Source organism: Danio rerio, chromosome 5, assembly GCF_049306965.1.
Source record: "Danio rerio strain Tuebingen ecotype United States chromosome 5, GRCz12tu, whole genome shotgun sequence".
NCBI lineage: Eukaryota > Metazoa > Chordata > Actinopteri > Cypriniformes > Danionidae > Danio > Danio rerio.
Window position 1 is genome coordinate 13900519 of NC_133180.1, and position 71365 is coordinate 13971883.

The 71365-nt window shown below is 33.9% G+C and overlaps 3 protein-coding genes across 4 annotated transcripts in view; 2 read left to right on the forward strand and 1 right to left on the reverse strand.

Moving 5' to 3' along the window:
* Nucleotides 1-2828, forward strand: part of LOC141385769 (uncharacterized) — a 4924-nt gene extending 2096 nt beyond the window's left edge. Inside the window, exon 2 of the mRNA XM_073951985.1 lies at nucleotides 2675-2828. Within this exon, the coding sequence (XP_073808086.1) occupies nucleotides 2675-2691 (17 nt within the window). The 3' untranslated portion in view covers nucleotides 2692-2828. The remainder of the gene's footprint in view (nucleotides 1-2674) is intronic.
* A 1309-nt stretch (nucleotides 2829-4137) lies between these two features.
* Nucleotides 4138-41426, reverse strand: top3b (DNA topoisomerase III beta). Of its 2 annotated transcripts, XR_012406746.1 has the most exons (19): nucleotides 41399-41426; nucleotides 41191-41301; nucleotides 28783-28914; nucleotides 27813-27919; nucleotides 27542-27616; nucleotides 25928-26124; nucleotides 23841-23997; nucleotides 23119-23232; nucleotides 20636-20726; nucleotides 17933-18087; nucleotides 17144-17249; nucleotides 15438-15584; nucleotides 15104-15277; nucleotides 12902-13030; nucleotides 11942-12091; nucleotides 10546-10646; nucleotides 7522-7723; nucleotides 5608-6227; nucleotides 4138-4387 (listed from the first exon to the last, which is right to left on the reverse strand). XR_012406746.1 is itself a non-coding variant. In XM_003198603.7 (18 exons), the coding sequence occupies exons 2-18, from the start codon at nucleotides 41258-41260 to the stop codon at nucleotides 5749-5751; spliced, it is 2586 nt and encodes an 861-aa protein (XP_003198651.2). In that variant the 5' UTR covers nucleotides 41261-41301; nucleotides 41399-41426; the 3' UTR covers nucleotides 4138-5748. The 2 variants fall into 2 exon arrangements, 1 of the variants encoding a protein (XP_003198651.2); XM_003198603.7 differs by having other exon boundaries at nucleotides 4138-6227.
* Nucleotides 32261-38981, forward strand: LOC137495511 (interleukin-17F-like). The gene is made up of 3 exons (XM_068221355.2): nucleotides 32261-32415; nucleotides 34347-34522; nucleotides 38592-38981. Exons 1-3 carry the CDS (start codon nucleotides 32401-32403, stop codon nucleotides 38809-38811), a joined length of 411 nt encoding a protein of 136 aa, XP_068077456.1. The 5' UTR covers nucleotides 32261-32400; the 3' UTR covers nucleotides 38812-38981.
* Nucleotides 41427-71365: the final 29939 nt, after the last annotated feature.

Consider the following 71365-nt stretch of genomic DNA (forward strand, 5'->3'; position numbering starts at 1 on the left):
GGCCCGGGTTGGATGGAGAAGTAAAGAGGTATTGTCAGGCATGCGACATCTGCCAAAGAACGTCTCCCCAACGACCACCCCCCAGCCCTCTGATACCATTACCCATCATTGAGGTGCCCTTCAACCGCATTGGCATGGACTTAATAGGGCCTTTGCCGAAGTCGGCCCGGGGACATGAACACATCCTTGTCATCCTCGACTACGCCACCAGATATCCAGAAGCGATCCCTCTGAGAAAAGCCACGTCATCGGCAATCGCTAAGGAGCTGTTTTTATTATGCAGCCGAGTAGGAATACCAGCAGAGCTGGGCACCCCATTCATGTCCCGGTTGATGGCAGACCTCTGCCGCCTCCTAAAGGTAAAGCAAATAAAAACCTCTGTTTATCATCCGCAGACTGATGGCTTGGTGGAGCGCTTTAACAAGACGCTGAAGCAGATGCTCCGCAGGGTGGTGGCAGAGGATGGGCGCGACTGGGACCTCATGATCCCGTACGTGCTTTTCGGGATCAGAGAAGTTCCCCAAGGATCTACAGGTTTTACACCATTTGAACTGCTGTTCGGCCGCCAACCACGAGGGCTATTGGATGTGGCTCGTCAAGCTTGGGAACAAGAGCCAGCCCCACAACGGTCAGTAATTGAGCACGTGCGGGACATGAGAGAACGAATAGAGAAAGTCATGCCCATCGTCAAGCAACATCTGACTGAAGCCCAGCGCGCCCAACAGCGATTATATAACCGGCCCGCCCAACCCAGAGAGTTCCACCCAGGGGACAAGGTAATGATCCTGATACCTACCACCACCTTAAAGTTTTTGGTATCCTGGAAGGGGCCATATACAGTGGTAGAAAGGGTAGGGCCGGTAAACTATCGAGTCCGTCAGCCGGGACGAAGAAGAGAAGAACAACTTTACCACATCAACTTGATGAAGAAATGGGTTGCAGCTCCAGGTCATCTAGTTGCCTTCTCAGAAGAAACTTCTCCCGTTGTCCATATAGGTGAGCAACTCTCACCAAATCAGAAGGCGGAGCTGCAAGCCTTGGTCGGTCAGTTCAGGGATGTGTTCTCAGAGAAACCGGGCCGAACCACCATCATCCAGCACGACATCATCACCCCACCTGGCACCATCGTCCGGCAGAGGCCTTATCGAGTACCAGAAGCTCGCCGGCTGGCTATCAACGAGGAGATCCAAAAGATGAGGAAATTGGGAATCATCGAACCATCTCGTAGCCCGTGGTCCAGCCCCATAGTGATGGTCCCCAAACCCGATGGCACCCTCCGCTTCTGCAATGACTTCAGGAAGCTGAACGAAATTTCCAAATTCGACGGGTACCCCATGCCTCGGGTGGACGAGCTGCTGGATCGGCTGGGTGGAGCCCGATTCATATCCACGATCGACCTCACCAAAGGCTACTGGCAACTACCACTAAGTGAAAGCGTCAAGGAGAAAACCGCCTTCTCCACTCCCGGTGGGCACTGGCAATACCGGGTTCTTCCCTTCGGGCTCCACGGGGCTCCAGCAACATTCCAGCGTATGATGGACATCCTGCTGAGACCCCACCAGCCGTATGCAGCAGCATACCTCGACGACCTAATCGTCCACTCCGAGTCATGGGAAGAACATCTATCCCGGTTGCGGAGGGTGCTCCTTGATCTTCGTAGGGCTGGGCTCACAGCTAATCCCAAGAAATGCCACCTGGGTCTAGCAGAAGCCAAATACCTCGGTTTCCACATCGGTAGAGGTCTCATACAGCCACAACAGAACAAGATCAGAGCACTACAAGAAACTCCACAACCCACCACAAAGACCCAGGTACGTGCATTTCTGGGGTTAGCGGGCTACTATAGATGTTTCATTCCCAATTTCTCATCCATAGCCAGCCCTTTGACAGACCTGACCAGAAAGGGGCAGCCAGAGAGGATACAGTGGAGCAGAGAAGCAGATGGCGCGTTTCAAGCCCTGAAGACTGCACTAACATCCTCACCGGTACTGCACGCACCTGACTTTGGCTGCCCCTTCATTCTTCAGACAGACGCTTCCGACTCGGGCCTGGGCGCGGTCCTCTCCCAGGTCCACGGCGATGAAGAACACCCCATCATGTACGTGAGTCGGAAGCTTACCCCTGCAGAGACCCGGTACGCCACGGTAGAGAAAGAGGCCCTGGCGATCAAGTGGGCAATCCTGGAGCTCAGGTATTACTTACTTGGCAGAAGATTCACCCTGGTGACCGACCACGCTCCACTACAATGGATGTCAACAGCGAAAAATAACAACGCTCGAGTCACCAGATGGTTCCTGTCGCTCCAGGATTACAACTTCACTGTTCAACATCGAGCCGGGGCCTCCCACGGAAACGCCGACGGGCTCTCAAGGCTATGGTCAGGATGGGCAGGTCTGTCAAAACATTCTACCCCCCCTCTAAATACTCTACCTTTCCTCCGCAGAACACCCAGGACCAGGACGACGCTAAGGGGGGGGGAATGTAGCGAGCGATTATTTGCCACGTCGCCCTGGTCGCTAATTTCACCCAGCTGGACCATCATCAAGTCAGGATCGATCACAGCTGGAGCGCATCAAGCCGAGAGACATATAAGCCCAACCTACGCCAGGAGAAGATGAGCTTCATTCATTCTATGACTCCCTGTGCTAATGTTTGTCTCTCTGTCTCTCCTTAGCGGACTCCAGCTCGTGACGATCCTTCACCCGACTACTCACTGTCCTTCACCTACTTCCCGGAGCACCAGAGCACCTCACCCTAAAGAAGAGCACCTTGTACATCACATTCACTTTGTAAATAAAGCACCCTCCGGGGACTTGTCTGTAAATTCATCCTGTTGTGCCGCTGTTTTCCCTCTGCCTCGCTACAATATATATATATATATATATATATATATATATATATATATATATATATATATATATATATATATATGATTTCCTACCCTGTTAAATCATTGTTGATAACTTATGTGAGAATCATTAACATGATCAGTGTCTGCATGGATGAATATCATTAATTATTACCAAAAACATAAAGTAAAATTAAAAGTAAATTGAGCAAATATGTTATTTGAGAAGCGTTTACCAAACTGGTAGCCCTCCACATTAATCGGTACCCAAGAAGTAGCTCTCAGTTTCATAAAGGTTGGTGACTCCTGCAATAGAGAAAATGCTATTCATGCACACAACGTTCACTTACAAGTGAATTGGCACATTTGTTATTTAAGTTAATTTGATGCAGAAACATTATTTTTTACATTTTTATTTATTTAACATTTTATTTATTCATTATTTGCATCATGTGGGAAGTAAAATGTCATAAAATAATATGCTGCAAATGAACATTTTTTCTGACCATTTTCTGTAAACCTTAGAGATGGTTGTGCGTGAAAATCCCAGTAGATCAGCAGTTTCTGAAATACTCAGACCAAGCCCATCTGGCACCAACAACTATGCCACATTCAAAGTCACCTAAATCACCTTTCTTCCCTATTCTGATGCTCGGTTTAAACCGCAGCAGATCGTCTTGACCATGTCTACATGCCTAAATGCATTGATTTGCTGCCATCTGATTGGCTGATTAAAAATTTGAATTAATGAACAGTTGAACAGATGTACCTAATAAAGTGGCCGGTGAGCATGTAATTGGTAGAGACCAGAGTTGTAAAAACAATAGTTACTTTAAGACAACTGATGCATTATATTACATTTGCTACTTTTTCATCTGGGCTTAACTAGATGTTTTTGTAATAATATTTAAAAAAAAGCAAAATTTGACAAACACAAGGCCTTTTTACACCAAAAAAGATGAAATGTGAAGTGAATAAACCCGTCTAATGCAAATATAAATTCATGTCTTAACAGTTGAGTGCTCAAACTAATTGTCAGCAGTGCTGCTTTTCTGGAATGCACAATGTATTTATTTATTTTGACTGTTGAATGCTTGATCCTGATTGGTTGATGAACATTCTAAGGTGTGCATTTTTTCCCAGATAATCGTACAGCTGAAGTTACAGTTCTACATCAGTGTGCTGGAAGATTTCAGTTCTTTCACAGCCTAAAAGTGTCAAAAATCTGATCAAAACTAAACAGAAGGTTTCTTAACACAAGCCACAATATATACATACAAAAGCACAGACACAGTCAAACTAAACGTTTATTGGCATCTTTATGTTTTTAGTTTACATTTAGAGACTCAGATTTGTTCCTAGAAGAGAAGTTAAATGATTAGTTTACCCAAAAATGATAATTTACTCACTATTTACCCTCCCTCAAGTGGTTCCGATCTTTTATGAGTTTCTTTTTTTTCTGTTGAACATTAAAGAAGATATTTTGAAGAATGTTAGAAAACAGTAACAATTGAAACCCATAGTGGAAAAAATATGGATGTCAGTGGTTACAGGATTGGATAAAATTGATTGGACAGCTAGCTCAAATGTGACACTGTTGGGTGCTGTTTTTCAACTTCCTACAGCTTGAAAAAAAAGTTGGGTGGTCAGCGCTCATTGTAAGACGTACACTCAAAAAAAAAAAAAAAAAAAAAAAAAAAAAATATATATATATATATATATATATATATATATATATATATATATATATATATATATATATATATATATCACTAATATATATGTTGTAACATTCAGCTCAAGGAAAAAATGCTTCAATGGACATGCAGCCTAAAGAAAATATTTTGAAAGCATTAGAAAATGGCAACCATAAAAATACTATGATTACCGGTTTCCAACATTATTCAAAATAGCTTTTTCTTGTGTTGAGAACACAAAAGAAAATATTTTGAAGAATGTTAAAAAACAGCAACCATTGACACCCATAAGAAAAGAAAACTCTGTGGATGTCAATGGTTACTGGTTTGCTGCATTTTTCAAAACATCTTGTTTAGTGTCTACCAAAACACAAAAGAAGGTATTTTTAAGAATGTTAGAAAATGGTAACCGTTAACACTCATAGGGAAAAAATACAATAGTCGTTAATGGTTACTGGTTTCCAGCATTTTTTGAAATATCTTCTTTAGTGTTCAGTAGAACACAAAAGTAGAAATTTAAAGAATGTTGGAAAACGGTAACTATTGACACCCATAGAGGGAAAAGTACTATGGGTGTCTAATGGTTACCAGTTTACAACATTTTATAAAATATCTTATTTTGTGTTCAACAGAACCCAAGGTTCAAATAGATCAGTGAAAAAAATACTACGGATATGAATGGTTACTGGTTTCAACATTTTTCGAAATATCTTTTTTTGTGTCCAACAGTCCACGAAAGAATTTATTTTGAAGAATGTTATGAAAATGGTAACCATTGACACCCATAGGGGGAAAAATACTATGGTTACCGGTTTCCAACATTTTTCAAAATATCTTCTTGTGACCAACAGAACACAAAAGAAGATATTTTTGGGAATGTTAAAAAAAAATGGTAACTATTGACACCCATAGGGAAAAAATACAATAGTTGTCAATGGTTACTGGTTTCCAGCATTTTTTGAAATATCTTCTTTAGTGTTCAGTAGAACACAAAAGTAGATATTTAAAAGAATGTTAAAAAACGTTAACCACTAACGCCCATAAGAAAAAAATATTATGTATGTCAATAGTTACCAGTTTCCAACATTCTTCAAAGTATCTTCTTTTGTGTTTAACAGAACCAGATGTGTGAAGTGAAGGGTGAGTAAATGATGGCAGAATCTTCAGTTTTGAGTGAACTACGCTTTTAACAAACAAATCGTCCTATACGAAATACGCTGCCAGGGCTGCCATTTTATCTTTGGGCTTTTTGGGATTTCCTCTCCCCATGGGCCTCCTCCCTCGGCCCTTCCCTCTCCCTCTGCGGGCTCCCCCAGCCCGGTGCATGGGGTGTCGCATGGTGGCGTGTTTCAGCTCCACCAGATCCTGAAATGCAGAATCGCAGAACACGCAGCCAGTGTGTTGTGTCTCCCCATCAGGCAGCGGCGAGCGCGTCTTATTAAAGTCCACGATGACCAGAGAGGCTTCGCAGGAGTCACAGCTGTCCTGGGACACCTGCACTTTATGGGCCTGCTCGAAGAAATGGACCACCACGTTGCATTTGTTGCAGGCCATGCGCCACTTTGGGCCCGAGGTGGGATCAAACACCAATACGCCGGTCTCACATTCAACACACTGACCAATGCCCAGAGAGTTGAGCGAGTGCTGACAGGACGGGTGAGTGCATTCATTACAGCCCATGCCTGACCAGAGACACATAACAAGAGATGATTTGTGTTTTTAAAGTACTCATAAAATGAAATCTAACATATTAATTTTGTCAGCCCACCCCCCTATAAATATATAATATTAGTAGAAAATGTAATTTCTACAAAGCTTATTTCTTTTCTATTCTATGTATTTTATGTATATATGACAAACACCTTTTTTTAATAGCTGTTCAACTTTGGGGTCACCATATCTGTCTATATCTCTCTCCACACACACACACACATGCGCGCACAGCACGCACACACGCACGCACGCACACGCACGCACGCACACACACACACACACACACACACACACACACACACACACACACACACACACACGCACACACACACACGCACACACACACATGCACACACACACACACCCCTCACAAATCTCTCTTTTAAACTCATATTTAATAGGAGCTGAACAATATTATATTTGTGCAAATGCATTAAATTAGTGAGTACTGAAGCCAAATGTGGAGCTTATCTAACAAAATAACTCACAATAACGGTCCAAAAACTAGAACAACTAAATGAATATGTTAAAAAAAATATTAAACACAAGTTTAAAAAAAAGGGAAAAATCAAGTAAAGCAAAAAAGAAAAAAAAATTTAGTTGAAATTTTGTAGGTTGTAAAATATTTTTGCAATATTTTGCTTGAATTTAATTGTATTATCTTTTAATTTCTATTAACTCTATTAAACTATATTTACTGAGAAATGGATAAATATAAGGTGAACTCAAATATGCTGAGCACAAAAAAAAATATATATATATATATATATAGTTTTATATATAAAGCCCCTATAATAAATTATAATATAAATTATTCGCCGCTCTGTTTATTTTTTCCCCAATTTCTGTTTAACGAAGAGAAGATTTCTTTTCATCACATTTTACAGAGCCTTTAAATGTCACTTTTAGCTCTATAGAAGTGTCTTAAAAAATATCTAGTCAAATATTATTAACTGTCATCATGACAAATATACAATAAATCAGTCATTAGAAATCAGTTATTAAAACTATTATGTTAAGAAATGTGCTGAAAAAATCTGCTCTCCATTAAACAGAAATTGTAGAAAACAAACAAACAGGAAACTAATAATTTAGGGGGGCTAATAATTCTCACTTCAACAAATATATATATATATATATATATATATATATATATATATATATATATATAAATATAAAGCCCTTATTACTTTATATAAAAATCTAAATGTTGTTCAAGGCACAATAAAACAATCAAAATAAACGCTTTCTAGTCTCTCTCACCTTTCTTCATGTCTCTGAACGGAGGGTTGCTGAAGCAGTACGGACACACAGGATAACTTTTCCCACGAGAGCCTGAAGTCCAGAGAACCAGCTCAAACTCATCCAGAGGACACTTCAGCTCTTTGTAGAGCTTAATGGCTCCGTTCTGTGGTAAACTGTAGGTCTCGTCACAGTGAGAGCAGTGCAGACGACTGGGTTTAGCCTGAGGAGGATTACGAAAAACAATGATTTACTTTACATTTCTCAAACCTTTAAGACTGAGCAGTAAAAAGTGGTCCGGGGTATTGTTTGGGTCAGTCTTTTATAGTTGTTTTTGCTGTGTTTGTTAGCATGTAAAGTTTGACAGTTCTCATTTCTCAGGTTTTTCAATCATATTATGAATATTCATGTTAATATGAGTAATAATTTTATATCCACATAAATAGAAGGTCGCTGGTTCAAGCCTCAGCCGGGTCAATTGGCATTTCCGTGTGGAGTTTGCATGTTCACCCCATGTTTGTGTGGGTTTCCTCCGGGTGCTCCGGTTTGCCCCACAGTCCAAGGACATGCGCTATAGGTGAATTGGGTAAGCTAAATTGGCCGTAGTGTATGTGTGTGAATGAGAGTGTCTGGTTTCCCAGTGATGGGTTGCAGCTGGAAGAGCATCCGCTGCATAAAATATATGCTGGATAAGTTGACGGTTCATTCCGCTGTGGTGAGCCCTGATAAATAAAGGAACAAAGCCGAAAAGAAAATAAATGATTGAATGAATGATGCATGTTTTAAAGTAGGGCTGCACAATATATTGTTTCACCATCGATATCACAATGTGCGCATCCACAATAGTCACATCGCATGATAGACAATGTTGATTCTTAGGGTGCTTTCACACTTGGTTCATTTGCCTGGACCGTACTCAAGTTTGATTGCCTCCCCTTGCCACCTCCTCGGTTGGTTTGTGTTCACACTGTCTTTTTCCTTCTGACCCCTGGTACGCTTGCGTCATCAAGCGTCTGTTTTGTTTACAGCTGTTGCTAGGTGGCGGTCACGAAAGCAAGCGCCAAAATGGAAAGACTTCCGCATATTGCAGTCATTCTACTTTTATTGAAGCTTTTGGTTTTGGACATACAGAAAGCGACTCGCGTCCATCTGCCACAAAAATTTTATAATCATTCAGAACTGTTTTTGGAGGAGACAAGCAGACATCACTGTGATCACTGTGTTTGCTCTGGCTCAGTCCTGCGCATGTCATAAAGGTACGAAACATGACACACACATACACTAACGAACGTTATGAAAACGATAGTTTGTTGTACAGTTGACGGTTCACTTCTGTTATTTGGTATGATTGGATTCACATCTGAAGTAACCCGTATCCGAGTTCGCATGAACCGGTGTCCACCTCTTTCAGGTGGACTCGGGTACAGTTCACAGGTGCACACCCGAGTTCAGAAGACACGTTTACACTAGCTAAACGTACCGTACTATGACGTCAAACGAACCCGGGTGCGGACCAAAAGTGCCAGTGTGAAAGCACCCTTAATTAAAGTTGACCCGGAGCCAGCAGTTTAACCATAATAGTGTGAAAGTTTAACACTTGTGTTTTTAAACCCTGTGACTAAGCATTTCAAGAGAATTTATAACATTTGGAATAAAAAAGTTCTGATGTTTGGGGGTGTAAGAAAGATTATTTGTATTTCATTATTTATACGACTTTTGCAAAACCAAGTTTCCTCATTCTTACTTAGAATTTTTGTCTTGCTTCTAGTCTAAAATATCTACATTTCAAAGTGTAAATAAGATTATTTTAATTTCCCCATTGACTGATATCGCTATATTTATTGCAGAAAGATTAAATACCGAATTATCATTTTTTTTCCAATATTGTGCAGCCTTATTTTAAAGGCAAATGTACTGAACGTCAGGCTAGGATGGAGAAAATTAGCACTCATGCAAGCAGTGGACATTGTAGCCCATTAGACAAGAACATCAGACCAATAGCCTGAGTGCTGAGTTGCATTGATAATTAATTTATCCATTTAGGTAAAAAGCATCCACGCTGAAGGTCATTTTCAGGTGCGCAAGTACAGGTGGAGGGAACAAGAGATAAAAGTCTGACTAAAAGCCAAAAATGCAGATGTAATCCACGTCATTTACAGAAATGTGACCCTACCGATGCTAATTAGGATCAAAGTTATTGTATAAATGTAGATGCTTATTCATACTCATCAATGACTCATCAAAACATTTGGCTGGTTTTCTCATTGTTAATAATCAACATCAAATTATTATGGAATAAAATACAGAGGTCAAAATTTTAGGGTCAGTAAGTTTTATTTTAAAAATAACTATTTATTTAGTAAGAATGTAGTTTATTCATTAAAAGTGACAGAAATGAGATTTATAATGTTAATAAATATATACATATCAAATGTAATTTGTAACTTTCTATTTATGAAGGTATAAAGAAAATATAATGATGTCAATAATTGTAATACTAAAAGTATGCATTTTTACAAAAATATTAGGCAACACAAATGATTTTCACCATGAAGTTTCTTTCTTCTGTTTAACACACAAAAAAGAAATTCTGAAGAATGTTTTGAATAAACATCTTCTTTTGTATTCAAGAGAACAAAAAATCACTGGAAACAAATAACTGGAAACAACTATTCCATCCATACACTCACATTCACTCATTCAGTACGGTCAATTTAGGTCATCCAATTCACCTATAGCGCACGTCTTTGGACTGTGGGGGAAACCGGAGCACCTGCAGGAAACCCACACTAACACGGGGAGAACACGCAAACTGCACACAAAAATACCAACTGGCCCAGCCGGGACTCGAACCAGCGACCTTCTTGCTGCGAGGCGACAGTGCTAACCACTGAGCCACAGTGTCGCCCCGAAATTTGTAACTGATAAACATTATACGCTACCACATCCTTTTAAAAATACAGTAATATTGTAATAATGATATAAAGTAACATTGACTGATAAAGAAAGCCTGCGTTTATAGAGGTTTAGAGCAATATGACAGACCTGGATGTACTTCATGAAGCGATGGCACTTGCCGCAGCGAGAAAGAGGTTTTCCAGTAGCGGCGATTGGGGAGAAGGACACCTCCATCAGCTCATCCATACCTGTTCAAACATTTACAATAGCTTACTAAACAAAATTAATGACACATTAATGGCAACACAATCTCACAGCAAATCGTAACTTTTTGATTTAGTGGCTAATTCGTTTGAATCTCATTCATACACTTTAGTACGATTTGCTTATCCTCAATGACAGTAACTTGGGTTTAAGGGCGGGGTTTGTAGCCAAGCCTCCTTTTTAAAATCGTACACTTTTGTACAACTGAACTCACATGAATTCGTACGAATTAATCATTAAACTGACAAAATGTAAAATAGTTACGTCTCCTCATAAGATCAGGCTGATTAATGAATGATTACTGCTTAAAGTCTCTGCTGACAATTGTATACTGCAAAGGTGGAACAAAAGTACATCTGAAGTGATATTCTGCTCATTGAAAAAAAGCTAACATTTTTATATTTAGATTTTCTGCTAAAGTATATAAGTAAATAAAAATAGAAAGTAATAAGTTAAAATAATTGCGTTAAAATAAATGATCTGCTAGTGATGCAAGTTATTTTCAGTCTGAAATAATAATGTTTTACTTACCCCTTTAGTAAATTATTTTGCTTGTTTTAAAGAAAAACTCACTTAATATTGACAACAACATTTTTTACTTGTTTAAAAAATGCTTCTTGATTTAAGAATTTAGAGATATTTGGATTAGAAGACAAATAATTTTTTTGTGACGTTTTTTTGTGAAGTTTCTATCTGATCATTCTACATTTGACTTAAATATTCTACAAAAAATAACTTTATAAAGGTACAGTTGAAGTCAAAATGAATCGGATTTCAAATATTTCCCAAATGATGTTTAACAGAGCAAGGAATTTTTCACAGTATTTCCGATAATATATTTTTTTTTCTGGAGTAAGTCTTATTTATTTTATTTTGGCTAGAATAAAAGCAGCTTTTAATTTTTATTATTTAATTTATCTTTTAATATTAATAGCCTCCTTAAGCAATATATTTATCAATAGTTGACAGAACAGACCACCATTATACAATAAGTTACCTAATTACCCTAACTTGCCTAATTAACCTAGTTAAGCCTTTAAACTGCACTTTAAGCTGAATACTAGTATCTTGAGAGATCTAGTAAAATATTATTTTCTGTCATCATGGCAAAGATAAAATAAATCAGTTATTAAAAATGAGTTATTAAAACTATTATGTTTAGAAATGTGTTGAAAAAAATCTCCTCTTCGTTAAACAGAAATTAGGGAAAAAATATACAGGGGGGCTAATGACTCAGGAGGGCCAATAATTCTGACCTAAACTGTTTGTGGTACTTTACCTGCGATTGAGTCCACAAAGTAGTGAAACTTCCTCTTGAAGATGTCCAGTGTGTGCTGTAAGACCTGCTGGAAGTTTGCTTTTCCTAAAGCTATCAGGGTCAGCTGCTTTTCAACAGCGCTACGGATTGTGGGCAGAACAAGATCTGCATCTAAAACACACACACAGATGAGCAAAAATGAGAAAAGATTAGCTTGTACTAGGGTTGTCGCTGTACTGGAATTCGATACCAATTGATAATGAAGTTTTAAAAACATCCCGCTAACTTTTGAGCATGTTCTTAAACAGCAATTTAAAGCCGCGATTTGTCAGCTTATAAACACACCAGCTGATCGATGTGACTTTGAAATGCTCCAGTGTCCCAGCATCTGCGCTCACACTCAGTAAACAGCAGTAAGTTTGGTGAACTGATGACCTTCATGGCCAATCACAGTCATTTCTGTTGAGCAAGTGAACACAATGGCAAATCAGCAGTGTTTAAGAACGAGCTCAACAGCGCTCAAATATTAGCCGGAAATGGACGTTTTAAAGATTTCAGTATCGACTGGTACTGATTCCCAATATCGTGACAACCCAAGCATGTACATATTTATTTAGCCCACTTACTGTACACATATCTTCACCTTGGAATTATAAAGGTTCTCTCTGCATTCTGAATGATTTTGAGACATTGAGCTTTAAAGTTTAAACAGTATGTGTTTAACATTTGTTTTTTAAATTAAAAGTCTTAAAATGTAAATAACTTATAAAAAAATCCCATAAAGTAAACAAATTGTTATTTAATAAGAATATGTTAATAACTCAATTTTGACAAAAATGTCATATAGAACCTTATAATTCTAAGGTGATGATATTACAGATTCAGTTCAGCAAAGGCTAGAATTGCAACTACTAAGCTGCGTAGCTTGCAGACACTACAACAAATTAATAAAATGCTTGCGTTTCCAATGTTTGCTCTTACCAATCTTATAGTAACCGTGAACCAGAACTATCCCCAGGTTGGTGGGTTTGAGTTTGCGTCCACTTTCAACCGTCACATAGTTCCTCTGGCAGATGTTGTTTATGTGGACGGGGATGCTGGCATCAGTGCCTGGAGAAGAAACATTAGAAGCAGTCCATAAATTATCTTATTTTAAAATATCTTATAAGTATATTCTATATTCTATAAATAAAAGGGATTTTTATGAATGTGACATGTGGCCGTTCACTTGGTTTGCTAAACTTGATGGGGCCCTCAGGTCTAAAACGTTTGCCCACCACTGCTCTATGCTTATAGAGATGTCACTTGCTCCATAGTGATGTCACTTCCTCTGACGGGAAACTCTGGATTTGAGATGCCATTATTCTCTCTCAATTTATTCATTCATTCATTTTCTTTTCGACTTAGTTCCTTTATTAACCTAAGGTGGCCACAGCGGAATGAACCGGCAACTTATCCAGCATATGTTTTACGCAGCGGATGCTCTTCCAGTCATAACCCATTTCTGGGAAATCTCTTTGAATTATTTCTACAAAATGTTTTGGATACACAAATAAATCTTAAATTAGTTTTTTGTTATATCTGCTATAGTAAAATTACCCAGAATTTCTCATTTAGTTAAAAAAAATAAAATAAAAATGAGCTATCTGGTGCAAAGTTAGCATCTTGAGCTAAAGCACAACATGGTGGAAAATGTCAACTCTATTACGGTCAGCTTTATTAATAGTTCAAAAACTTTAACAAGACGTTATACAACAAATAGTCCCAGAATCAAACGTTCCCCATCCCATATAAGCATTTTGCATTTCTTTACATTTCTATCAGATTCAGATTACTGTAAATCATTCATTAGTTGTAAATAGGGATGTAACGGTATCAGAATTTCACGGTACGATAAAACCTCGGTATGAATGGCACGGTACGGTATTTATTGAATAATTTACAGGAAAAACAAAACTAATGAAAAGACTCGAAAAAAGTGCCAAAAGTGCTTATTTACCTTAGCACTGAACATATCAATGACATACAAATTAGCCATCCATCTGTAAATTTCAAAACAGGAACTTCAATTTTTCAATTTTAATAACAAAAAACTATTAAACATATAAAAAAAAAATAAAGTTTCAATTTAGTATTGTTGAAAACTCATCACATTCAACATTTAATCACTCACTCACTTAGATAGAGATGGGTTTTTTAAGGAAAATGATCATATAACTATAATCTGGTAAAAGCTGGGATCTCTGGGCATGTCCCCAGCAACAGAAAAAAACCCCTCTCATTTGGGACTAAGGTTTCTGGGACAGAGAAATATGATTTAGCCAAGGTTGACAGCAGTGGGTAATATTGTGCATTGTCTTTCCAACCACTTTAGAGGACAAGCCATGATTGAGATAGAGGTCTCTTTGCGGTACAAGTCAATGTCTGCATCAATCTAACAAGTGTGCTGTGTTCTGCAGTCCCCATGACTGTTTTTAGTCATATTCCCCGACTTATATTTCACCAAAGTCTGGCAGTGCCTGCATACTGTTTTTTTCTTTGTCTGTCACCTTTTCCCCTTTTTCATATCTTTTTATAAAGAAACCGAAATGCTTCCACACATCCGATTTAAAACCGGCTTTAGGTTCGATCATTTCCAGCTCTTTTTCTTCCCCGCTACTAGCAGCACACTCCATTTCCGCATTACTGGATCTGTAGTGACAACAGACCGCAAAGGATGATGGCCACGCCTAGGCTGATGGGAATTGTAGTTTCCGCTACCTCCCGTTCGCTTCTTTTGCCTAAGCAAACTTATCTCAGAACTATAGTTATATTGAGTCATGCACCTACGGTAATATTGAAAAAAATTACTATTGCGGTATGACGGTATTAACAATATTGTTACATCCCTAGTTGTAAATCATTCAAGTATAGGTGACAATGAATGGAAAAATCCTTGTACCCTCAATTCTGGAATGAGTCAAATAACTGTGATGCGAATACTGTGATACTGTAATTAAATTTGCAGTGTTTAAGAAACAACTATGATGTTCGTTTGGCATAAACAGACCAAGATGATGTGAAATACTAATATCAGAAGTGCATATTGGATAAATGTGCGGCTTCACATGTCTAAATTAGTTCTCTTCTTGTGAACTTGTTGCCAAGACGATCGGTTTCAGATGTGCGCATGAATGGTCATACCGATGCCGTGTTTCTCCATGAGTGTGATGAGTTCGGCTTCAGTCAGGTAATCCGGGGGATTGGTCTGTTTCTCCAGCAGTTTAATCTCGTCCACAGTAAACATGTCTCCTCGCTCACACACCGGCAAGGCCTCCTCCTGCGCAATACCCTGCCAGGGCATCACCTCCGTGTAACCTGAGAGAAATAATAAAGGTATAGTTCAAGCAAAAATGAACATTTCCTTATTATTTACTCACACCCAAGTGGTTCTTTCAATAAGTGTGGGAAGCCTGCACAGGGTCTCCACTGGAATATGTTTTTAAAATAAGGAAAGACAAAAAAAAAATGCACAGACCAGCAGAGATGAGCGTCTTCCCGCTGCATGTGAAGCCCTCTGTGGCGATGCTGAAGGAAATGGTGGTCTGCAGGTATTTGCAGTCGGGGCTCACCGTCGCTATGAAGTGCCGTGTGATGTAATCATACAGACGCCAGCCATCACTGCCTGCACAGACATAAAGACAGATGTGTTTTACAGCTCTGTTGTTTTATAGATCTTATTATAATGGAGTTCAGATCAGAAAAGGTTTGATTCTCCTGCTAGACACGTTGTCAAAAGCAGCTTTAAAGGTTCAGGACAGCCTGCAGTACTTTTTTGAGATTTTAACAGTTTTGTGTGTGTTGAGCATCAGTTAAGACGATGTTGGCACCTGTTAGCTTTAATTATGATGAAAACTGTATAATTTGGAGCTTTTGTCAGATAATTTCTTCTTCCAGGTTTAAAATCATTTTTGGGGCGGGGTCAAAATGGTGACGTAGTGCAAAACTGCAAGTGAAGTGATGACATGTCGATTTCTCCTTATTATTTATAGCAGAGCTTTCTTATCCAATGAGAAGACCCAGCTTGTTAATTATTCATGAGAGCATGTGCTTTTCGAAGGCAAGGCAGACCTGCCAAGCTGTGAGACCCAATGTCTGGGTGAGAATGTGTTAATGCACAGAACAGGACGTATGTGTTTGCTTCCATGATTCACAGGGTTTGTTGCATGTTTTTCCCCGAGATGCTGACAGGGCCGATACAGTAAAGCTGTTGGTTTGCAGCAAGCATTTTTGTCGGGAGAGCAGTACGAGAAAAGGAGAATGGCGAACTTTGACTTATATCAGTTGTGTTCGTTACCATTCAGACACATCGCTATCTGTGCTGCTGTGTTCACCTATGTTAAAAATCATACAGATTACCGGCAGGGTTAATAGTTGGTATAAATAGTGTCTGCATTCAGAACCGGGGATTCAGGAGAAGTTCTCCTCATTTATAATGTTTATATAAACAAATTGTGGTAATGTGTATATGAAATTATGAACAACATATGTAGCAGGGCATTAAATTACTGTTTATTTCTCTGTTTTGTCTCCCATCCAGGTAATGACCAGGCTCAGCTTTGCTTAGCTTCAGTGAGTAACCGGTCTTGGGCTGCAGTATGATATGGCTGTGGCTATTTGTTAGCATCCGCTACTCAAGCCGTTTGATATTGTAGTGGAAAACTATAATTTCTAGGGATCTTCAAAAAAGAACAGCATTTAGTATTTTGCAAAGTTATAAATGGCACTTTTAATTAGTTTATTGTGGTAATTTAAATAGCTGAATAAACTGCATTAAATGTTGGAGTTTAAAAAAAAAGTAGTAATTGTATTAATAAATGCTGACCCCAGTTTTTTAACCTTGACGTACAGACTGTATGTTACAAGTTTCACTAGATTAAAAACAGATGAATAAATATAAAATTAAGTCTATATTTCTCCCCCTTTCATTCAGTATTTCAAAACTGAATCATGAACGTTGTCCTGAAATGTACAGCAGTCAACATTTGAAGTGGATGATCATCTTTCATCAAAGCTGTACTAAAATATTAAACAACACCCGTTCTTGTACAAGGACAATTTGATTCACTTCAAAAGTTGACTACTGTATATTAAATCATATTGACCTTGGTGTGCTCCTTAATATTTCTCAACCTTTCAATAACAGAAGTGTAAATATGAAATGAGGAAGTCTGACAGTCGCACCCAGTTCACTCTCAGAAGCGGCTCTCATTGGAGTGATTGGCGGGTGGTCTCCAGCATCTGCTCCTTTCCTAGGCCTGTTTATTCCCTCAGAGAGCAGTGCTTTTACCTGCGAACAAAAACACACACAGAAACAATTTTCAGAAGATTAATCACGTCACAAAAATGACATTAAAGGATTAAACACTAAATAATAGATCAAACAGAATAGAATAAAAAAACTAAACAAAATATTATATAATATAATATAATAAACATGTAAACAATATTATAAAAGATATAATGTAATAAAAAATGTCATATAAAACAATAAATAAACTATACTTAAAAAACAAACAGATAATACAATAATATTATTTAAAAAAATACAATAACATTAACTCATTTTAGTTTATTTAAATTATAATACTAAATAGAGGGATAAAAACAAGAAAATGGCAAGGATGCATCTTTCTGTTCCCAAAATCATTTACAAATTGCAATTATAAAGTCCTCTTAATGTGTAAAACTCTTTTAGAGTGTACATCTGCATGCAACAGGAAAACATGAAAGACACCAACCAGCAGCAAACTGGCTGAAATTATCCAGAATTTATCAGCCAATCATGTATTTTCTTATTTTCATTTGTTATTTAATCTCCACTGATAGCACTAAGCAGCCAAAACCAATATCACCACCTATATATTGTGCAACACTAAAACCAATCCCTTATTTACACCATGAGTTTTTAACTGACACAAGACAATGGGTATAAAGAAAATAAAAAAATAATTAAAAGACAATATCGCTCACCGTTTCACCCCAGAAGGTGCTGTTGGCCTGCTGTTTGAGGGTGCCCTTCAGGTCGAAGTTTTCAGGATAATGTGTGGTCTCTGTGCGAGGGTAGCTGATGTAACCCTGTGTGTAGAGACGCTCAGCTATCTGCATGGTATGCTGGGGACCCATTCCTAAAAAATACACAGACCAAATTGTATATTCATTAGCAATGAAATGCCCTTTTAAAAACTGTACCACAATAAATATTGAGCAGCACGAGTAATAATAAAAACCACATTAGAGTTTCAGTAAGAACCAACAAAGGTTGTTCTCAAGCTTCAAGCAAGTATGATTGATCAGCTTAAATTAAATCGGTTCACCATATACAGTGGGGGAAAGAGTACTGAAAAGTCATACTCGAGTAAAAGTACCATTGCTCGCCCAAAAATGTAGTGCAAGTAGAATAAAAGTATCTGTTGTAAATATTACTCAAAGTAGGAGTAAAAAGTAGACCTTTCAGAAGTACTCAAGAGTAGTGAGTATTACGCTGTGAAAAGCTGATGCATTTACATGCAGTTTGTGCACCGATGTGTTAACGTAACATTCTGTAGTGTATTTAGTTATTGTTTAAGGCCATTTGGAGATTTCAGTCATCATATCATAAACATCCTTTATCTTTATCATCAGTGACATGCAGTCTAAACAGTCTCGGTGTTATTGCATGTAAAGATTTTAGACATCTTGGACACTTTTTATGATTCCACACAGTTTGCTGCACAGTTTGATGTTACTTTCTATGTGCCATTTGATTGGATAGGAATCACAGGACTGATATTTCTACACAGCCAATCCCCATAGACAAGAAAAAATAAAGTAGTGACTGCAGTTTGAAGGAAAAAACTGAAGTAAAAATACAGATACAGCACAAAAAAATTTACTCAAGGGAAAAGTAAAAATACACATTTTTAAAACCTCTCAGTAAATTACAGTTTAGGAGGAAAAACTACTGTTTTACAGTCATTTGAGTATTTGTGATTCATTAATTTACAACACTGACAATACACAGATATTGTGTTTCCTCTGAAAACTAGGATACAACCTTCAAATTCATATGGATTTTTTAATACCTTTATAAAGTCCCAAAATTAAAATAAGGTTGTTTTTAGATGTTAGTATCAGTATGTTTGTTTTAAAGTTATCTACAAGCTAGTGTGCTGCAAAGCAGTGATGAAATTCATATTTAGAAAATATAAAAATCCAAAGCTTGCAGTGTCATCTCCACTAAATGGATCAATTTGTTTGTCAGCTCATACTTCAGTTTCTCATCAAATCTTCTGACCAATCAAATGCTCTCCAGTATCTGACATGCATCGCCCCCCTTTCAAGAGGCTTCTTGTTTGATATTCATTTGATGTGCATGAGCTCAACCACTTACAGGTAGAGCTGTGATAATAACAAAATGCTATTGGCTGTTTTCAAAAAGGAGTTGTTATATGTCCTGCCCAGTCTTCATGTTTCAGTTGGGATTATGTCCAAAGCTGCACTGCATTGGTTACCGGTTGAAGCTCGGATCAAATCACTGATGCTTGCTTACAGGACAGCCACTGGCGCTGCACCCTCTTACCTCCACCTGCTCCTGAAAGTCTACATCTCCTCTAGGAGCCTCCTGTCAGGGAGCGCTGGGCACTGAGCACTGCCTTGTGATGTCATGGCAGAGAGGTTATAAGTCACTTTCCAAAACATTTTCATTCAATGTTCCCTGCTGGTGGAATGATCTTCCCATTCCCACTGCGGATACACTTGTAACCTTCAAACGACAATTAAAAACCTATCTCTTCCGAGAGCACCTTTACCCTGGTAAATTAAACCAAAACAATAGCAATACTCCTACTCTAGCACTGAATTCTCTAAGCACAAACAAGTGACTTTGAATAACTAGCACTTGTGTGTATTGCCGCCTCTTGTTGAATCGCTGAATACCTCCTCAATTGTAAGTCGCTTTGGGCAAAAGCATCTGCTAAATGACTAAATGTAAATGTAAAATGTGAATGAGTAAAAAAGGCACAGTTCAAAGCACTTCATGAGACCTTTAATGTTTCAATGGACTTGCAATGGAGGAATAGAAACGCAGAAATTATTACATTTTAAAAATATCATGATGAAATATCAAGGTGAGAAAACAAAGGCAGAATCTTTCATTTTTGTGGAAAATAACCCTTTAAGCTGTATTTATAAAGCATTTTTTCACCATTTCTTTTGGTTTTCTGATTTGTGAAATGACTTAAAAGGTCTCATGAAATTAAAATAAAGTTTTTTAGATGTTAGTATCAGTTTTATTAGTTTTTAGGATATCTATAAGCTAGTGCGCTCCAAAACAGTGACAAAATTCACATTTAGAAGATCTAAAACTGATAAAAACATGTAAAGCTTGCAGTTTGTCACTTTTTTCTAAATGGGTGAACGGTTTTATTCAGGTCACCTCATACTTTACACCTTGACCAATCACATGCTCTCTAGTATGAGACATGCCCCTGCCCCCTTCAAAAAGCTTCTCATTTGGTTTTCACTTGATGCATCTGAGCTCAACCACTCTCACTGGCGGAGCGAGGATAAAACAAAACACTATTGGCTGCTTTTAATAAAGGGGAGCAGCTTTGAGATTATGTCAAACATCAAATAAAAATCCACATTTTAAAGCACTTTACGGGACCTTTAAATATCAGAAGAAAAGCTGCTCACCCAAAGCAGAGCTGGCCACTCTTAACATCTCCACTGTGTTCAGTGCAAGAGGTCTCTGCTTGGCTTTCTCTTTCTTAGTCACCGAGTCAACCTGCATGGAAAGATTCATACAATTACAATTCTTGAACACATTTACAATACACTTATAACTAAAAATCAGCTTACTGAAATAACCTGCTCACCTAGTTTATATGCAAACCTATACCTCAACAATGCAAGTCATGTGTTTACAAGATATCAACAAATCAGTTTTTGTCCTGTAGTTACTTTAAAACTTTATGATTACTGTCACGTTAAATGAATCATTAAAAACTGAATAAATAAGTAAATAAATAATATTATTACAGAAAAAAATAAATAGTAATAAAGTTCATTTAATTCCTTTTTAAATATTTCCAAAGTGATGTTTAACCATCAAACCACCAATGACTATATGATACACAAGACGTGTCACTCGTATAGTCTTAAATAGGGAAAAGTGTAACGTCAGTATGGCGAATGAAGCCCCGCCTTCTAGTACAGGAGCCAATCAGTGATCGCTATAGACTGCGGATTCTCTGGGGGAGGAGCTCAGACCAGACTTGAGTGTCTGCAAATTGTGTTTGATTCGTATGTTTAAAATTGAAACTAAAGAGACAGTTGTTGTGTAATTCTATTGGTGACTCTATATGAAATTTAATCGTAAGCTTGGCACACAGTTTTGGAGAATTTGATGTTCCCCATTCAAACAGAAGGGCCAAGAGCATTTCAAAGATGGCACCGGGTGAAATGGCTTGCCTTACAGGAACTTTAGTTTAAGAGACCAAGGACATTTTTCCAATTATATTTTTTGTCTAGAGAAAGTCTTTTTTATTTGTTTGGTTGGAATACATATATATTTTTTTAACTGCTAAGGTCAATATTATTAGCCTCATTAAGAAATTATATTTTTTCAATAGGGTATACGCAGAGCTAGAGTTTTTCCCCTACAGATAAACTGCCGGTGAGCGCTTAATGTGACTTTTTTCAATTTTATACAGTTCCTTTTACAGCATCGATGTTGTAATGCAATTCAAATGTAATCAGTTAAACAGACTTAAGCATTCATTAGGTGTTCAAGTGTAAAACAAGATTAAAAGCAGCTTAAAAGCAAGCAATGAAAATACTGGAGTAAAATAAATGTTTATATTTTAAACTCAATCGGAGACCCACTTGATATCGTATATCAATCAGGCAGTGAAGATCAGTGATCCTTAAATAATAATAATAATAATAATAATAATTCTTTACATTTATATAGCGCTTTTCTGGTTACTCAAAGCGCTTTACACATTGGGGGGAATCTCTTCATCCACCACCAGTGTGCAGCATCCATCTGGATGATACGACAGCAGCCATATTGCGCCAGACCGCACACCATATAGTAATAAAACTAATAATCATATGGGGATGGTTAGGAGGCCATGATGCCAGAGGTAAACCCCTACTCTTTTTCGAAGGACATTCTAGGATTTTTAACGACCACAGAGAGTCGACCCCTGGGTGTAATGTCTTATCCGAAAGACGGGCAACCATGTGAGAGTTGCAGTGAGGTAGCTGCCGGCAAAAAAAGGAAAAAAAAGACCTTAAACGTGACGATTTTGAAATGGCATACAGTTCACCAGAAGAGCTTTAACTGGGTTACTGAAAATTAAAAGTCCTTCAGCATATACCCCTATTGGCAACAGAACAAACCACTGTTGTTCAATGACTAGCCTAATTAATCTTACTTGCCTAGTTAACCTAATTAACCTAGTTAAACTTTTATAAATGGCACTTTAAGCTTAAAACTAGAAGAATAGTTCTGTGTGCACATAAAACTAAAATAGTGACTTTACTTAACCATTTCTACTCCTTAGAGTCAGTATATTGCGCATGTTCTCCAGCACCATGCAGTGACGATTACCCACTAACTTCCTCTGCTTAAAACAAGACACAGATGCATCTAAGGTTATACATCAGAGGCACAACCAAGCATAATACGTAAAGGCGCACCCTATACTGACACTGAGGAGAAGTAGTGAATAATAGAACTGTTAAAATAAGTCATCATTTATTTTTTATGAGCGAAAAGCATTTCCAAACTTTTCTGGAATTTGAAGGAGCTGATAACCTTACTGTCTATGAAGAGAGCTCTCAGATTTCATCTAAATTATCGTTGATTGTGTTCAGAAGATGAACGATGGTCTCAGCCGATTGGAACGACATGAGGGTGAGTAATTAATAACAGTATTATGATATAGGGGTAAACTAAGCCTTTAATGGATTTACATGCTGGGATAAATTAGACATACGGGACATTAAAAAAATCTAGCTATGATAATCAGTTTATGCCTAAACTGGGTATGAACTTACTGTGATAAAGAAAAATGGGCTTACGCATTTACATTTCCACATTCATTTTGGCTTATTAACCCTAATAAAATAAAATTAATTAATGAAATAATGGAGACACAAATACATACTCTAGCCTCCTTGGCAGTCTTTGCCATGTTAACAAACATCTGACCAATATCTCGGTCAAAAACTCGCACACGGTCCCAGTCCAAGGTGAGCGGACTGTCCTTCCCTTTAAAAACCTGTTGGCGACAAAAAATTTAAGTAATAAAAAAATGTACATGCAACAATACAAGTATGCATTGCTGTATGAACAGCTGAAGTCAAAATGATAAGCCCATGCACCTGTGAATTTTTCTTTCAATTATTTCCTAAATGAAGTTTAACAGAGCAAGGCATCTTTCAAAGTATCTCCTATAATATTTTTTCTTCTGGAGTAAATCTTATTGTTTTATTTTGGATAGAATAAAAGCAGTTTTACAAACCATATTATGGTCAATATTATTGGCCCGCTTAAGCAATATATATATTTTTTTTTTATTGTTTACAACAAACCACCCTAACTTGCCTAATTAACCAATTTAAGCATTTAAATTTCACTTTAAGCTGAATACTAGTATCTGGAAAAATATCAAGTAAAATATTATGTACTGTCATCCTGGCTAAGATAAAATAAATTATTAGAAATGATTAGATTATTAGAAATTAGTTATTACAACTACTATGTTTAGAAATGTGTTGAAAAAAATCTTCTTTACATTAAACAGGAATTGGGGAAATAAATGTACATGTGGGCTAATAATTCTTACTTCAGCTGTATAATAAATATTATGTCAACAAAATTTGCAACCTTTGCTTGTACGACCCAATAAGCTTCAGGTTTGAAGGACTGGATCTTGTCATGCCTTTCGACACAAAAGCCCAATGTGGGAGTCTGACAGGGGCCAAATGAGATCAAGGAAGAGTCCAAATTCCCATATTTCCCCTGGAAGTATTTAGTCTGGAAACTAAAACCAAAGACAAGGATTAGAAGTCATAAACAACTCAGTAAATTAGAAGAAAATTAAGAGCAACGTACTATAGTTTACAAGTTTGAGGCCAGTAAAACTTCTTTAAACAAGGATCCATTGAATTGATTAGAAAATCGTTAATATGAACCTATAAAAGAAGCTCTTAAAGAGATATTTCACAAAAAAATAAAAAAATCAGGAGTTTATCAGAAAATACACTCAATGAACCAGAAAATGCAGGTTAGAGCAATTATTTTAGTCAAGTTGTTTATGTGAAAGACAGCTGAATAATTTTGGGAATATTGTTCTTCTAGAAAGCACTTTGGTAATGGTGTTATTTTTCAGCATGATAATGATTCCAAGCAAACTACAAATGAAAAAGTGAAATCATAATGAAACACAGACCGTCATGAACTGGCCTCCACAGAGGGCCAGACCTGAATATTATAGAGCCAGATTCAACTGGATAGAAAAAGAGATGTGACAGACTATGGGCCCTATCATACACCCGGCGCAGTGTGGCGCAAGACGCGGCGCAATAGTCTTTTGGTAGTTTCAGCTTTGCGCAAGAGTCGTTTTGAGGCGTTGTGCTACTCTGTTTAAATAGCAAATGCATTAGCGCTCATGTGTGCGCCCATAGGCATTCTGGTCTAAAAAGGAAGGCGTTCTGAGGTGGACTGCTGGCGCGTCGCTATTTTGAGAAACTATAAAAGATTTTTCATTAGACCAAAACAAACCCGGTCTAAACTCCGGCGCAGAGTTGCGTCTCGCTTACGCACTGCTTAATACGCACAAGAGAGCAATAGGCAAATATCTTTACATATTAAAAAAATTAAATATTAAGGATATGTATAGGATATTGAAAGAATAGATATAGAATATAAATATAAAGGATTAAAATATTACAAAACATATTATTTTCTAGCCTACATAAATATGAAAAATCACTGCTTTTATGTCTTCTTCATCTCGGGAGGCTTTTTCAGTTCATTCATAACAATTTGCTTTTGTATAATGTTATTATTATTAGCAGTATATATTTATTATATATTTTCCTGTCCGTAAATTAGCAAAAATGGTTCTGACACGCCCTGAAATTTTGCGCCCTGCGTTTTGCGCTCTGCGCATGGACCGTCAAAATAGAGCCCTAAATGTTCAGAAAAGATATGCAACGCCTTGAAAGAAGACTGATGTTAACTCGCACATAATTTCAGAAAATTGTTCAAGTTGTGCTTGGTGTCAAGGGAATTCTCAATAAACACAGACTTTTTTGCTGTAAGAAGTAAATTTGTTCTGTAAATTGTGTTCTTTTTCAAACATTTTTTTACATTTATGCCTCTTGCATTTAAAAGGACAGTTCAACCAAACATTCAGTTGTATTCTAAAAAATCTTTAACCATTGACTTCCATAGTAGGAAAAACAAATACTATAAAAGTCAATGGTTACAGGTTTCCAACATTCTTCAAAATATTTTTTTTGTGTTCAACTGAAAAAAAGAAACTCAAAAAGGAATTTAACTTGGAAATGGGGAGTGAATTATAGCATTTCTTTTTTGGATGATAGCAATTCATTATTGGATGAACTATCCCTTTAAAATAAGTTGAACACAATGCGTATCGTAACCTTATGTATCAAAACAGAAAAAGCTTATTTGAACAAATCAGACCTGTAAAGTGTTATTTCTTTTAAAAGCTGACAATGATAAATAATGACATTATTTTCAATTTTGCGTGCACTATCCCAGAAAGACAAAAATATGGATAATTATATGCAGTACTGTGCAAAAGTCTCACGACGCTAAAAATGACGGCAGCCCAAGACTTTAGAACAGTGTACGTACAACTTGTTATGCAAAAAAGATTGCTTTACAATAATAATAGTTGAAGAGAATACTACAATAATGGTTTAAAAAAGCCTCTATTATACCGTGTGAAAGCACAACCGATCCGGAGGTCCAGTTCCTGACGAGCATCTACAGATAGAGCCTCGTTCTTGTTGGGTTCTCCAAGTCGGTTCATGGCGTTACAGATATCAGTGTCTGTGATGGAGCTGAATTTGGCCCGATACACTGTACGCTCGTTACCATAAGGCTTATTCATTACAGGCTGAATGGCATCCAACACCTGAAATGGTAATACACACATCAATAAAGAAATAACAGATTCAAAAACAGAGCCGAACACCTCTGTCCCAATTACAGTTGAAGTCAGAATTATTAGCCCTCCTGTATATTTTTCCCCAATTTCTGTTTAAGTTTTTTCAACAGATTTCTAAACATAATAGTTTTAATAAATAATTTTTAATAACTGATTTCTTTTAACATTGCCATGATGACAGTAAATAATATTGACTTATAATTCTAAGGTCCATGTTTGATGAAGCCAACAGAACAACATTGTTTGCGTATAACAGAGATGAAAGCATGCACTTCAGCATGCATTGGAGTGGTTTGCTGCCGAGTGTGACCCGGCTGGGATGAGAATCAGCACCTCCAAGTCCGAGAGCATGGTGCTCCAACAGAAAAAGGTGGTTTGCCATCTCCTGGTTGGAGGAAAGTCCTAACCCCAGGTGGAGGAGTTTAAGTATCTCGGGGTTTTGTTCACGGGTGAGGGAAGTATGGAGGGTGAGATTGACAGGTGAATTGGTGCAGCAGCAGCAGTAATGTGGTCAATGTATCAGTCTGTTGTGGGGAAAAAGGAGCTGAGCCGAAGGGCAAAGCTCTCAATTTACCGGTCAATCTGCTTTCCTACTCTCACCTATGGTCATGAGCTCATGACAGAAAGGACAAGATATCGGATACAAGCGGCCGAAATGAGTTTCCTTCGAAGAGTGGCAGGGCGCACTCTTATGGATAGGTTGAGGAGCTCTGACACCTGTGAGGAGCTCGTAATAGAGCCGCTGCTCCTCCACATCGAGAGAAGTCAGCTGAGGTGGCTCGGGTATCTGTGTCGGATGCCTACCTAGGGAGGTGTTCCAGGCATGTCCCACTGGAAGGAGGCCTCGGGGAAGACCCAGGACATGCTGGAGGGACTATGCCTCTCGGCTGGCCTAGGAACGCCTCGGGAACCCCTTCAGTGGAGCAGGAGGAAGTGTCTGGGGAGAGGGAAGTCTGGGGTTCTCTCCTAAGACTGCTGCCCCCGTGACCCCACCCCGGAAAAGCGACATAAAATGAATGAATGAATGAATAATTCTAAGGTGACAAATTTACTAAATATTTTTAAAGGTACTAGTATTTAGCTTAAAGAGACATTTAAAGGCTTAACTATGTTAATTAGGGTAATTAGGCAAGTCTTTGTATAATGACGGTTTGTTCTATAGACAATCAAAAAAAAATGCTTAAGGGAGCTAATAGTATTGACCTTAAAGTGTTTTTGTTTTTTAATGAAAAACTGCTTTTATTCTAGCTGAAATAAAACAAATAAGACTTTCTCCAGTTGCTGTTAAACATCATTTGGGAAATAAAAGGTAAAAAAAAGAAATAATAATAATTTTGACTTCAACTGTATAAGGACAATCAATTATTCAATTATTGAGAGTTACCTCAAAGCAAATGTTCTCTCCTTCTTTGTCACAGTCCAACCACAAAACGACATAGTCACATCCTTTTGCTTCAACCTGTCAGTTGATATTAAAAAGTATACAAATTATTTTTTAATGTGTATTAATGCACGTGTACACTTACATCATTACTCATACAAAAAAGAGTGTATATATACAGTATATTATATATGTACATAAATAATTGGTTAGAAATTTAAGATCAAATGTAATCATTTTGATAGCAGTCAGAATATAAAAAGATGAAAATCACCTGAAGGAATTTGACCATGTTTAATTTGGGGTTTGCTTCCTTCTTTTCAGTCGGAGCTTTACTAAACAGCTCAGCTGGATCGACTTTATCCCAGTTGTTATACTTTCCTGTAAAACATTGAGCAAGAGGAAAATTACACTGCTGCTCAAGTTTTCATTATCATCTTGACTCCATACAGATTTTGCTGTCAAAACATTTAAGTTTGTTTATGCATTGTGCGATTCTGAGTGTGCCCACACAGGTTAGTGGGCTTGACAAACCACACGTTTTCCATCACTGTCATTTTAATCAACACTTGAATCAGTTTTGCAAATTTGCAACAGGCACTGTCTTACAATCAATCAACACCTCTTTAAAAAAACTGTTCATGAAGTGTACACTAAAAAAAAATATTGGATTTATTACTTTTTTTAAGCTTTTAAAGAATATAAACAAACTAATTAAGTTGAACATTACTAAATTTAATTAGTTTGTTTAAATTCAGCCCATATAAATTGTTTGCAACCACTTACCTTAAAAACATTTTGTAAACCCAATGCATCTTTTTTCAGTGTATTTCACACAAGTGAGTGGGATTGACAAACCACCTGTAGAAACACTCTCTCTCTCCCTCTAAAAGGCTGCTGTATGCAGATTTGGACAAAATCATCTGCTATCAGCTTCCAGAAATTATGTGCTCCAACCTTAGGCACATTTAAATCAAGACTTAAAACACTTACATCTGTTTAACTGTGACTTTACCGAATGAGCACTGCGCTAAATCAGACAGGTCGCACTATTGTGTCTTTCTTTCCTTCCGGTTTAAACACATTTTAATCTTTATTTTATACTTTTTAGTTTTTATTTTCTTGTTATTTTCTTTTATTCTTGTTTATGTAAAGCACGTTGAATTACTACTGTGAATGAAATGTGCAATATAAATAAACCTGCACTTCCTAGATGTAAACGTTCATTCAAAAAAGACACTTGCCGATAAAGTCCAGACTCATGACGTGTCCACACACTGACGTCATCTTAAACCTCACATTTTGTCCCGTGAAGCTTCCCATGTACTCGTGAACCGAGCAGGCTCCATTCAGGCCTTTACGGGTTGAACAGCTGCCTGTAGGTGAAAGAGAATGAAAAGAAATGTTCATTATTTTAACTATATTCCTTCTAGCACATCCAATTCAGCACCAGTTAAACTGGAATTAAAGTACTTTAACAAAAAAGTAAATAAAGTATTTTCAGCATCATTGCTCAGCTGTCAGTGTTACACGATCCTGCAGAAATCATTTTCATTAATTTTCCTTTGGCTTATTCCCTTATTTATCAGAAGTCCCTACAGCGAAATAAACCGCCAACTATTCCAGCATACGTTTTACACAGTGGATGCCCTTACAATCCAGCCCTAGGAAACACCCATATACTCTCACATTAACTCATACACCAAGGCCAATTTAGTTGATCCAATTCACCTAAAACGCATGTCTTTGGACTGTGGGGGAATCAGCAACTTGCTGTGCAGCAACAGAGCTAACCCCTGAAACATCGTGCTGCAGAATTCCTTTTAAAGTGCTGATTTTATGGTAACATCTATAAGTTATGATAACACAGACAAAACTATTATATGTTTCTCTAAACAAGTATCCCTAGATTATTAACAACATACAAGGGAGGTAACAATTAGGAGGAGCGTACAATTTCTGTAATATTACAAATGCTGCTATCATAAATTTTCACTTTTCAAGTTTGTTAATTCAGTGCTGAATAAAACTATAAAAGTAACCATGAACAAATGTGTTCATCTCTGGGAATGTTAGTTAATAGGCGACATGGTGGCTCAGTGGTTAGTACTGTCGCCTCACAGCAAGAAGGTCACTGGTTCGAGTTCTGTGTGGAGTTTGCATGTTCTCCCCGTGTTTCAGTGGGTTTCCTCAGAGTGATCTGGTTTCCCTCACAGTCCAAAAAGTTGCGCTATAGTTGAATTGGATAAGCAAAATTGGCTGTAGTGTATGAGTGTGTGTGTGAATGAGTGTGTATGGATGTTTCCCAGTGATGCAGCTGGAAGGGCATCCGCTGTGTATAATATTGAATAATAGGAACCATTTTTTATTATTTTTGTCTCTTTTTTGTCTGACCCCTGAAAAATAAGGGACTAAGCCAAATGAAAATGAATAAATGAGTGTTAGTTAATGGAAATAAAGTCAGTTCAAGTGAACTCACAATGCATTAACTAATGCCAACAAGCGTACTGCTGGATTTTAATAATGCATTTATTATATTCTGAATTTAGATTAATGAATGTTGTACAAGTTTTGTTCATTGTTTGCTCATGTTAGTATTGACCAGCATTAATTTATGGAACCTTACTGTAAAGTGTGACTTATCTTAAGTCCTATGTTACATAATATTCAGTAAATAATAAAGAGATTAAGATTACAAATGTAAATATCCAAAACAATAATAAAACAAAAAACCTAAATGAATAGATAAATATCAGTCTTACCTGTGAAATGCACACAAAAAACTAGTTTTCAAAGATTGTATCTATATTTGGATTTTTTTTTCCCTATTATATTAAAATGATTATTATAACTGTATTAGAGTCTAAAAAAAAAAAACAATTTTTACCCCTTTTTCTGATCAGTTTTATTTGAGGTAGTTGTTTTATATGTCATCTGAGCTTCTTTTCCCCTTGTTTTATTTATTTATTTATTGAAAGTGTCTTATGTCTGTATTATTGTGAAAATTCAATAAACATTATTATATAGCGTCTTTTCCCTACCCTTGTTTTGCATAATTATTGATTCATGTCTTATGTTTATATTATTCTGAAAATTCAATAAATATTATAATGAAGCATTATTACCCACCCTTGTTTTGCATATTTATTTATTGATTGATTGATGTCTTATTTCATGTCTGTATTATTCAGAAAATTCAATAAATATTATTATTTAGCTTCTTTCCCCCCCTTGTTTTGCGTATTTATTTATTGAAGGTGTCTTGTTATGTCTGTATTATTGTGAAAATTCAATAAATATTATTATATAGCGTCTTTCTCCACCCTGGTTTTTGTTTGTAAAAAAGGTAATTGATTAACATTTTATAATCCTTTCGCTTTCAATTTAATTTAATTTAATAAGTTTGAAAAACCTGTTTCCTCTGAACACTAGTATAAAGTGAAATATATACAGGGCTCAACAATAAGGACTGCCCGATGGCCCGGGGCCAGCGCAAGAGATGCTTGGGACAGTAGACAGGATCATTTCTGGCCCTATTGGTACAGTGCTGCCTTGTCACTAAAGTTTCATTTGCCTGAGACTATTTGTCAATTGCATGCATTTTAAGTTTGTTCTTTAAAGTCTTCTCTGTGACATCGTAAACACCAGATTGCTTTTCAGTTTCTCTTATCTGATTTGATGTTTTGAGCATTCTATTCTTTTCCTCCGTAACCTGGCTGGTAACAACCAGTACAGTGAAGTAACGGCAACATCAAATTATACAGGTAAACAAAAATGTCTATTTCTAACATCATATAAGGAGACATTTACATGAAAAAATAAATTGGTGTTTTGCACAATTTGCCGTCAGTTTGGCAAGTCAGCCACCTTTTGTTAAATAATTTCGAACTGCAATAAAATACCTGCACATTTTTCATACTTCTCTTTTTGTTTGCATAACACTTTGAAATTTGCATATATTTATTAAATTTATTAAATATTGTTATTTTTTAATATTAAAATTGTAGATTTCCTAACATTATTTTTGACACATTATTTAAAATAAATGACTAAAATAGCTATAAACTTCTCTTTTTTTTTTTTTTGATGGGGCCCATGGAAATTTTGCCAGGGCAAGTAAAAATCTGGATCATTGGCCCAATCGGAGCAGTAGAAATAATCTTTAGTGTTGAACCCTGATATATATAAAACTATATACAAAATTTAGTTGTTTAATCATTATAACAGTTCAAGTAAGCATTATGTCAATATTATGACACTATAAATATACATTATTTACCACAATAAATGCTTTAGTCAGTGATTATTGCAACAAGAAATTTTAATGCGTCATATATCTGTTCCTAAATGTACGTTGAGGTCATTTCTATCCTTGGCTTTTCCATGGCATTTGTCTAAAATCGATTCAAGCTCAACTATAAGCATAAGTGATGCTTCAGGAACAATGATGGTGGACACCGACCAATCGGCAGACTAAAAGCAGTCAAATCGGTGCCGGCCTTGAGCATATATGAAGTAAAAACGAGAGGGTTAAGAGCTGATTATGCATCTTTCCATTCATTCATATTTTGTGCTCGACCAGAACTAAAATCTGAATGACGCAACAGGTCAACTAATGAAATGCTGTTCTCAAGGCTGGACTCTCGTTTTCTGATGGAGTTCATTGTGGAAACACATGATGATGATGTTGATGATGATGTCCACTTTCTCCTTGACCTACAGCTCTCTAGAGGTCCCCATTGAGATGGTGGGACATAAATATAGACCCCAAGTTTGTGGCTGGACACACTTGGACCACTACAGGAACGGCAAACTTCCAGCTCCTCATTTCTCAAATCACCTCCGTTTCTCCACAAATCAAGATGCAACAGATACAGGTAGGAAACAATTCAAGATGGAGTTCACTAGATCAACTATGACTTGGAAAATGCAGTTATTTGGAGTAAACAGCTTATATAGAGGTAATCATTTAAATAACTATTATACATAATTATAAATAGTTTAAGTTTACATTTAGCAGATGCTTTTATATAAAAGGTTATATAGAGATAATAAAATAAATGGCTAAAATTACATTTAGCAGGTGCATTTCATATATATATATATATATATATATATATATATATATATATATATATATATATATATATATATATATATATATATATATATATAACTTATGTACTGTGTAGATGTAATAATTTAAATAATTGATACTTTTTATTTGCATTTAGTCATTTAGCAGATGCTTTTAATATTATTTATATTATTTAATATTATATTTATATTATTATATAAACAGGTTATATAGGGATAATAATTTAATTTAATTAATTACTAAATTTCCCATTTCCATTTAGTCACTTAGCAGATGTATTTTATATTATTATTTTTAATATTATTTTTATATCATTTTATTTTTATTTTATATTTATATTATTATATAAACAGCTTATAAAGGTATAATAATTTAATTACTAAATTTCCATTTAGTCATTTAGCAGACGTTTTTTATATTTTATTTAAACAATTTATAGGGGTAATGATTTAAATAATTGCTCAATTTACATTTACATTTAGCAGATGCTTTTTATATTTTATACAAGCTTATATGGGGATAATAATTTGAATAATTGCTAAATAAATAATTTACACATAAGTTATTTACATTTAGTCATTTTGCAGATGCTTTTTAAATGATTTTTGAACTGTTTATTTAATGGTTCTCATTTAAATAATTGCTAAATTTACATTTCGTCATTTAGCAGGCACATTTTATATTTTATATAAACAGCTTATATTTGGGTAATAATTTAAATGACTGTTACTTTTTTATTTACATTTCAATTAGCAGATGTTTTTATATTTTACATAAGTAGCTTACATGATAATAATTTAAACAATTGCTAAAATCACTTTTTATATTTTAAACAAGCTTTGGATAATAATTTAAATAATTGCTAAATAATTTACCTTTAATAATTTACAGTTAGTCATGTAGCAGAGGCTTTTTATATTTATACAAGCTTATATAGGGATGATAATTTAAATAATTGCCAAATTTACATTTCCATTTAGCAGACAATTTTTATATTTTATATAAACATCTTATGGGGGTGATAATTAAAGTAATCGCTAAATTTACACTTACAGTCAGTCACTTAGCAGAAGCTTTTATACAAAGCAACGTACAAATGAATGAAGGATAATAGAAGCACTTCAGATGAGCAGAGAGCAAAGATTTATTAATGCCATGGAAAGTCCAAGTTGGTTTAGTGTTTTTTTTTTTTTCTTTTAAAAAAACAGGAAAAACAGTAAAGGAATAACTAGAAGTTAAAACAATATTAGCACTGATTTCCAGCCTTATATAATTATATATTTAGTAATAATTTTATATAAAAAATAATAAATGTTTTGGCTAATTTATGACTAAATGTCACTGTATAAATTGATGGGTTCCACACAATTCCTTTATGTTGTCTCAACACAAATCGATTAAGTTAACTTAATTGTTTTTACAAATTTAAGTTGATTGAAGTTAGTTGAGTTATCCAACAAAAACCTCAAGAATTGTGTTGTTTTAGCTCATTATCAATAAGTAGCTTAAACAAGCAGCAAACATATATATATATATATTTTTTTTTTGAGTAAATGACAAATTAGAGTGTTTTTCCAATGCAGCTCCCAGTCAATTATAATACCGATGTGACTATTGTGTATGTGCATATTGCAATATAATATATTGTGTAGCCCTATAGTTTTAATAATTTCAGATGTTGTTTTGTGGCCTGCTTGTCCTCTAACTCAGATTCTCGGATTTCTGAGTGTTTTTCTGCTGGTCCTGGACCCAGTTCAGAGCAATCCAATCATGGCTCAGTGTGTGGAGCACACATACTGCTCGTCCACACTGAAAGAGTACCACGAACAGCTCATCAACCTGCCCAGCCGGATCAATGAGCGCAGCATCGCTGGATGGAGCTACACGTGAGTTTAGCAGATGCTGGAGACATCTCATTTACAAGATAGAGAGGAATGTACAGTGGGGAAAATAAGTAAGAAACACGTCATGTTTTTTTACTGGGAATAATATTTCTAAAGGAGCAATACAAACATAAAATAAAACTAAACAATCTAAAATTATATAGTTCTGTGTAATAACAATGGAACGACACAAGGAGAAAGTGCTGAACTACTGAAATGTTTTTAATACTTCATATGAAAGGCTGTTTTGGTGTAGGCAGCTTAAAGACGCCTCTCATATGGAAATTAAGTCACTTGCATTGCTCAGGTTAGATTTTTTTTCACAGACTTCAACAGAGTGTAAAAATCTTGATGCTTCTGTGGGTCTCGTCTATCAAATCTGATCATTAATTCTTATTTCTATTGGACTCAAATCAGGTGATTGGCTGGGTCATTCCACAGCTTGATTTATTTTTCCCTGAAAGCATTTAAAAGTTTCCTTGGCTGTGTTTTGGATCATTGTCTTGCTGAAATGTCCACCCTGGTTTCATCTTCATCATCCTGCAAATATAGATGTTGGACTGAAGCAGCTAATATTCATTTACAATGGCGTAGGGCAGAGGGTTGCTGAATAACTACTAAGAGAGCTGAATAACTACTAAGAGCCTTTCTACACCTCCCTTTCTTCATGTGTTCATACTTTTTTCCTGCGTCATTTCATTTTATTTTTATTTTTTTTATTATCATTTTATTATTAACTTACTTTGGAAACTAATTAGTTTTGTTTTCTTTGCATATATGGATGTCTTCGGCTGTTGCCAAAATCTGACTAAAAAAATGTAAGTCAGTAGCTTCTTTAAAAATGTTTTCTGAGAAAAATGGTGACGTGTTCAATACTTATATCCCCCACTGTACATGACAAAGAGAAATGTATACTGCACTATTTAAAAATGCAGCATTCCACATAATTCAATCACGTTGTCCCAACACAAATTTATTATAATTTATTTATAAGTTAAACATAAATATTTAAACATAAAACAATTAAGTTGTCCCAAAAAAATCTCAAGAATTGTGTTGCTTCAGCAGCAAAATCGTTTTTTGAGTCTGATGTATACTTCTATGTTCACCTGCATTTATTAGAAACCAAATACTGAACTTTGTTAAATATTCCAAACATGTAAATAACTCTTTCCACTTTTGATTATCACAACATCCTTAAGAAATCCTTCTCACAATCGAAAAATGATTTTCACTGTTTGTTCAAACTACTTATTTAAAATTAGCTGAATCACCACAATTCTTACGCTTATTTTAGGACAACTTAATTGTTTTATGCACAATCCACTTACATTAAAAACTTTAATGCATCTTCTCATTCTGATTTGGTTTATTATCAGTTTCTGCATTTTGTGATTCACATGTGTTTTACAGATATTAATTGATTTAGGGGGCCTTGATTTCTGCTTTAGTGACGTTTGATTTAGGGCCCTATCAATCACCCGGCGCAGTGTGGCGCAAGGCGTGACGCAGTAGTCTTTTGGTAGTTTACACTTGGCGCAAGAGTCGTTTTGAGGCGTTGCGCTACGCTGTTTAAATAGCAAATGCATTAGCGCTCATTTGTGCGCCCATAGGCATTCTGGTCTAAAAAGGAAGGCGTTCTGAGGCGGACCGCTGGCGCGTTGCTATTTTGAGAAACTATAATAGATTTTTCATTAGACCAAAACCAACCCGGTCTAAACTCCGGCGCAGAGTTGCGCCTCGCTTACGCACAGCTTAATACACACAAGAGAGCAATAGGCAAATATCTTTACATATGAAAAATATTAAATATATATTAAATATTAATTTTAATTAATATTAAATATTAAGGATATATATAGGATATAATAAGAATAGATATAGGATATAAATATAAAGGATTAAAATATTACAAAACATATTATTTTCTAGCCTATATAAATATGAAAAATCACTGCTTTTATGTCCTCTTCATCTCAGGAGGCTTTTCAGTTCATTCATAACAATTTGCTTTTGAAACGAATATTTGCGCTTAACAAACAAAAGTATTTATTTATAGACTAATTGATGTCTGTGCGTAAAGGTTTCCCTATCCAAGAGCAAAAGTGAAAGTGATCCATTATCTCTCATTCTCACACAGTAGATGCTAAGTTTAACAGTTTTCTGTTAAAAAACTGTTAACTGTTTGCTTGTGAAATGCTCATTTTTTCCACTTAGACTTACTTTGCGTCCTGTAAATAGCGAATGCGCTTTTGGCGCGACGCAGCTGACTCTTAAAAGGAATGGGAGATGAGACTCTAATTGGTTTATTCTTAAAACACACCTATAACTCATTAAGAAAATAAACTCAACCCTTTTAGACCATGCGCCGAAGCGCAAGGCAGATTTCCCGTCCTTAAATTAGCAAAAACGCATCCTGACACGCCCTGAAAGCATTTGCGCCCTGCATTTTACGCTTTGCGCATGGACCGTCAAAATAGAGCCCTTAGTGTTTGATAAAGTAATGGTTTGAAACAATGTACTGTATAATATATAATATACACACAATTACATTTAGTCATTTAGTAGATGCTTTTGTCCAAAGCAACTTACCAAGTAGAGGCACAACACACAAGCATTGCTAAAGGAACTGTTATTGCATAATATTTGGAGGTTGTCATGTGGTGTGGTTTTGTACTGTAATTTACAAATCCAATCTATTGGACTATTATACATGACAATATATAAATATCAAATAACTTTTTAAACTTAAAAAAATGTTGGAGGAAAGATTAAAGTCCTATAATGCAATTCTAAAAAATAAACAAAAAACATAACATACAAGCACAAACAAATCTAACTGTACAATACAGTGTAATATTTTATAAATAACATGATCAATGTGAAAACAGTGGTGCTTCGAGGCTTAATATGCCACAAGATTTTCAGGGCTTTTTGATAAATACAAAGTTCAAATTAACTATATTTATTTCAAATGCAGATTTTGTTACATTATAAATATCTTTATTAACAACTTTTGATCAATTTAATGCATACTTGTTGACATATCAATCTTTTGAACGATGGTGCAACATGATTTCCACAAAAAACATTAATCAGAACACCGGTTCACAAATATTGATAACAACAAGATAACAAACGCTAAAAACGCAGCTTTATCATTATATGAATAACTTTTACTTCAACATATATTAAATTAATTTCAGCTGCTGTCTGGGCTTTCACTGCTTTTCTACATCTCCCTTTCTTCATGTGTTTAATACTTTTCCCTGCATCATTTAATTTTATTACACATAACTTCATTTGTAAACTAATTAGTTTAGTTTTCTTTGCATATATGGATTTCTTTGGTTGTTACCAACATTCGGTGAAAATTTCAAATCAAAAGCATCTTTAGAAATAGGTTTTCTGAGAAAAACGATGACGTGATCAATACTTATTTCCTCCACTCTACATGACAAAGATGAATGTATACTGCACTCTTAAAAAATGCAACAATCCACATAATTCATTCATGTTGTCCCAACACAAACTGAGATAAATGTAAATGGTTTGAACATAAAATAATTAAGTTTTCCTCAAAAAATCTCAACAATTGTGTTTCAGCTCATTTAAAATAAGTAGTCCTTGTTGGCATATCAATCGTATAACCGAGGGTGCAACATGGTTTCCACATTATTAAGCAGAACGACGGTTTCTAACATTGAAAACAAGTAATATTTTCAGATAAAGCACTAAAAACACAGCTTTACCATTATATGAATAACTTTTATCCCAACATATATTAAAATAAAAAGTGTTAACTGCGATATTATTCCTCCATATTGCTGTTGTCACTATATTTTCAATATAAATATGCAGCCTTGGTGAGCACGAGCAAGGACTTATTTCATGAACATTTTTAAAAACCACATGTGCGCAGTAAAGTATGTTTTATGGAGGATGATACTTGGATACTTTTCAATGTTGTAACAATTCAGAACTCTACAGTCTATAATCACTAATAACAATGATACAACTAATAATATCATTAACAATATGTGCAATGTGTGGTTTTTTGGCACCATTGCAGGGATAACATCGACTTGGAACGTGTGCCACAGAGAATCTCTGAAGCAAACTGCCTAAACAGTCATTACTGTAAGGGGTACGACAGCGACTTCAGTCTGGAGAGCGTCCCGATCTCAATCAAAATGCCATTTCTCCGAAAAAACCCAAGATGCCCGACCTACGCACTGGAATTCGAGGACGTCAACATCGCCTGTATATGTGCAATATCTAGACAGAATTAAATCTGGCTCTGAAAACTCATGCACTAGGTTAATCTCAACTACAAGGAAGCCCGCTGACTAATCATGCTTAATATATACTATTACTACAACACAACAAATATATACTGCAATCTAGATGTCTTAAGCTGCTGAATGCTTGTAAATGTGAATAAATAAACTGGTTTTATAACAAAACTTTGTTTTCCACTCATTCAGGGAACAAATGCACTTCTAAGATTGTTGTTTTTCTATAGAAATATTCGACATGCTAAAACCAAAAATGCTTGATCCCTGTGTACTTTTTATCCTCCTTGTTTTTTTTAAATCCAACACACCAATTTAGTTAGCAAAAATATTTAATGCAAGACACTGCAGGTAAAAAAACACTTTTTTAAAAACATTATCAGGGTTCAACGCTAAGGATTTTTTCAACTGGCCCAATTGGGCCAGCGGTTCAGATTTTTACTTGCCCTGCCAATATTTTCACTGGCCCCACCAAAAAAGAAAAGTTAAGTTAATAGCTATTTCTTAGCCACATGTTTTTAATATCGTGTCAAAAATGTGTTTGTATCTAGAATTTTTATATTGTTAAAATGTTAATAAATGTATAATGAGCATATCTTCGCATTTTATTCACGTAAATGTCTGCTTACAAGACATTTTTTAGCCTCATAAATTAATTTCGCTCTACTGGTTTCTACCAGGTTACAAAAAAAAACGACATGCTCACAACATCCAATCAGATAGAAGGAACCGAAAAGCAATATGGTGTTTACATCACCGAGAAGGTAGCATTTAAAGGCTTAAAAGCACAATCTGTTTCTCAATTCTAAGACTGTATTCATATGCAATTGACAAATAGTCGCAGACAAATTGAACTTTTGTGACAAGGCGCTACGAATCGGGCCAGTAACAATTCTGTCTACTGTCCAGAGCACCTCGCACGCTGGCCCCGGGCCACCGGGCAGTCCTTATTGTTGAGCCCTGATTATTTTTCGAAGTCGGATAATAATAAAACCTCCAAAAAAATAGCTTAAATACAGAGAATATAGGGTTTTGTAAAAAAAAAACTTTGACTGTAATATGTCAAACAAATGAAACAAAAAATTTAATCCAATGTTCAGAATAGAAAGCCATGTAATTTGGTGCATATTTAATTAAATACGGCTTCATTTGGCACATCTAGGGTGAATTCAGGTCAATTGAGACACTTTTTGCTATTAAGATGACCAAGGAAATGCGTCACAATTGACCTGAAATAAACCTAAATAATTTAAATATTTCAAAAAACTTGCAATAAATTAAAAATGTTCGCAATTCCTATTGTAACATAAAAAATGTGGAAGTTGATTACAATGTCATCCTATTTAAAGGCAGTGTCTTGTCTTAAAGCAGTATATGGTTGTTGGTGCCAGATAGGCTGGTCTGAGTATTTCAGAAACTGCTGATCTACTAGGATTTTCACGCACAACCATCTCTAAGTTTTACAGAGAATGGTCTGGAAAAGAGAAAATATCCAGTGAGCGACAGTTCTGTGGGTGCAAATGCCTAGTTGATGTCATAGGAGAATGGCCAGACTGGTTGGCGCTGATAGAGAGCAACAGCCACTCAAATAACCACTCGTTACAACTGAGGCATGCAGAAGAGCATCTCTGAATGCACAACACGTCCAACCTTGTGGCGGATGTGCTTTAGCAGCAGAAATCTGCAAATCTGCAGCAACTGTGTGAAGCTATCAGGTTAAAATGGACCAAAATCTCTGAGGAATATTTCCAGTACCTTGTTGAATCTATGTCATAAAGGATTAAGGCAGTTCTGAAGGCAAAAGAAGGTCCAACCCGGTACTAGTAAGGTGTAGATAATGAAGTGGCCAGTTAGTGTATATACTAATACATGACTAAAAAGTATGATGATAATTATATACATGTTTTTTTTTTGTGTGTTATAAAATGTTAGATATCTAAAAAGATTTAAATGTAACATTGGCCATACATCACAGGTGTGTGCTATTTTATTAAATACACTGTAGAACCAAAACAAATAAACCAGCATCTTGTTATAACCTTGTGGTGGTACCATCACCGAATGGCTGTAAGTCACTTTCCAAAACCTTTTCTTCTTTTACTGGTTTCCTTCAAACGACAACTAAAAGCCCTTCTTTTCTAAGAGCACCTGATCCCCAATGAACAAAACCAAAACACCCTCTCACTAAATCCTCTGAGCCCAATCAAGGTACTGTATAATTAGCACTTATTGTATGTATTGCCTCTTCTTGTTGAATCGCTGAATACCTCATCAATTGTAAGTCGCTTTGGACAAAATCATTTGCTAAATTACTAAATGTAACCTGAATTTGTCTGAAGTACGTTTAATTTGTATGCAACCATCTTAAATACTCACCTTTAGAAAGTATTTTGGCAATGGACTGAGCCAGCGAGGGCTTCTCAGCCACCATTAACACAGTCCTCATCGCTGCGGCTTCCGTTTATTCGTCATAAACATCAACACGGCCTAATAAAACACAAACAGAAGTAAGTATCTTATGTCAACGCTTATAAATGAGGATAAAATCACTCGGACCAGACCAAGAACTGAGATAACAACACACCGGTTAACACTGCATGCACTTCAGGCATGTTAACTTCCGGGTTGTTCTTTTTTTGTCAAAATAAAAGACCTGACTTTATATGACTACATATTACCATTTGATTAATATAAAAATATAATATAATACAAAAATAAATAATTAAAATAAATGAAATGAGGATTTTTTACAAGAAACTAAGTAAATAAATTAATAAATAAACAAATACATAAATATTATATTATTTTGTTTTTACAAGAAAATAAATAAATAAATAAATAAATAAATAAATAAATAAATAAATAAATAAATAAATAAATAAATAAATAAATAAATAAATAAATAAATAAATAAATAAATAAATAAATAAATAAATAAAATGGTTTTGGTTTTTACAAGAAACTAAAAAAAATACTAAATAAGTAAGTAAATAAATAAACAAACAAACAAAAAATAGACAAATAAATACATATTGTTTTGTTTTTACAAGAAACTAAATAAAAAACAAAATAAATAAATAAATAAATAAATAAATAAATAAATAAATAAAATAGTTTTGGTTTTTTACAAGAAACAAAAAATCTCAATAAATAAGCAAGTAAAGAAGCAAGTAAACAAATAAATAAATAAATAAATAAATAAATAAATAAATAAAAAAATTGTTTTGGTTTTTACAAGAAACTAAAAAAATACTAAATAAATAAGTGAGTAAATAAGTAAATAAATAAAAAAACAAATAAATAAATAAATAAATAAATATTGTTTTTACAAGAAACTACTTAAATAAATAAACAAATAAATAAATAAAATAGTTTTTGTTTTTTGAAACAAAAAATACTAAATAAATAAATATGTAATGTGACTTTTCCAATCTAGAATGTCCTACTTTATGTATATATATTAATATATGAGCAAATTTATGCATTTAGTATAATGATTATAAAACAATTTTATCAAGTTGCCTTTAATAGGAAGCATCTTTAAATTAACACTTATTTCATAGAAGAAAAAAAGTTGGGTACTAAGATGAAAATGAAATACTGCAATTTTTAATAATAGTTTTTATTAATTTAATAATTTCTATTAAAAACGTTTTATACATGTTTTATATATTTTTTGTTCCATTAACCTATATTATTGGTTTTAGTTATCTAATGGGTCTAAAATATGTGCAGTTAAAATGTGCTACATATATATTAATAATATTTTTGAAATCAAGGTTAAATACTTTTAAAATATTAGACCATTATTTTGGTCAAAATATTTAAATGGTTAAGAAATGTATTGACTTGGAATTACAACAAACTAATCATTTTCATATAACCTAAATTATTTCCTTAATGTGTGAGAGTGTGGTGTAATGGTGTAAAAATTCAATCAGAGTATGTAGGACAAAGGATTTACTTTTATTTGATACTTTTTTATTTTATCAAGTTTTAATAATGGAAGGTTTTTTAATTAACACTGATTTCGGAAAAAATGGGGTACTAAAATGAGAATTGAATACTGCTATTTTTATTATTTTTAATTCATAAAACTTTATTCAATGTTTATATCTTTAATTGACAACAGGTTTTATACATGTAATATTTTTTCAATGAACTTTTTTCATTGGTTTACGCTTTATAATCAAGGATTTTATTTTATGTTATTTTATTTAATTATTTTTTATTAAGTTGTTTTATTTTATGTTATTTTATCTATTTTATCTGTTTTATTTTATTTAATATTTAATTGACGCTTGTAAACACGCATAACAACCACTAGGCGGCGGCGTCACATTTGACAATTTCTTGATCCCTCAGATTGTTGCGGTTTGATTTCAAGTAAATCTAAGCAAATTCCCATGTCATGTCCTGTCAATCAAACAATAAATAAACATATAAACAAATAAACACTGAAAGGGGAAATGTGCGAGTAAATAGTTAAGAAATCTGAGGTGAACTATCCTGCAGATGCCCCGCCGTTATCGACTCATCTGGCATCTCACATATAAGACCTTGCATAAAAAACTTTCTAAAAGTGAATGTAAGGCAGAATAAATTAAATTTTATATTAATGATTATGGTTCATGATCATTTAAAATGGTTCAATTAAGTCAATATTTAAGTTAAATGTGTTTACTTAGAGTTTACCACAGCTGTGCACTCTCCGGTCCAGTTTGCTTTAATAGATAACAGATTTTGCGTGGTAAGTGGAGTATGCACGTTTCCACCCCCGTTTTGTGCGTACGCCACGTTTATAAATGAGATTCCTGGACTGGCACACACACACACACACACACACACACACACACATGCAAACACACTGAAGGAACTGATCCAGATCATCTTTGTCGCTGTTTCACTGTGCAGGACAATAACACCCAGCGTGCACCTTGATGTCAAAAGGACGCTGACGTCAAAAACACGTCAATAATCATGAACAAAACAGTCCTGTGATTGATTTTTGAGCGTTTTTGACGACAGTGTTGGTTGCATGTCAATTTAATGTCCTTTTAGCATCAAGGTAGTTTACATGAGATACAAAATACAGTGTAAATTTGGAATTGAAGCTTATAAGTTAACTAAACTTTTCTTGTAAAAGGTTTTAATAGTCTACTTTCTGTTTGTTTGTTTGTTTGTTTGTTTGTTTGTTTGTTTGTTTGTTTGTTTGTTTCAGACAAAAGAGCATTAATGTTTGTATGTGAATTGGAAATCAAGTTTTTGACAGTCGCTTTGGTAAATTTGTCAAATCAAAATTTTAATTTGTAAACAGAAAAACGTAAAATTGAAACCGTGAGTACGCAAACAAATAATAAAACACCACAGCCAGTCTCCTGCTCAAAATCCTTAGTTCATCTCTCAATACTAAATGTCTGTATCTGTTAACTAGTCAGTGCTTTCAGAACGACTAGTCCTTGTGTCATTGTGTACGGATAAGACATGACTTAGTCATGTTGTCAATATAACAGTGTTCTCTTGAGGGGTGTTCTGATGTAAACTGTGGCAATTTATTTTATTTTTTTATTTTTGCTCTTTTTGGACGGTAATTTGTTGACAGATCATGTCACTATGATACAGAAAGGAAAATACAGCACTGCATAGAACAGTTACAGTTTTTCTCAGTCACGTTGGTGCATTTCTCACAACACTATTTACATGCACAACAGTTAATGCATTTTTCAAAACAGTTAGTCATTTGTGCACATCATAGTAGCAGTTTCTCATTCCTTCCAACAAATTGTAAATGCTTTTGGTCATGCATCAATTACTTTGATGATTACTTACTGTGAAACATACAGATTCAGTGTCTTGTACCCAAATACCTAACTAAATGCAATGGTGTCTAACTTTACTGTAGTTTTCAAATGGCTCTGCAAATAGTCTATAGTGCTGTCTTGAGCATTTTCAGGAAGTGTCACCAAAATCTGACTTTTTAGCATTGGAAAAAAAAAATACAGAGTAAACAGTCATTAGGAACACATGACAAAGCCATTTGACTATGTTGTTCATAAACAATGGTGTCAGGACTTTTCATTTTGATGATACTGACTCTTTGATTGACATCAATACTTGCTTTTGAGGAATGAACTCTCCATTTTGAGCATTTGACGCGCTTTTGCAGGTTATCAGCTAGGTTTTGCAGTTTGTACTTATTGTTTTGAGAAATGCATTAACTGTTGTGCAGAAATGCACTGGTGTGACAAATGCACCAAAACCACTAAGAAAAACTGTAATATATATAATGATGTCAGGACTTTTCATCTTCATGCCACTGACACTTTCATCAATACCTGCTTTTGAGGAATGAGCTGTCATTTTTGAGCAAGTGACACACTTTTGCAGGTTATCAACTAGGTTTTGCAGTTTCTAATTGTTTTGAGAAATGCATTAACTGTTGTGCAAATGTCAATAGAGTTGTGATAAATGCACCAAAAGCACCGAGGAAAAACTATAACAGGTGGAGTTTAATGAAATTCGTCACTTGTCAATCATTCTCAAGTCCTCCATTAGCCACACCCATACGACTTCTTTTTCTACTAATTTTCTGCACAACATTAAAAAGCACAAGACTTGCAAATTCTGTGCTCACAGGAAGCTTCTGCAGAGCTGAAGTTAATTTTGGACAAGTATTTATCTACTTCTGCAAAAGTGCTTCATTAGTATGCAAACAAATATCAGACTCGAGAAAAAGTTCAGTTAATATATGACCTTTAAATGACCAATAATTGTTTAATGAAAAGAAAAAGAGACAAAAGTAATAAAAACTTTATTCCCTTTTCCCAACAACACCCATTTTGAAAATGAATCTTTTTCTCCATTTCTCAGTGAATATAGGCAATGTATTCTGGTGCTTTGAAACAAAACAGATTTATTAAACATATATATTTATTAAAATACTATTTTAGTCATCAAACATATTCAGAAATTGAAGGATAATATAATTACATTCAAGCAAAATATTGTGAAAAAACTACAACCTACAAAATTTCAACTAAACTTTTCATTTTATTTTTTGCCTCTCTTGATTTTTCCTCTTTTTTATATTTAATATTTGTCTATAACATATAAATTTGACTGTACTGGTTTTTGAACCATTATTATAAGTTATTTAGTTAGATAAGCTCCAGATTTGGCTTCAGTACTGACTGATCTAATGTATATGCACAAATTTAATATTGTGTAGCATCCTATTAAAGCATGAGTTTAAAAGAGAGATTTGGGAGTATTCATATATGCTGAGCACTGATATCAAGAATTAGCCTTTAAAGTAGTGAACATTCTACAATTAATGAAAGAAAAAGTGTAAATGGCTTGCCATAACCATAAAGCTGAGTCCTCAAAGAGCTTTACATGTACATGCGTGTACGCGTGTGAAACTGATTGCACGAGATGAGTCATAATTTCAGTGATTGGCCACTTTTCATCAGCACTCTCAGCTTCTTTCAACCTCACAGAGAGACACATATAAACACGCTTAAAGCCGGTGTTTAAGAGCCAGAGAACATGCAGTATGGTGAAAGAGGAGGACTGTAACGCAGGACACAAAGAGAGAGACAAGTGAATGATTACAGGGCCTCGGATGGATGAAATTACAGACATGGATGAACAAACAGCACTTATTTGCTTCTCTCTCTCTCTCTCTCTCTCTCTCTCTCTCATTCGCTTTCTCTCTTGGATAATTTAAAGAGGATTTGATGGATTCTCTCTTTTTTTTTTTGAAAGGTACAATGTAAAAATCTGAATGCATATGTTGGATGTAAGCTGCTTGGAGAGATGGAGGATGTGGCTGCATGGTGCTGCATTGGGGTAAATCATGAGCTGTGCTATTAAAAGTGTTGCCGGTAAGATGGGTGAGTCAGCGGCTTTAACTAGCAAACCAGTGCTGCTGTCAACAGATAAAAGCAGAGGAACAGCAGGAGGACGCTTTTCTCTAGGTGATTCTTGATTGTTCGTCATTGTGAGAATGCTTTTTTTATACAGCCTTGCATCAAAGTGGCAGAAATCGTATTTATCTTATTTAAATCATGCTATTTAAAGAGATAGTTCACCTATATTATGTATTATTATTATTATTATTATTATTATTTTTCTTATTTATTTATTATTATTCATTCATTCATTCATTCATTCATTCATTTTCTTGTCGGCTAAGTCCATTTATTAATCCGGGGTCGCCACAGCGGAATGAACCGCCAACTTATCCAGCAAGTTTTTATGCAGCGGATGCCCTTGTCAAAATACACCCAGAGGAAACCCACATGAATGCAGGGAGATAATGCAAACTCCACACAGAAACGCCAACAGAGCCGAGGTTCGAACCAGCAACCTATTATTATTATTATTATTATTATTATTATTATTATTAATAAAATATTTATTTATCTTATTTAAATCAGGTCATTTAAAAGGATAGTTCACCCATATTGTTATTTATTTTTTAATGTATTTATTTATTATTATTATTATTATTATTATTATTATTATTATTAAAATATTTATTTATCTTGTTGAAATAAGGTTATTTAAAGGGATAGTTCAACCATATTACTAATTATTATTATTATTATTATTATTAATAATAATATTATTATTATTAAGATATTTATTTGTCTTGTTTATCTTATTTAAATTATGTCATTTAAAGGGATAGTTCACCCATATTATTAATTATTACTATTTTTATTATGATTTTTATTTATTATGATTATTATCAATAAGATATTTATTTATCTTATTTAAATCATGTTATTTAAAGGGATAGTTCACCTATATTATTAATTATAATTTTATTATTACTATTATTATGATTATGATTAATATTAATAATAATAGTAAGATGTTTATTTATCAAATTTATCTTATTTAAATCATGGTATTTAAAGGGATAGCTCACACATATTATTAATTATTACTATTTTTATTATGATTATTTATAATTACTATCATTATTATTATTATTTTATTATTATTAAGATATTAATTGATCTAATTTATTTTATTTAAATCATGTTATTTAAAGGGATAGTTCACCCAGAAATGAAAACTCTATACTATTGACTGTATATAAGTGTGTGAATGGGAGAGTTTATGGGTGTTTCCCAGAGTTGGGTTGTGGCTGCAAGGGTATCCGCTGCATAAAAACATGCTGTAACAGTTGGAGGTTCATTCCGCTGTGGCGACCCCTAATAAATAATGGACTGAGCTGAAAGAAAATGAATGAATGATAAATTATTTCATTCATTCCAGGGAAACCGGAGCACAGAAACACCAACTGACCCAGCCGGGACTCGAACCTGTGACCTTCTTGCTGTAAGGCGACAATGCTAACAACTGAGCCACCGTGTCAGAGTTTTCATTTTGAGTGAACTATCCCTTTAATAAACATAAACATGCTTTCAGACAGCAGGTTGAATTTGTCTTTCTCTTTTTCGTGATCATCATCACTGCATTAACCATCAAACCAGTGAATGATCTGTCACTGTATATTCTCCTGAGTCCTTCTCCACTCCTGCTCTTCTTCACACGTATCTATGAGATATGAAGCATTCTGGCACGGCTCTGTGAGGAAAACGAGGATGAAGGTGTGATGAAGAGGAAGATTTAGAGGAAAAACAAGACGTCACAGAGGAGAGCGACATTACGAACATCTACATGTTGTTGAGACAGAATTAAACACTTTTTTTTTCAAATATTTCTTAAGTGCTGTTTCACAAAGAAAGGGTTTTTCACAGTATTTACATTTTATTTCATCCAGGGAAAGACTTATTTCTGTTAGCTTTGCTAGAATTCATTCATTCATTTTCTTTTCGGTTTAGTCCCTTTATTAATCTGGGTTCACCACAGCGGAATGAACCGCCAACTTATCCAGCATATGTTTTACACAGCGGATGTCCTTCCAGCTGCAACCATCACACACAGACACTATGGCCAATTAAGCTTACCCAATTCACCTGTACTGTACATTTTTGGACTGTGGGGGAAACCGGAGCACCCGGAGGAAACCCACGCGAAGGCATGGGAGAACATGCAAACTCCACACAGAAACGCCAACTGACCCAGCCGAGGCTCGAATCAGCGATCTTCTTGCTGTGAGGCAATAGTGCTAACCACTGAGCCACTGTGTCACCCCCATTTACAATTTTAAAGATCCAAAAATATGTATTGATTTTCATTCTTTCTACACTGTAAAAGTGATCAGATACAGTGAGCAAACCCATTGTAACAGTAATAGTTCACCCATCATTTACTATTGTCATCATTTACTCTCCTTTAGTTCTTTCAATCTCTCAAGAGATTTTTTTCTTTTGTTAAATACAAAATAGGATATTTTGAAAAATGTTGGAAACCTGTAACCATTCATTCCCAATAGGATTTTTAGCTTTTTTCCAAAACATCTTCTTTTGTGTTAAACAGAATTAAGAGACTCTTAAAGGTTTGGGAGAGTGTATATTGATCTCTAAGCAGTAAAGGTATGCGAGCTGTCACTGGGGTGGTACCATTTCACAATGGATGCAGCCTTTATTAAAATATGAGGATAAATTGTATGCTGAAGAAAAATCTATAAATAAGAGCCGAGCATGAGCCCCCTTACCCTCAAGATGCTTGAAAAATAAATGCAGCAGAGTTATTATGGCATCTTCCACAACTTGATGAGACCTGTATGCAAACTTCATTGGGTCAATAACTTGTTCTGTACTTTTAACAATTTCTGTCCTAATCATTTTTTCAAAAATCTTCATTGAAGTCAGAGCCACAGGCCTTAAATCCTTTAAAGTTGAGAGGCTACTGGACTTAAGACACGGTAAGACAGTAGCGTCCTTCTAAGTTTTTGGTACATGCTGTTTTCCAAAGGCTGATTTAAAATATAGTTAAAAATTGTGCTCAGCTCTTCTGCACAGCATTTAGGCAGTCGACCACATCATCTGGTCCAGATCTTTCATTAATTCAATGCATTTAAAAGCTTTTTGAACTTGTTCCTGTTTTAGAATAAAGTGCTCGGTGTCCAGGAGCTTAATATGAAGCTCCTGAGTTTTATTATTAAGCTCTGAGGTATCAAAATGATTATAAAAAACATAAAGTGTATTAGCTAAATCCATATCTCAATTAAAACCTTTTAAAATACTGAGGTATTAATATGGACCTTTTAGGGACAAATTTGTACCTTTTAAAAAGCTACCACCGCAGTGACAACTTGTAAACCTTTATTTTCTGAAAGTGTACTTACATTTTGGAGTGAACTATATTTAATTACGTTAAATTTAATAGTTATAGTCATACACATATAGTTCATTACTTAATTTTAAGTCAACAGATTTACTCACAATTTATAGGTGCTCTGAAAAAAAAATTATCAGAATCAGTTTTATTGCCAAGTGTGCTTCACACACACAAGGAATTTGTTTTGGCTACAGAAGCTTCCAGTGTACATAAAGTAACAAGTGACAGCGCAAAATAAATAATTCATTGGATTTGCTGCATTTTTTTAAGGTTAGTGGTTACAAACAATTTATTTGCGCTGAATTTAAACAAACTAATTGAGTCGAAATTTACTACATTTCATTTGTTTGTTTAAATTCAGTCCATATAAATAGTTTGCAACCATTTACCTTAAAAAGATGTAGCAAATCCAATTAATACATTTTTTCAGCGACAAAGTTTCCGAATCATTTTAAAAGCAATGGGTTTACTCAATTTTTGAAGTCGACAAATAGCTTTTTACAGTTTATAAACAACTGTAGTGCTTGTAGTAATGACCCCCCCCCAAATAATCATTGGATTTACTTGTTTTTTTTAAAGGTAAGTGGCTGCAAACTATTTATTTGAGCTGAATGTAAACAAACAAATGAAATGTAGTAATGTTCAACTTAATTAGTTTGTTTAAATCCGCCCATATAAATTATTTCTAACCACTAACCTTAAAAAAAATGTAGTAAATCCAATGAGTCGTTTTTTTCAGTGCGCTGTTTCCCTCCTCCATCTTTCACTCAGTCTTGTTGGGAACCTGGGATTCCTTTATTGTTTGCACAGGGTCTTCACATCAAGGCCGTGCCTTCAGCTCGGGGCTGTTGCCCTCTGACCTCTCCTGCATTAGGTATGTGCAGCGAGACCTCAAAGAGCTGGAATTCGTCTGAAGTCAAACCTGAGCACTAACACACACACACATACACACACACACACTAGAGGACCACCGAGGGGCCGGGAAATGTGGAAAACAACATGTTCAGGAACTCACTCCATCACACGCATGCAGAAAAACAAGAGACCTCCTCCATGTGCTCGACACCAAAACACTGGCTTTGGTTAAACTTTGTGAAAATGTCTTATTTTGCACTTTTGTTTTATTTTACAACATTCAAAATTAGTTTATTTAAAAATAAGGAAAGGATGAATAAAAGGACACAATTTTTAAACTCAACAAATATTATTGCTGCTTGTTTGAACTACTTATTTAAAATGAGCTGAAACAACTCAATTCTGGAGGGTTTTGTTTGGACAATTTAAAAGTTTTCTGTTTAATCCACTTAAATGTGTCAGAACGTTTAAGGTATTAAGGATTAAGGAAACTTAATCAATTTGTGATGGGACAACATGAAGGAATTATGTGGAACCCAACATTTTTTACAGTGTTTTTTTGCAGACATTTCATCCATCCATGCCTGTAAGAAAAAATGCTGCATGGGTTTCACACATTCCATTTGTGCTGGGGCAACATGAAGGACTTTAACTGCCTCCTCTACCAAATGGTTGACCATATTTTAATTTGCTTTAAATAATGACTGTAAAGTCATTTAAAGTAACTGCTTTAAATAATGGCTTACACACAAAGCATCACTGGTTTACAAACAAATCCAACAAACATAATCCTGTTGCACTACTACACTTGATTTTGGTTTTATTGTAAAACGAAAACCAAGAAAGCATGTTCAATGGGAATCTGAAATATTTTATGGCATACTTAAAAAATAAAGATGATTTAGTATTGAAAAATGTTTTATTTTGATGAGGTTTTTTCAAATAAATTGCAACCCAAATGATGTTTTTCTTGGTGGGGTAGTTAAAGGGATAAGGTTAACTGATTAGCTGAAATTAATTTAAGTGGAACGAACTTAAAACAATTAAATTGTCCCAAAAAAATTCAAGAATTGTGTTGTTTCAGCTCATTTTAAATAAGTAGTTTGACCAACATGCATCAGACGCTACAATAAAAGCAGTGATTCATTTGAAACTCCTCTTATTGTTTGTTTTTATTTTCTTACACTTGTCTCTTTTATTCCTGTTTAAGTAAAGCACTTTGAACTGCCACTGTGTATGAAATGTGCTGTATAAACTAGAACTAGAAGTTCCAAGAGTTCAGTCAAAGCAGGGTGAATCGGCTTTCAGCAACTACGCCCCTCGCTGCTGGAATCAGCTTCCAGTAATGATCAGATGTGCTCCAACATTAGGCATGTTCAAATCAAGACTAAAAACAATCTGTTTAGCTGTGCTTTTACTGAATGAGCACTGTGCTGCGTCCCACAGATGGCACTATTATGTTTTTCTTTTCTTTTTCATTACCTTTGAACATATTTTAACACATTTTTATCTGTTTTATCTATCTTTTATTCTTGTTTTTATAATTCTTATTGTTTGTTTTTATTTTCTTACACTTGTTTCTTTTATTCTTGTTTATGTAAAGCACTTTAATTGCCACTGTGTATGAAATGTGCTATATAAATAAACTTGCCTTTTCTTGCCTTGCCTTATAAGGTTGCATCAGTTCATGTACAGTATTTATGAACAAACAATGAATAACGCATGGATTTATTCATTTACTATTTATTTATTGCTAAAAAATGGCAATTGCTGCTTGTTAAAACTACTTTTTAAAAATGAGCTGAATCAACACAATTCTTGAGGTTGTTTTCGGACAACGGATCTGTTTGGCGAAATATCTGACTGCGTGTCACCACATCCCTAAGGACTGTTTGGCGAAATATTTGACTGCATGTCACTGCATAACAAACAACTGAAACGATATAACTAGAGAAATCTCCACTGTGCTGCTGAGTGAGAGAGCGCTTCTCACTGAACAGCGCAGCAGCGATGACGTAAGCGTGCCGAGGCCCGTTTGTGGTGTGAGCGCGGGTCGTCGGGGCAGACGGGAGGGGGGATAAGTGTGCTTTGGCCCTGTTCGAGGCAACTGTACCTAGTGTGAGTACGGCCTTAGACACCACTGCATTTAGTGAGGTATCTGAGTACAAGACACTGAATATGTATATTTCACAGTTTTACTGCATTTGCTCTTTTCAATTCAAATTTATTCACAGCATTGTGCAAAAGAATAAACGCACCCTTATTTACAACAAGCATAAGCTTCCTTTAGGCAGAGCTGTGCACAACTGTAAACAATATTGCAGAACATACTGAAACTGAACCTGCAACATACATACTGTAGATCTGTAAATCATTCATGATTCATTTTAAAAGACATTTTCAGAAAAGAAAAGATGAAAAAATTAAATAAAATAAGCTTGACAGATTTTGACAACTAGTTCAACATTTGTGTATGTAAAGACTCAAGTAATGAAATGAGGACGATTAGTTTTATATGGAGTGACTATTCAGCGTTCACAAGTTTAGTTCATTTTGACTGACATGACATAAGCAAATGATAATGTTATAAACAGCAGAGAGTTGAATGAAAGCAATTGATGCATGTCCGAAACCATTTGCAATTTGTTGGAAAGAACGAAAAACTGCTATGATGTGCACAAATGACTAACTGTTTTGAGAAATGCATGAACTGTTGTGCATGTAAAGAGTGTTGTGAGTGACTGAGAACAACTGTAATAAATGGTAAGTAATACATTAACTAACCAATCTTTGTTGTAAATTGTAACTGATTAATTACTCACAGGTCATCTATTTCTCTCTCATAGAATGTAAAAAAATACTGATTTCCACACAACTGATTTGTGTTGGCACAAATTTTTACAAGTTTAGTGTGGTTTATTCATAAACTAATTTCGAGAGGATCACGTGCTTATAATCAACACGGCTGGCTCCTTGTTAGCTCCGTAATCAGCCCTATTAGATGATTACGGAAGCATTATAAATAACCTGAGTTTTCCACTCCAGTTATCTTCGTCTTGAAGCTCCCCCCCTTTCCACCCCTACATCCTCCCACTTTTTCTGATCGGGCGACACGGTGGCCCAGTGGCTAGCACTGTTGCCTCACAGCAAGAACACCGCCGGTCCAACCCATCGGGCCGGTTGGTGTTTCTGTGTGGAGTTTGCATGTTCTCCCCGTGTTCGCGTGGGTTTTCCCCGGGTTCCCCGGTTTCCTCCCACCGTCCAAAAACATAAACCATAGCCAATCAACTAAAACAAATTATCACCCAATACAACCTGAGTTTACACTTCTCACGGTGACAAGCAGGGGAGTTCTCGAGACCTACCTGACCTCGAATTCCCCTCTCGCCCTTCTAACGGGAGGGAGCCCCGGGCTCGAGGATATTACGAGCTCAGGGCTCTCTCCCGGGACAGCATGCCAAATACGCTTTATTGATTATCAGCTAAGTGTGAATTCTTGAAAGGAGAATAAAACAATCAAGTTGTCCCCAAAAGAAAAAACCTGAAGAATTGATTTGTTTGGGCTTAAATACACTGTAAAACAAGCCTGGCTTCATCACAATTACCTCAAGATGTCCAAACAGAATTTGATTAAGCTGACTTAATTGTTTTTACAAATATAAGTGGATTCAACATAAAACAATTAAGTTGTCCCAACAAAAAACTCACAGATTAGGTTGTTTCAGCTCATTTTAAATAAGTGGTCAGACCGTACAACATGCATGAGACACTTCAATAAAAGCAACGATTCATTGGAAACACTTTACAATAAGGTTGCATTAGTTCATGTATTTATGAACCAACAATGAATAATTCATGTATTCATCTTTGTTAACATTAGTTAATAAAAATATTAGTTGTTAACTTTTACATGAACTAATTTCATGTAGATTAGCTAATATTAAAAGCAGGGATTTGGATTTGACTAATGCATCAGTAAATGTTGAACTATGAATAAATGGTATGTAATACATTAACTAACCAAACTTTGTGGTTGATTAATTACTCACAGGTCATCTATTTCTCTCTCACACTGTAAAAATAAATACTGGATTCTACACAATTGATTTGTTTGGGGCAACGTGAAGGACTAAAGTTAACTTATTTGTTTTTACAAATTAAAGTGGATTGAACGTAAAATAAATACTTTGTCCCAAAGAAACCTTATGATTTGAGTTGTTTGAGCTTAAACTGTAAAATAAGGCTGGCTTCCACACAATGTCCAAACACAAATCGATTAAGTTAATTCAATTGTTTTTTTCAAATGTAAGTGGATTGAAAATAAAGCATTTAAGTTGAACCCCCCCCCCCCCCCCCCCCCCAAAAAAAAAAAAAAAACTCAAGAATTATGTTGTTTCAGCTCATTATAAAAAGTAGTCTGACCGTCCAACATGCATGCATGAGACACTACAATAAAAGCAATGATTCATTAAAACACTTTACAATAAGGCAATCATGTATTTATGAATCAACAATGAATAACGCATGTATTTATTATTGTTAACATTAGTAAATAAAAAGTTGTTCATTGTTAGCTACTACCAATATATGATACAAACAATACAAATATAAAACTAATGTGCATTAGCTAATATTAAAAGCATGGATTTGGATTTGAATAATGCATTAGTGAATGTTGAACTATTAATAAATGGTATATAATACATGAACTAATGAATCTTTGTTGTAAATTGTGACTGATTAATTACTCACAGGTCACCTATTTCTCTCTCACACTGTATACAATGCTGATTTCCACACAATTGATTTGGGATGGGATACATGAAGGACTTAAGTGACCTTATTCGTTTTTACAAATGAAAGTGGATTGAACGTAAAAATAAATATGTTTTCCCAAAGAAAACCTTTGATTTGAGTTGTTTGAGCTTGAATACACTGTAAAACAATGCTGGCTCCCACAAAATTACCTCGTGATGTCCAAACAGAATTTGATTAAGCTAACTTAAATGTTTTTGCAAATGTAGGTGGACATAAAATAATTAAGTTGGGCCAAAAAAAAAAAAAACTAAATCTCAGATTGTGTTTCAGCTCATTTTAAATAGTTAGTCTGACCGTACAACATGCATGAGACACTTCAATAAAAGCAGAGATTCATTGGAAACACTTTACAATAAGGTCGGATCAGTTCATGTATTTATGAACCAACAATCAATAACGCATGTATTTATTCAACATTGTTAACATTAGTTAATGAAAATAAAGTCGTTACTTGTTAACTTTTAACATATTAAATATTAAAAGCAGGGATTTGGATTTGACTACTGCATTAGTAAATGTTGAACTATGAATAAATGGTATGTAATACATTAACTAACCAAACTTTGTGGTTGATTAATTACTCACAGGTCATCTATTTCTCTCTCACACTGTAAAAATAAATACTGGATTCTACACAATTGATTTGTTTGGGGCAACGTGAAGGACTAAAGTTAACTTATTTGTTTTTACAAATTAAAGTGGATTGAACGTAAAATAAATACTTTGTTCCAAAGAAACCTTATGATTTGAGTTGTTTGAGCTTAAACTGTAAAATAAGGCTGGCTTCCACACAATGTCCAAACACAAATCGATTAAGTTAATTCAATTGTTTTTTCAAATGTAAGTGTATTGAAAATAAAACATTTAAGTTGCCCCCCCCAAAAAACTTAAGAATTATGTTGTTTCAGCTCATTATAAAAAGTAGTCTGACCGTCCAACATGCATGCATGAGACACTACAATAAAAGCAGTGATTCATTGAAACACTTTAAAATAAGGATGCAATCATGTATTTATGAACCAACAATGAATAACGCATGTATTTATTTATTATCGTTAACATTAGTAAATGAAAATAAAGTTGTTCACTGTTAGCTATTAACAATATATAATAAAAACAATAAAAATATTAAACCAATGTGCATTAGCTAATATTAAAAGCATGGATTTGAATTTGAATAATGCATTAGTGAATGTTGAACTATTAATAAATGGTATAGAATACATGAACTAATGAATCTTTGTTGTAAATTGTGACTGATCAATTACTCACAGGTCACTTATTTCTCTCTCACACTGTATACAATGCTGATTTCCACACAATTGATTTGGGATGGGACAACATGAAGGACTTAAGTGACCTTATTCGTTTTTACAAATGAAAGTGGATTGAACGTAAAAATAAATGTTTTCCCAAAGAAAACCTTTGATTTGAGTTGTTTCAGCTTGAATACACTGTAAAACAATGCTGGCTTCATCACAATTACCTCGTGATGTCCAAACAGAATTTGATTAAGCTAACTTAAATGTTTTTGCAAATGTAGGTGGACATAAAATAATTAAGTTGGGCCAAAAAACAAAAACAAAATCTCAGATTGTGTTTCAGCTCATTTTAAATAGTTAGTCTGACCGTACAACATGCATGAGACACTTCAATAAAAGCAGAGATTCATTGGAAACACTTTACAATAAGGTCGGATCAGTTCATGTATTTATGAACCAACAATCAATAACGCATGTATTTATTCAACATTGTTAACATTAGTTAATGAAAATAAAGTCGTTACTTGTTAACTTTTAACATATTAAATATTAAAAGCAGGGATTTGGATTTGACTACTGCATTAGTAAATGTTGAACTATGAATAAATGGTATGTAATACATTAACTAACCAAACTTTGTGGTTGATTAATTACTCACAGGTCATCTATTTCTCTCTCACACTGTAAAAATAAATACTGGATTCTACACAATTGATTTGTTTGGGGCAACGTGAAGGACTAAAGTTAACTTATTTGTTTTTACAAATTAAAGTGGATTGAACGTAAAATAAATACTTTGTTCCAAAGAAACCTTATGATTTGAGTTGTTTGAGCTTAAACTGTAAAATAAGGCTGGCTTCCACACAATGTCCAAACACAAATCGATTAAGTTAATTCAATTGTTTTTTCAAATGTAAGTGGATTGAAAATAAAACATTTAAGTTGCCCCCCCCAAAAAACTTAAGAATTATGTTGTTTCAGCTCATTATAAAAAGTAGTCTGACCGTCCAACATGCATGCATGAGACACTACAATAAAAGCAGTGATTCATTGAAACACTTTAAAATAAGGATGCAATCATGTATTTATGAACCAACAATGAATAACGCATGTATTTATTTATTATCGTTAACATTAGTAAATGAAAATAAAGTTGTTCACTGTTAGCTATTAACAATATATAATAAAAACAATAAAAATATTAAACCAATGTGCATTAGCTAATATTAAAAGCATGGATTTGAATTTGAATAATGCATTAGTGAATGTTGAACTATTAATAAATGGTATAGAATACATGAACTAATGAATCTTTGTTGTAAATTGTGACTGATCAATTACTCACAGGTCACTTATTTCTCTCTCACACTGTATACAATGCTGATTTCCACACAATTGATTTGGGATGGGACAACATGAAGGACTTAAGTGACCTTATTCGTTTTTACAAATGAAAGTGGATTGAACGTAAAAATAAATGTTTTCCCAAAGAAAACCTTTGATTTGAGTTGTTTGAGCTTGAATACACTGTAAAACAATGCTGGCTTCATCACAATTACCTCGTGATGTCCAAACAGAATTTGATTAAGCTAACTTAAATGTTTTTGCAAATGTAGGTGGACATAAAATAATTAAGTTGGGCCAAAAAAAAAAAAAACTAAATCTCAGATTGTGTTTCAGCTCATTTTAAATAGTTAGTCTGACCGTACAACATGCATGAGACACTTCAATAAAAGCAAAGATTTATTGGAAACACTTTACAATAAGGTCGCATCAGTTCATGTATTTATGACCCAACAATCAATAACGCATGTATTTATTCATCATTGTTAACATTAGTTAATGAAAATAAAGTTGTTCCTTGTTAACTTTTAACATATTAAATATTAAAAGCAGGGATTTGGATTTGACTACTGCATTAGTAAATGTTGAACTATGAATAAATGGTATGTAATACATTAACTAACCAAACTTTGTGGTTGATTAATTACTCACAGGTCATCTATTTCTCTCTCACACTGTAAAAAAATACTGGCTTCCACACAATTGATGTGTGATGGGACAACATGAAGGAATTAACGTATTAGTTTTTACACAAACAACAACTCACATTGTCCTAAATTACCTCATGATGTCTAAACACTATGTGATTAAGCTAACTTAATTGTTTTTGCAAATATAAGTGGATTAAACATAAAACAACCAAGTTGTTCCAACAAAAAGCTCACGGATTGTGTTGATTCAGCTCATTTTAAATAAGTGGTTTGGCCGTTCAACAAAAAAATGTTGTTGTTAAGTTATTAAAAGCAGTGATTCATTGGAAACACTTTATAATAAATTCACATCAGTTCATGTATTTGTGAGCAAACAATGAATAACGGATGTATTTATTCATCATTATCATTGGTTAATGAAAATAAAGTTGTTCATTTTTAACCTTTAACATGAACTAAGTAATGTGCATTAGAATAAATTTGGATTTGAATAATGCCTTAATGAATGTTGAACTATTAATAAATGGTATATAATACATGAACTAATGAATCTTTGTGGTAAACTGTGACTGATTAATTACTCACAGGTCACCTATTTCTCTCTCACACTGTATACAATGGTGATTTCCACACAATTGATTTGGGATGGGACAATATAAAAATTAGTTACCTTTTTAGTTTTTACAAATTTAAGTAGATTGAATTTACAACAATCAAGTTGTTACAAAAATCCCTCAAGAATTGAGTTGTTTCAGCTTAAATACACTGTAAAAAAATGCTGGGTTTCAGTTACCTCATGATGTCCAAACACAAATCGATTAATTTAACTTAATTGTTTTTGCAAATTTAAGGGGGTTAAACAATTTTTCATGTTTAAGGGAACATAAAACAATTAAGTTGTCCTAAAAAAAAAACTTCAATAATTGTGTTGCTTATTTTAAACAAGCAATTTGAACAAGTAGCAAACATCAATTTTTGATTAGCACTTCCTCAAGAAGGTTTTTAGCTTTCCGATATTCTGTTTGTGTTTTCATAAACTATTTTAAAACATAAGGAAGTCAGAATAGCGACTCATAATTCAATAGCCTGTTTATTCAGGCATATTATATGATATCAGAATAACCAGACATACAGACAAACAAGACATCAAATCACTTGAGAATTTAAGATTGTTTTGTGTGTGCATGCTTTTAAAATGTTAAATTCTTTCTTAACAGTTTTGAAGACATTAGGATGTATTTTTAATATTCTCCAGCAGCAATAAACATATTAGTTTTAAAGACTGCATCATGTACTTTGAATATAAAAGCTTTTATTTGTTTCATTATTTATTTATTGCTTTATTTGAAGTACCTTAAGATGCGGTTTAATAAGATGTTTTCCACAGAGCTCCTGGTAAAGTCATGGATGTTTGTACACTCAAAAAAATATATAGACTACTTATTTATAATGAGCTGAATCAACACAATTCTTGAGGGTTTTTGTGGAATAACCTAATTGTTTTATCTTCAATCCACTTAAATTTGAAAAAAACAATTAAATTAACTTAATAGATTTGTGTTGAGGGAGCATTAAGGAATTATGTGGAACCCAGCATTTATTACAGTGTGTTTTTAAAGCAGATTACTGTCATATTGTTTGTTCTTCGGCTCAGTAGTAATTTTATTAAAGTCTTCTGAACTATTATTTTCAAAAACTTTGACAATATCATTTATTGGGCTTTCGTTATTAAATGTTAATTAACCCTAAAACAAAAAAGTAAGAACAACATCTGTTGAAATCTAAGATGAAATGTTGTTTGATTTGTGAAAACTAAATGCTAATCCATCTTTTCATGTGATCCTGTTTAATATATTGCTAATAAACAACAAATAAAAGAAATCAACCGCGATGAAAGCAATTCTTTTAGATCATTTTAACAAATAATTATGCTTGCTGGTGTCACAATAATAAATTTATCATTTATTAATAGAAAGTTTTAATTATTTAAGCAGTTCAAGTGTTTGGAATGCTTACATAAAAATAAGTTAATAATAAAAAATAGAAATAAAAAAGTTAATAAGATGTTTTCCACAGAGCTCTTGGGGAAGTCATGGATCTTTGTAGCTTTTAAAACAGATTAATGCCATATTGTTTGTTCTTCAGATCAGTAATAATGTTTTTAAAGTCTTTTGAGCTATTATCTTAAAGAATATTGACAATATACTTTATGAAACTTTTGTTATTAAATGTTAATTAACCCTAAAACGAAAAAGAACAACATCTGTTGAAATCTATAAGAACACGTTGTTTGATTTGTAAAAACTAAATGCTAAATTTTCATGTGACAATGTTTAGTAGATTTTTAATAAACATATAAAATAAATTATTGGTTATGAAAGCAGTTCCTGAAATTGTTTTAGATCATTACAGACATTTTAACAAACAATTATTCTTGCTGGTGTCCTATTAATGAGTTTATCATCTTAAAAAGAAAGTTTCATTTATTTAATCATTTCATGTTTGAAATGCTTACACTTAAAAATAATGCTCAAATAAAAACCAATAAGCTTGTCACTTGAACAAGCTAACAAATAAACAGTTTATTAAGATGTTTTCCACAGAGCTTTTGGGAAAGTCATGGATCTTTGTAGCTTTTAAAACAGATTAATGCCATATTGTTTGTTCTTCAGATCAGTAATAATGTTTTTAAAGTCTTTTGAGCTATTATCTTAAAGAATATTGACAATATACTTTATGAAACTTTTGTTATTAAATGTTAATTAACCCTAAAACGAAAAAGAACAACATCTGTTGAAATATAAGAGCAAATGTTACTTGATTTGTAAAAACTAAATGCAAAATTTGTATGTGACACTGTTTAATAGATTGTTAATATACATATGAAAGAAATAAAGGGGATGAAAGCAGTTCCTGAAATTGTTTTAGATCATTACAGACATTTTAACAAATAATTATGTTTGCTGGTGTCCTATTAATGAGTTTATCATCTTATAAAAAGAAAGCTTCAATTATTTAAACAGTTCTTCAAGTGTTTGAAATGCTTGCATAAAATACTGCTTAAATGAAATGAAAATTAATGTTAGCATGTCATTTGAACATGCTAACAAATAAAAGGTTTATTAAAATGTTTTCCACAGAGCTCTTGGGGAAGTCATGGATCTTTGTAGCTTTTAAAACAGATTAATGTCATATTGTTTGTTCTTCAGATCATCTGTTGGACTATTCTTTTGAAGAATGATGACATTATAATTCATAAAACTTTTGTTTTTAAACGTTAATTAACCCTAAAACGAAAAAGCAAGAACAACATCTGTTGAAATCTAAGATGAAATGTTGTTTAATTTGTGGAAACTAAATTTCTAAATGTTCATGTGATCCTGTTAAATAGATTGTTAATAAACAACAATTAAAAGAAATGAACGGTAATGAAAACAGTTCCTAAAATTGTTTTAGATCATTACAGACATTTTTAACAAATAGTTATGTTTGCTGGTGTCCTATTAATGAGTTTATCATCTTAAAAAGAAAGCTTTAATTATTTAAGCAGTTCAAGTGTTCGAAATGCTCACACCTAAAAACACTGCTAAAATTAAAACCAAATAAGCTTGTCATTTAAACAAGTTAACAAATAAGTTTTGCTTAATTTGCTGTTTTAATCAACAAATTAAGCAGAAAAACACATTATCTAATCATTTATTGTTGTATTTATCTATTTCATTCGTTTAATCGACATTTTAAAACATCGAAATCTTATAAATCGAAAACTATTTTCGCGTCTAAACGAATATTATTATTTTCATTAATTTCACATGGTCATAAAAGGAGAGTAAAACGGATTTACTATGGTATTAAAAAGAACGGATAGATCGGCAAGTAAACACCAGACTGTGTGCTAGATATTTATCTAAATTAAGACTTCGATTTTACAATATTTTACACGTTTAAAGTGATTTTTCGATTTAATCAGGTTTATTTTTAAAACCTCCGTCTAAAAACCACACATTTCCTCCTCTAATCAACACACAAGCGGACGAAATAACTAACAACCAGTAACAAATCAACGAAAACACTAATTAATATCCTTTTCAATGTGATGTCGAATAACTAATGCGCGCTGGAGATTTCAAAGATGTGACAACAAATGAGCGCTTTACATATGACACGCCTCTTCCCGACACACACACACACAAGCACACACACTCACATGCACGCGTACTGAGGAATGTCAGACATCTCTGTGACCTTTAATCGCTTTTAAAGATGAGCTCCGATACTTTTAGATGAATGAAGCGTCAGTTTTATGTCTCAATAGGGGTCATTCATAAATTTAGGCAAGCTTTTAAAAATGAATATGAATAATGTCATAACGCGGATATTCATGAATAAAGAGGAGCTTCCCCAAACACAAAATACACGCTAAATTAAATGTAGCTATATTGTATTATTTAAAGCGATTAACTAAACAAATCGGGATTTATGTGTTTTGTTTCTTTCTGAAATGTCATGGCTTAAGTTTATCTCGCTTTAAAGACAGTTTTAATGAGTCGTAAACATGACAAATGATGTGATATATGGATGACTGTTTGCTCAGCAGTGTTTAAGGAAGGATGTTTGACAGGAAATTACAAAAATGTCTCTTTGTGGATTATTTCAGACGACTTGAAACATGGTAGAGAGAGTGAATATTTGATGCGAGCATTTTAATTGTTTGATTTCATTGCGTTTCTAATTACAGTTCTTAATATGAAAACATGAATGCATGAGAAGTTACATATTGGTTATGAATGTAACTTTTTAATAATGCAAATAGTCGTAAACATCCTTTTGCAATTAAGAAGATAAAGCAATTTATATATAAATGCCATGAGCACAAACAAAATAAATGATTACTTAAATTAAAACCTAATGCTATTGCCTTTATTATATTAGAAATATAGATTAAAATTATTAACTTTTGGATCTTAGAAGATACAGTTTTTAAAATGCTACATTAAGCATAAATGATGCCTTAAATCACTTTGAACTTATGTTGCTTTTGCCTTTATAAATATAAAATCGTTTACTTAATAGAAAATTCAATCATTTTTAAAATGCCATCATTCCACTTATGATTTATTACTACTTTTGCTGTGTCACACTGTAAAACAAATCCTGGTTGCCTCACATTTTTAAGCTGAATCAAATTAACCTTATAAGTCCATTGAACTTATGTTATGTTAAACTGACTTAAAACAGCTTGTGTAACTTATAAAATTAAGTTAGAACATGATTAACATAGTTTAATAATTTATTTGAACTAAAACACATAATGACTAATTGATCATATACTTTTTTACAGTGTACAAATATATTAATGCAAATAAAAAAATCTATACATTTATAACAAAAATATAAACTAGTTATTAAAAATATCATTCTCTGAATAAAAAAATTAAAATAAATAAAAAAATGAAACATTCCCAAGACATACAATTATTGATTTGGGCTACAAATGGTTTATTTTTACACTGTAAAACCCAACAGTCAGCTTTATCAAATGAAATGAGTGTAGTTAACTCAAAATTGACTGAAAGTTAATTCTACTAATTTGAAAAGAGTTTTTAACTCAGTGTTGAAGATAATGAGTTAATTAAATACCTCATTACTTCAACTTAAATAGAGTAAGTTCACAGTACTCATGTAGATTAGTTTTTTTTTTTTTTTACTCAAATGGTTTGTTGCAATCGGTTTACTCAAACCCTTTAAGTTACCTTAAGTTATTGGGTTTTACAGTGTGTGGATGTGATTTGATATATAAACTATAAATGAAACGTCACCCAAACATGAACTTTTGGTTATAATTTTTATCTTAATATAGTTTTTTTGGTTACATCTGTTTCAATGGTTCCTTACTATAACCATTAATTATACTAATAATGATAATTATGATAATAATAATTCATATTAAAGTGATTTCTGAAGATTGAAAAATGGAGCAATGAAGCTGAAAACTCATCTTTAAAATCACTGGAATAAATTATTAAATTAAGTTACATCTACTCTTGAACAATTATTTTAAATTGCAATGACATTTCAAAATTTTACAATTTGTACTCTATTTTTGACTAAATAAATGCAGCCTTGCTGCCTTGGTATGCAGGAGAAGCTTTTTTAAGTAAAATCCTACTGATATGTATATATATATATATATATATATATATATATATATATATATATATATATATATATATATATATATATATATATATATATATACCCAATAAGTTAGGTAACTCAAACCATTTGAGGAAACCGATTGCAACAAACTATTTAGGTTTAAAAACTAACCCTATGAGTACTGTGAACTTAATCCATTTGAGTAAATTAAGCAATTTGAGTGCAGTAAAACCCAATAAATGAAGAGAACTCAAACCAGCTGAGTACTGTAAAACTCAATAAGTTAATGCAACTCAAACCGTTTGCGTTAAAATCTATTAGTACTGTGAACTTACTCTACTTAAGTTGAAGTATTGAGGTATTTAATCAACTCATTACCTACAACACTAAGTTCAAAACTCTTTTCAAATGAGTAAAGTAAATGTTGAGTTACTGTTTGAGAACTAAACTCATTTCATTTGATAAAGTTGACAGCTGGGCTTTACATATTGCAATTTTTTTTTTATTTTATTAGTAAATGGCATTCTCTAAATTCAAATAAAAATGTTTAATTACCAAAAAAATCAAATTTTTGGCTTTTCGCTTTAGACACTTATTTATATATTTATTTATTTTTTGTTATTATTTAACTGCAAAAATGGCATTCTCTGAATACAAACACAACCATAATCACCGTTGCTAAAATGCAACAAAGAAAGCAAAACAACCCCCGCACTAAACAAAAATCCATTGCATTTATTGATCCAGCGGTGATCGATCATCAGTGACGTCACCAAACGTCCGTCTTTTGTTGATCCAGCAGATCGTGGCTCTGATAGGGAGCCTGTAGGCTGAGGGGAAAGCAGGTATGTGTGGGATCTGGGTGGTATATCTGTATACGCATGGCCTGGCGCCACATGGATCTGCATGAAACCTGAGTCCCTGAGCGGTGGCTCTGAACTCTGACATCTGGGAATTCGGTGGATATTGACCTCTAAGGGTCAAAGGTCACCCGGGGGTCCGGCGGTTTCCTTTTTGAGAAGAGGAGAGGCAGAAGAGGGGGAAGCGAGGACGCTATAAGAGGAGCTATTGAAGAGGAAAGCTTGATGATGCCCGACGACTCTCACATCTGGCAATAATGCTGCATTTCTTATTATTTACGTTTAACATTGAAGGAAGCGTTTCCTGCACCTTGGTGAAGAGAGAGAGAGAGAGAGAGAGAAATGTACAAATGCTAAATGTAGTTTATTCTGATCTGTTAATCTATTATTTTGCATTGACATATAAATATGTTGTTAATATAATATATTAAATAATAGTATAATTTAATAATTATTATGATATATTATTTATTTACTATTTTTTAATTAATTATATACAGTTAAAGTTTGAATCATTAGCCCTCCCTGTTTATTTTTTTTCCTCCTATTTCTGTTTAACAGAGAGACTATTTCAACACATTTCTAATCATAATAGTTTTAAAACTCTTTTCTAATAACTGACTTATTTTATCTTTGCCATGATGACAGTAAATAATATTTGACTAGATATTTTTCAAGACACTTTTATACAGCTTAAAGTGACATTTAAAGGCTTAACTACGTTAATTAGGTTAGGCAGGTTAGGGTAAATAGGCAAGCTACAGTAAAAAGTTTTGTTCTGTAGACTGTCAAATAATTTTGACCTTAAAATGTTTTTTTAAAAATTCTATTCTTATTTTATTCTAGCCAAAATAAAACAACTAAGACTTTCTCTTAAACAAAAAATATTATCAGACATACTGTGAACACTTCCTTGCTCTGTTAAACTTAATTTGGGAAATATTTTAAAAAGAAATAAATTAATTCAAAGGGGGTTTAATAATTCTGATTGCAACTTTATAAATATATATCTTTTTTTCATTCCCAATACTATTTACTGTGTTACTTTGTTTTTATATTATATGTTCCTTTTTAATGCACACTTTATAAATGTCCTTGCTAAAACATTAACAAATTATTACAAACAAAAAATATATATTTATATTTATTCACTCATTTTCCTTCAGCTTAGTCTCTGATTATCAGAGGTCGCCACAACGGAATGAACCTTCAACTATTTATACAGTTACAAATAGTAAAATTATAACCAAACATAACAAATTTATTAACCGATATTAAACATCACCAATTGAATCTGTATTAAAAGTTTAAAAACTGATAAATCAGTGAAACCTACACTGTAAAAAGTAAAAACTTAAACTACTTTAACTTGTTACAATTAAATGAATTAAGTTTGACAAACTCAGTAATAAATTAATTGATTTCTTTTAGTTGTATACAAGTTTTAGTAGTTTATTTAAGATAAAAAGAATTAAACAGTACATACATTATACAAATCATTCAATATAATATTGTTAATGCCACACTTTGTTAACCCCCCCCCCCCCCCCCCCCCCCAAAAAAAAAAAATAAGGCAACTCAAAGAGTTTGAGCAAACCAATTGCAACAAACTATTTAAGTTAAAAAACTAATCCTAATGAGTACTGTGAACTTAATCCATTTGAGTAAATTAAGCAATCTGAGTACAGTAAAACACAATAAATGAAGAGAACTCAAACCATCAGAGTACTGTAAAACCCAAGAAGTTAAGGCAACTCAAACCATTTGAGGAAACCGATTGCTACAATCCATTTTAGTTAAAAAATAATCTATATGAGTACTGTGAACTTACTCCATTTAAATTGAAGTAATGAGGTATTTAACTAACTCATTACCTTTAACACTGAGTTCAAAACCTTTTTCATATGTGTAGAATTAACACATTTGAAAAACAATTTCAATCCATTTGTATTACAGTACAAATAACTTCCTTCCCATGTTAATATAATAATAATACTCATAATAATACTCATAATATTAATAATGAAAAATACTCATACTTGCCATAAATAAATTACTAAAACTTGTTTCACCTAAAAGAACGAAATTTATTACTGAATTTGTCAAACTTAATTTATTTAAGTGTAACAAGTCGAAGTAATTAAGTTTACACTTTCATTGTGTAGAGCTCAGAAAAAATTGAAGCCAAATTCAAATATACAAGTGAAAAAATATTCATAGAATTTTCTACATTTATTTAAGGTAAGTGGTTGCAAATCATTTATGTGGCCTAAATTTAAACCAACAAATTAAACATAGTAATGCTCAGCTTAATCTGTTTGTTTAAATTCAGCACATGTAAATTGTTTGCAGCCACTTACCTTAAATAAATAGCAAATCCAATTAATATATTTTTTAGAGTATCATAAATGGGCTGGCGGTGATGTTGTGGAAGTGTATGACACTGCTCTTGCATTAACGTGTCTGTATTTGCACATCAGTCGACTCTAAAAAGCTCCCCAGTTCCTGCTATAACACTTTACAGTGTGCAGAAGGCTCTATGCCACCCACCCAGCTGGAATGTCATGCATGCAATTAGGGGAGATTGTAGCAGGAGCTTGGGGGCTGGGACTGCGACGGGACGGGATGGACGGGACGGGGGCTGGGAGAAAAGAGGGGGGGGGTGGAAATAAAGGAAGAGGTGGAGGGGGCTTCCGAAAAAAAGAAACACACACACACACACACGAGAGGTGAAGAGAAGAACACATCGGATTCTCACAACAGTTTCTTCCCTTCAGAGTCATCAATACACATCAATAGGAACTGGCCTCTAGTCAATATAGCAGAGAGATGGAGAAAGAGGGGGCGTGTGCTACAATAACAAACTGAAGGAAATGTACATGGATCATATAGAGGAAACAAAAATCTTTAAAGCTTACTATAGCAGTAGGTAACCAAATTATATGGTGGAATTCTCTTGGAAATAATATAATTTTAGTGACATCAGGGGTTGCGTTAGAACCTTTTTTTTCATTTTGGGAGTGCAGAACATAACATATGACAAGCACAGAAGGGAAAAACATGGTAAAAACAATATGGTAAACACTACAATAACCAAACAGAAGGAAATGGATCATAGGAAAATCTTTAAAGCTATATAACCAAATTAAACAAGGGAACTCTTTTGGAAATAATTCGAATTTTAGTGACATCAGTGGTTCCGTTAGAACGTTTTTTTTCCATTTAGAAGTGCAAAACATAACATATGATAAACACAGAAGAGTGAACACAATATGGTAAACAATAGAATAATGAAACTGAAGGAAATGTACATGGATCATATAGAGGAAAAAGAAAACCTTAAAAGCTCACTATTGTAATAGGTAAGAAAATTAAATGGTGGAATTCTATTGGAAAAAATATAATTTTAGTGACATCAGGGGTTCCGGTAGAACCTTTTTTTCTATTTAGAAATGCGGATCTTAACATCTGATAAACACAGAAGGGAAAATACAGTATGATAAACAATACAATAAAATTTCTAGAATAACAAACTGAAGGAAATGTACATGGATCATAGAGGAAAAATAAAATCTTTAAAGCTGACTATATATCCAAATTAAATGGTGGAATTATTTTGGAAATTTTAGAATATTAGTGACATCAGTGGTTCCGTTAGAACCTTTTTTTAATTTAGGAGTGCAGAACATAATGTTTGATAAACTTAGAAGTGAAAAACATGGAAATACAATATGGTAAACGCTACAGTAACGAAACAGATGGAAATGTACATGGATCATAGAGGGAAAAGAAATTCTTTAATAGTAGATAAGCAAACTAAATGGTGGAATTCTTTTGGGAAAAAATTGAATTTTAGTGACATCAGTGGTTCCGGTAGAACATTATTGTCTATTTGGGAGTGCAAAACATAACGTATGATAAACACAGAAGAAAAAATACAGTATGGTAAACACTACAATAAAATGTGCTACAAAAACGTACTTGGATCATAGAGGAAACAGAAAATCTTTAAAGCATATAACCAAAATAAATGGTGGAATTTTGGGGGAAAAATAGAATTTTAGTGACATCAGTGGCTCCGTTAAAACCTTTTTTCCCATTTAGGAGTGCAGACCATAACATATAATAAACATAGAAGAGAAACACATCGTAAATACAATATGAAAAACACTACAATAACTTGTGCTACAATAACAAACTGAAGGAAATGTACATGGATCATAGAGGAAAACAAAAAGTCTCAAAAGCTGACTAACCTAATTAAATGGTGGAATTATTTTGAAAATCATAGAATTTTAGTGACATCAGTGGTTCTGTTAGAACCTTTTTTCCTATCTAGAAGTGCAAAACACAACGTGATAAACAGAAGGGGAAAACATGGTAAATATAATATGGTTAAAACTACAATAATGCGACTGAAAGAAATGTACATGCATGGGTAAAGAAAATCTTTAAAGCTGACTATAACCAAATTCAATGGTGGAATTCTTTCAAAACGAATAGCATTTTAGTGACATCAGTGGTTCCTTTAGAACCTTTTTTTTCCACTGAGTTCAAAACATAACATGATAAACACAGAACACATAAACAGCAAGAGAGTAGAAATGTAAATACCTGGAATGTTTATAAACAGCAGCAATAATCAGAATAATAAAAACAGTATTTAAATATAGTAGTCATAATAAAGCTAACAAAAATAATATCAATAATAATACTAAAGTAGGTGATGATTAAAGTAATATCTGTGATGTCATCAAAAGTGGTATCAATATAAATGAAGTTATTAACAATAATATTGTAATAATAATGATATAGTAATTATGGGAAAAAGATGCACACCCAACACATATTATTCTGTTTCAGTGATCATGTTTTTTAACATCAGTGGAATCTTAACATTCCACAAGGTTCTTTGTAGTCAAAACTTTTATAAATTCTTCACACTATAAAAAAACAAATATTAATTTATCAACTATTTGTATAGCACTTTTTACAATGATTACAGTTTTAAAGCAGCTTTACAAAAGGTGCACATTATTACATTACAATCGAATTAAGTTATAATATACAGACATATTTAATTTCATAGCATATAAGTGATGTCTAAAGTGCAGAAGGGCAAACATTTGGTAAAAAAAAAAAAAATGAAGGGCTTTGTGACATCTGTGAAGTTTTTTGGTTCAATCTTGTCAAAATTGCCATCACTACAAAAACTAAGCTCCTGTAGAATTTTAAAAGCACTTTGTACAATTTCAGTGTTTACATAGATGCTGCCCTTTGCCTGTGTAGAGCACAACTGTTCTTTGAAACATGCTTTTTGGGGACCAAAATGAGTTTATTA

Coding starts and splice junctions, on each gene's coding strand:
- LOC137495511 (XM_068221355.2), top strand. Junction 34,523..38,591: donor ATCGCTGGATGGAGCTACAC/GTGAGTTTAGCA, acceptor GCACCATTGCAG/GGATAACATCGACTTGGAAC.
- top3b (XM_003198603.7), bottom strand. CDS start 41,260: ATGAGGACTGTGTTAATGGTGGCTGAGAAGCCCTCGCTGGCTCAGTCC. Junction 28,915..41,190: donor TGCCAAAATACTTTCTAAAG/GTGAGTATTTAA, acceptor TTTCACCTACAG/GCAGCTGTTCAACCCGTAAA. Junction 26,125..27,541: donor GAGAGAACATTTGCTTTGAG/GTAACTCTCAAT, acceptor TTACCATTTCAG/GTGTTGGATGCCATTCAGCC.